The sequence below is a fragment of the Magnolia sinica genome, chromosome 15 (assembly GCF_029962835.1).
Source record: "Magnolia sinica isolate HGM2019 chromosome 15, MsV1, whole genome shotgun sequence".
Taxonomy (NCBI): domain Eukaryota; kingdom Viridiplantae; phylum Streptophyta; class Magnoliopsida; order Magnoliales; family Magnoliaceae; genus Magnolia; species Magnolia sinica.
This window is the reverse complement of record NC_080587.1, coordinates 46,639,557-46,711,645: the sequence shown is the minus strand read 5'-3', so window position 1 is coordinate 46,711,645 and position 72,089 is coordinate 46,639,557.

Genomic DNA, 72,089 nt, shown 5'->3' with positions numbered 1-72,089 from the left:
ATTCATCTTTAGATAGTCTAAGTGTTGTACACATAGGTGTATTAAAATTTGTACCATTCTCAAAACCAAATCTCTTCACTAAGTTCATAACATATTTGGTTAGAGAGATAAATATCCCATCTTTGAGTTGTTTGACTTGGAGTCCAAGAAAGTAATTTAGCTCACCAACCATACTCATTTCAAATTCTGATTTTATCAAATCTGCAAACTTAGAGGAGAGGTTAGTACAAGTTGATCCATAGATAATATCATCTACATATATATGAACAATTAAAATATCTACATTACATTTTTTTATAAATAAAGCTTTATCAACACTCCCCATTTTAAAATTTTGACTAAGTAGGAATTTTCAAAATTGTTATTTTCAAATTTAGTACCACGGTCCTTATTATGATCATAAACAGTTCCTTTCAGTCTGAATGCATTTAATTAACTTTTTTACTTTGTCAAAAGCATACGACTTTTCTCTTAAGAAGGTCACCCATGAATATCTAGTGTAGTCATCTACTAAACTAAAAAGTATTTCTTTATGCCTCTACTCTTCATTCGAGTTGGTCCAACTAAGTCCATATAGAGTAGTTCAAGAGGTCTTGCAGTGGCTAAAGAGTTCACCTTTTTGTGACTACTCCTAATTTGTTTGCCTATTTGACAAGCAACACATACTCTATTTTCTATCTTTTTTCAATTTGGGTAGACCACACAGATGATCTCTTTTGCTTAATCTATATAAGTCTTTGTACTTTACATGTCCTAGACGTCGATGCCAAAGTTCAGTTTCATTTATTTAGACCAAAGTTCAGTTTCATTTATTTAGACCATGTGTAAGTGTTATTATGTTTAATGCATATGTTACACCGGTTTGTTAAATTTCATCTTGTCAAAACTGTCATGCACCAAACTCGAAAACCAAGTTCACAGAATCCCGATCACTGAATCCGGCATCGACAGCCTCCGTAGTACCCCATTATTGGCTTTTGGCACCCATATGCCAGATTCTGATCCTGGGATCCTATAAGGAGGATTTTCAATACGAATATTTTTTGTAATGGAGCATAACCACAAGCATAACCAACTCACAAAACAACATCACCACATATCCAATATATCAAAAACTTTGAGTACAATGCGAAAAGGGAAATACAAATATAGATATTGAAACTCCAAAAACTCAGCTACATGCTCCTGCCTTTGCGCTGCTGCGATCCAATGTCACCGGCATGCAACGGTCATGCATAAGCTTATGAAAAGCTTAGAGGGTGGTGTAAGTGTGTGTGCAAGGCAAGTACCAAGTATGCAACATCAGAGTAATGTGAAAATATGCTGGTAAGCCCATGAATACTATCAGCCGTACCAAGGCTATGTGATGCAAGATATGAATGTTATCGGCCATACCAAGGCCATGTAATGCGAGGCATGAACACTATGGGCCATACTAAGGCTATGCGATGCAAGGTATGAATGCTATCAGTCATACCAAGGCCATATGATGTAAGGCCTACGTAGCCAAATGTTATATGCGAGATGCAACGCGAGCATGCTAGTCCTCATCAAGTACATATATAAAAATAGTTCCCCTCTAGGATATCACCGAGGTGTAGTACACTCCACACTGACTACCGCCTCCCTAGCCACACAGCCCAGCAAGTGAAAGAGACCACACTATCTGCCTGACTAGTAGTCTGCCAAGATGTACCCGCCTCATCGATAGCAGACCCATTTACGATCTAGTAAAACTCAGCCTAGTTTATAGCCCCCTCACTGGGGCGAATAAGGCCACACCCACTTTCAACCAACCACGACATAGTGGGAAATACGTCCTACTGGTATTCGACACTCGTGCACTCATGTATCCACTTGATCTAAACGTTGAATCATCTCCTGGTACTAAAAAGGTTCTGAGACTTCCATCCAAGGATATCCTATGTGCCCTAAAGTGCTAGAGCCAATATTTTCAGTATCCAATCTAGCCATCCATGATGTGCCTGTGGAGGCCACGGCCCTGATGTTGCTAGGGCGTAGAGTGATCATGCCACACATATGGGAGATGCATGAATCACACTGTCATGCAGCAATCCTGTGCGTACCGCGACTCATATGGGCAACTCCTATCAGTGAGTCCCATAAACAATTTGCCCAATGGCATATGCTATGATCAGTTACTCCTCATATCAAGCATACATATGATGCATATAGGCATGAATCATGGAGTTATACTAAGCATGTTATATGATGATGAACTATCTTTATAGCAAAGATGGGCCTAGACGGCCTACACACAACAAGTATGGGCCAAACAATGGGCCTTAGGGAGAGTTACAATGCAGACATTCAACCATTGTTGCTCTTACAATGTGGACGTCAAACCATCATTACTCCCAAGGCATGGCTCGCCATAATCATCATTACATACATCATGGTGGAATCACACATTGCAATAGACCTCATATACATCACATTCGACCCCACACAAAGGCCTCACATACATCTCATTGGGCCTCACTCATGGTCCTTATAACAACACATTGGGCCTCAACCCATGGGCCATCAAATACATCACAATGGGCCTCATATTCATCAATTAGGCCACATCACATGGGCTGCACCAATGGGCCTCATATACATCAAGTGGGTCGCGTCAATTGGCCGCATATACATCAAGTAGGCCGCATCAATGGGCAGCACAAATGGGCCTCATATACATCAAGTGGGCCGCATATACATCAAGTAGACCACATTAATGGGCCGCACAAATGGACCTCATATACATCAAGTGGGCCGCACCAATGGGCCTCGTATACATCAAGTGGACCGAACCAATGGGCCGCATATACATCAAGTAGGCTGCATCAATGGGCCACATTAATGGGCCTCATATACATAAAGTGGGCCACATCAATGTGCTGCACAAATGGGCCTCATATACATCAAGTGGGCCGCATCAATGGGTCTCATATACATCAAGTAAGCCACATCAATGGGCCGCATATACATCAAGTGGGCAGCTTCAATGGGTTGCACTAATGGGCCTCATATACATTAAGTGGGCCGCATCAATGGGCCGCACCATCTACACCATTCATCTATTTAGGGATCTTTTTAGAGAATTACCCAAAAATGAATCACATCAGAAGATCATTTGGACCATACAGTAAATAACAATGGAGATAATGATTTCCACCCTTAAAATTACCGGGGCCCACCATAACGTTTATTTTCCATCCAATCTGTTCATATAGTCATAAGACATGAATCAAGAGGAAAAACAAATATCATATTGATCCAGAACTTCTGTGATCCCTAAAGGATTTCAATGGTAGGCATTCAACTCTCCACTATTTTCTTTAGTGTGGTCCACTTAATAGATCTGCCTCATTTTTAGTCTCAGGCCTTGAGACGAGCTTGCCAATTGGATGGACAGTTTGGATGTAACACATACATCAGTGGGCCCCACAGAACTTGCTAATGTCAATACCAGTATTTAACTACTGCTGGTGGGGCCACAGATGGATGGTTTGGATCAAACTCAGATCAGACCCACTGAGCTTGCTGATGTATACAACAACTATGCTGCTGCTCATGGGCCCCCACTGTCCCAACCTGATGGACGGTGCGGATTAAAGATACATACGTCATGTGGTCCTCATGTGGATGGATGGTTTAGATAAAATATATACGTCATGGTGGTCGCAGGGCTGCTAGATGTCAATCCAGCACTTGCATTGCTGGTGAGATACTGACCCACCAGTAGATGGATGGTTAGGCTATAAAACATACCTCATGGCGTGGCCCACCATCTAGCCATCTGGACGGTATGGACCATCACATACATCACGGTGTAGCCCGCCGTCCAGCCATCTGGACAGTGTGGACCATCATATACATCACAGTGCTCTCCATCCAAATGGACAGACGGTGTGGATGGAATCCACGCATCAGGTGGGTCCCACGTAGGGCCCATCCTACATATATATATATATATATAATTAAAAGAAAAACATACCAGCGTCCAGTCCAGGCCCTAGATAGCATGAACAACGTGGTTGATCCACGGATGGACATGTTGGATGCATCATGCATCAAGGTGGGGTCCACATCAGCATGGCCCACCTAATGAATCAAGTTGATATTTGTGTTTCCCCATCATCAAGACCTTTCAAAGGGGCAGTAAGGTGGCTATAATGTGGGCCATGGTTGGGTCCACTTGGTGCTCGATATGGATGAAATACATACATCATAAGCAGGCAAAAAAATCAGGGAAGAGAGAGAGAGAGAGAGAGAGAGAGAGAGAGAGAGAGAGAGAGATGGAGGGACCCCGACACTATGGGCCCTCCCTTCCATGCATTACAACATACATCAAGTGGGTCCCATTACATGTGGGCCCACCAATCAAAATCAACGGCGGAGATCCCATCTCCACCAAAATCTAAGGTCAAGATGACCTTTTCATATTAGGAAATAAACATCATGATGGGGTCCATGGAGAATGACCCCATCATGAAATGATCATGTGAATCATGGCGGGCCATCAGCCACACCTACGGTCCAAAGTAAGATCCATACCATCAATCGATAGGCCCCACTTAGCCCATCATCAAAACATAAATATAAGCCTATAAAAACACCCACCGTTGGAGCTTCTTAGTCCAATGGAATGCCAAAATCCTTGGCTCTCTATTTGATGGAAGATGATGAGGATTGAAGGGTTAAATGGTGAGATTTGGGGGGTAAGAAAGTGGGCCTTGATCTTTTCTCTCCTTAGGATTCTTTTCTCATGCTTACTTGGGAAATGGTAGAGAATGGAGTGAAATGAGAGAGGAGTGGGGTTGTGTAAGAAGGATGAGATGAGAGGAATGGTAGTGTAAGAGAGGGATGAGTTTGGGTAAGAGAGAGTTGACTTATGGGGGGTGAGGTGGCATGGGGTATGAGTTGCTTGTCTTTGTTGGTAAGAAAGGGATGGGAGAGGCATGGGTTGTGTACTTGACTAGTACTTGATAGTTTAATGTGATGATTTGTAGAGATTCTTTCGAAATTCGCAACACGCGGTGTTTCTTCGAAATATACGCATGCCCATAACTCCTGGCCTTGGTATCACATTGGTGAGCAAGACGCGGCGACGGTACGGTCACGATGGTACAAGTTTCAAGTCGAGCCGACTCAGAATCATAGGATGTAACTTAGGGTCGTCGTGCACAAACGCTGATTACAGGTCGAGGATTGCCGAAATTCGATGGGGAGGATCGCGGGAGTCTACAGAACGGTATGGACTAGGATACGGGTCTTACAGCTCTCCCCTCCAAATAAAAATTTCATCCTTGAAATTTACACTATCATCGCAACTAAGAAAACTCATAAAAGACGAGAAATCATGGCATCATATATAATCAGAGACAATACAAAATACAATTAATCATCAAAGAGATGGGGATAATGCTTGAGAATCTCAGCCTCATGCTCCCAAGATGCCTCATCCACACTATGATGAACCCACTAAACCTTTACTAAGGGGATGACCTTGGTCCGGAGGACCTGCTCCTTCCGATTAAGGATACAAACTGGCTGCTAAATATAAGAAGCATCCTCACAAACTCCAACGGCTGCCAATCAATAACATGAATGAAGTCTGACCCACACTTCCTCAACATAGATACATGTAAAACATTGTGAATGCCAGACAACTGAGATGACAAGGCAAGCCGATAAGCCATGGCGCCAACGCGCCCAATGATCTCGGTTTGATGAATCTCGAGACAAGCTTGCCCTTCACTCCAAAACGAACCACACCCTTCATGGGTGAGACCTTGAGATACACATGGTCCCCAATGGTAAACTCCAAGGGACGGTGCCGACAATCAGTAAAACTCTTCTGCCAGCTCTGAGCTATGCGCATCCTCTGGTTGATGATGTCCATGACCTCTGATGTCTGCTGCACAAGCTCGGGACCTAGGAGACGCTACTCTCCAACCTTGGTCCAGCAACTCAGAGATCTGTACAGTCTGTCATATAATGCCTCAAAAGGAGTCGTGCCAATGGTTGCCTGATAGCTATTGTTGTATGTGAACTCAGCCAATTGCAAGTGCTCATCCCATCTATCTGAGAAATCAATCACGCATGCTCTCAGCATATCCTCAAGGATCTGGTTGACCCTCTCGGTCTGCCCATCGGTCTGCGGATGATACGCAGTATTGAGCTACAAAATAGACCCCATCGCCATCTGAAAGATCCTCTAAAATTGAGACGTGAACCTCAGGTTTCGGTCAGAAATGATCAAAACTGGAACACCGTGTAGTCTCACAATCTCCTTGATGAATAACCTCGCAAGCCGGTCCAAAGTCCAAATTGCACGAATCACAAGAAAATGTATCGACTTCGTTAGATGATCGACGACAACTCAAATGGCGTCGTGACCATGCTGAGTCCTCGATAAACCCACTATAAAATTGGTGGATATGTGTTCCCACTTCCATAACGGGATGCTCAACAGCTGCAAGGGACCAGGGGGTCTCTGATGATTGGCCTTGATACGCTGACATATGTAAGTGCTATGGTTGAAAGCCCCTTTATGTTGTCAAATTTGTAGTGCCAAAAACATTACTTGTACTTTGTGAAATTGCATAAACGTAAATGTTCGAGACACAGTATAGATGAAGCATGTATGGATGAAGCGAGTCTCAGTGTATGGATATTGACTACATTAGTGAAGCACAATGCTCAAATTAAGATATGTCAAGCCACGACATTATCTCACAAGATCGACTTCGAAAGACAAGACATGTTTACAAGTCAAGACTCGAGAATGTTCAATTAAATTTACAAGTTACAAGTCAAGATTCAAGATTGGGTAATTGAAGCTTTTAAGGAAAAGCTACATCAAGATTTCAAGCTTCACTTTCTTTAAAGGTTACATATCTTAAGGGTTCAATGTCCTTACTTCACTATTAAGGTATGTTTGACCTTAGGTTGACCTTTAGAGTAGGTCATTTCAGATACATAATGTAAATGTTTTATATTTAGAAATCTGGTCTACTCTAAGACTAGTCCTGGATCTTTCTCGACTAGTCCTAGCACTACTTTGACCTGTCTAAGATTTTCCTGGACCAGTCGTAAGTTTGTTGCAAATATTCAGAATTATTTGTTAAGCTTCGACCAGTCCTGGGGTCTGTTCAACTAGTTGTATGAACAGTGTCGAATATTCCTTCGACCAGTCGTGAACCTACGACTCAAACTACAGTGATGTATTTTGCTTGGCTTCGACTAGTCGTGATCAACCTAAGACCAATCGAAGGTGTCCTTCGATTAGTCGTAGACTACTTACGACCAGTCGTGAAACTGCCTTATCTTATCGCGCTCAAATTTTCAAATATCCGTTGGTTCTAAGACCAGTTATAGCAATCTCTGGACCAGTCAAAGATGCGATTTGCTCGCCTATAAATAGAGCACGAATCTCTTAATATCGGTGAAATCTGAAGTAATTGTAATCCAGCCTTCTGAGAGATAAGTCTATGCTCCATTTTAAGCTAAGTGTGCATATTTAATATTCTCTTTCTTTAGCTTTTTAAATTGATTTTGTTTCTTGTATTCCAATCTGATCTGAAAAGAGGAAGTGTTATTTTCCTTTTTCTTGAATCAAAATCATTTAAAGCTAGCCCATTTTGGTTTAATTTAAAATCTATTAGAACTTATAACCATTATAAAGTGAGTATTGGACATTGAACTTTGACATTCGAACCTCTACTCCGACTTGGTTCTTCCGGGCTGCTACAAAAGAGAAATCCATGTATTTTACATTATTGTAATTTACATTATATTTTTGGTTTCTTTTGAGATTAAGCTAGAAAAATCTCATTGTGTTTGGTTATCTGAGGAGAGCCAGAAAACTCAGAAAGTGTGGGTTTTTGGATTGTGTAAGCCCAAGTTAAAATGACACAATTGTGAAGGTTTTAGGTGAACCCGTGAAGCCTATTTTGATAGTGAACGCTAATATCCCCTGTGTGAGGATATTAGGAGTGGAGTAGCATTCCGTGTGGCTGTTGTTTAACAGTTGGTGAACACACAGGTGAACCACTATAACTCCTTGTGTATTGTAGTTTGAATGTTTACTTAATTTTCTATCTTTTATCATTCAAGTTGTAGAATGTATGTGTGGATGTGAATGTTGTAATATTTACATTTCAAGCACAATGGGGAATGTTGTTTTAAATTCTTGCAAATTTTCAATTCTTTGTTATTTATTTATTCCTCTTTAGTTTGAGTTTTTGATACAAAGAACGTTCTAGAAATAAGGTTGTCCTGCCATAAACCCTTGGTTTTTATGGTGTAAGGTTGTCCTTAGAACTGCATTTGTTTCAATCTCTCAATACTTGATTATTAAGGCCGCTTTTCATTTTAAGCATTGTGAATTGATTTATTTTATTTGGTTATCATTTTATTTTATTCCACTGTTATAGTCTAAATTTGGCATAGTCCTATTCACCCCCCCCCCCCCCACCCAAGGACATATATCTTGGTCTTTTTATCATGTGTTGCACTCGGCTACAAAACTGTCTATCTGGCACTTCATCCCTGCCCAAAAATATTGATGCCTCATATTGCGATACATCTTCGTCGACCCAGGGTGGATAGAGAACCACGATCGATGTGCCTCAATCATAAGATCTCTACGCAACTCAGGAATATCCGAGACACATAATCGGCCTTTAAAGTGAAGTCCACCATCAGAACCCATCTGCTAATTTGACTGACTCTCAGATGTTGCCTCTGCCCGATAACTCTGCACCGACTCATCTGGCTGTTGAGCCTCGATCACCCTTGTGACAAGAGAGGGTTGAATCGATAACTCTGCACCGACTCAACTGTACTATAGAAGACTGCAAGCCAATCTCAAAGTCAAATGCTGACACATCCTCAAGCATCTTTCACTTATGAATCATCATGTGTACCACCAGGCCTCGTGGCTGTCGCCTGAGGTCATCCACCACCATGTTTGCCTTGCCCAGGTGGTACTGAAGATCAAAATCATAGTCCTTCAGGAGCTGCATCCAACGCCTCTACCTCTTGTTCAGCTCGAACTGAGAGAATGAATACTTCAAGTTCTTATGGTCGGAGAAGAGCTCGAACCTAACCCCATATAGATAGTGCCTCCACACCTTCAGTGTGAAGACAACTGCTGCCAGCTTCAAATCATGCGTGGGGTAGTTCAGCTCATGGACCTTGAGGTGGCGAAACGCATAAGCCAATGGTTTCCTGTGCTGCAGCAAGACAGCACCCAAGCCAACACGTGAAGCATCAGTAAATACAACAAATCCATCACTCACAGAGGTAAGAGTGAGGATAGGAACGGACATGAGGCGGTCTTTCAGCTCCACAAATGCCTACTCACAAGCATCGCTCCAGATGAACTTGGCGCCCATCCTGGGCAACCTGGTCAACGGGCTGTAATACGGGAGAATCCCTTAATGAAACGTCGGTAGTAGCCCGCCAAACCAAGAAAACTACGGATCTCAGATGCGTTCGTGGGCTGGCCCCATTGATACACGACATTAATCTTCGAGGGGTCCATGTGATGCCCTGCCTCGTCACCACATGACCGAGGAACTTCACCTCCTCCTGCCAGAACTCACACTTCTCCAGCTTCGTGTAAAGCTGGTATGCACGGAGGGTTTGTAAAGTAATCTCCAGATGCCGTCATGCTTCTCATGGGTCCTCAAATATATCAAAATGTTGTCGATGAACACCACAACAAATTGATCAAGATACAGATGAAAGACTTTGTTCATCAACTACATGAATTCCGCGGGCGCATTGATAAGTCTGAAGGACATGACTTGGAACTCAAAATGACCATAGCGCATCCTAAAGGTTGTCGTGGGGATATCCTCCTCTTGGATATGAATCTGATGATAACCGGAATTCATATCAATCTTTGAAAAGAACTATGCACCTTGTAGCTGATCAAATAAATCATCGGTCCTCGGGAGTGGATACTTGTTCTTGATCGTGACCTTGTTGAGCTCGTTGTAGTCCATGCAAAGCCTCAACAAGTCATCCTTCTTCTTCACAAAGAGTACCGGAGCTCCCCACAGTAAACTGCTCAAATGGATAAAGCATAACTCACGCAACTCGTCCAACTGCTCCTGCAGTTCCCACAACTCCAACGATGATATGCGATACGGGGCCTTCGAACTAGGCATGGTACAGGGCACAAGATCAATCTAAAACTTCATGTGCCTGCGAGGTGGTAAACCGAAATCTCTTGGAACACATCGAAAAAACCATAAACAACCGGTAGCTGGTCGATACTCAAAGCAACTGACTCTTCAATGACACATGACAACATGAGGGAAAGCTGCTCTCCTCTAGGCTCGGCTACAAACTAGAATTGTGGCACGCCAGGTATATAGAACATGACTATCCTCGCAGAGCAATCCAATATGGCATGGTACTCGGTAAGCCAATCCATGCCCAGCATGACATCAAACTCGACATCAGCAACACAAACAGATCAGCAAGCAAAAAGATATCCCCAACCAGAATGGGACAAGATGAACAAAATCAGCCCAACACCAATCTTTTCTAAGGGCATCGATACCAACAAACCCTCACGAGCAGACTCTAACGATAAACTGGTAGATCGGTAAAAATCTTTATCCATAAAGGAATGTGATGCAGTAGAATCAATCAATACACGTGTTATGCATGCAAAAATAGGGAGGGTACCCTCGACGACCCCTCCTGCTGACTGAAGGTCTTGCTGGGTGGCATAAAATCTGCCCTGAGCCTACTGGGGAGGTGCATGTCCCCTCTAAGGTCTCCTCTACTGCTGCTGTCACTATGGTGGCCTGATTTGTTGCCTCTGCTACTGTGGGGGAGGTCCCAAAGGCTAGTGCTATAACTGCTGTTGCTGCTGTAGGGTCTACTGCGGAGGCCGAGGCAGTGCTTTCGGTTGCTGCTGCTATGGATGGGGACACTCGTGCCTACGATGTCCTGTCCTACCGTATCTAAAGCAAGTGCCTGGGAACGGTCCCGAAGGTGGTGTGGGAGGTATCACTAGTGCCTGGAATGCTGGGTGGGTCGTGCGTCGCTACTTTAGATGATGTTGTTGCTGTTGGGAGCTATCAGAGGGCGCCTTCCTCTTTCGGTCTCCTCTTAGGTCATGAATCCTCTGCAAATCAGCCCAATCTACCTCGTAAACCTGTGCCCTCTGCACAATCTGCTCAAACGTTGCAAGTATGTGTCCGACCACACGGCTCCTGAGGGCAGGACGCAAGCTGTTCTTAAAACAGAGGCCTTCCACCTCTCATCATTAATAAGATATGTCGCAAACCTTGATAGCTCGACGACACATGCCTCATACTGTGACATGGACATGTCTACCTAGACTAGAGTCTCAAACTCTAATGTGCGCTGTTGTCGAACATACTTGGGAAAGAACTTTTGGTCGAACCGGTTAACAAAATCCTCCCATGTCCACTTGAAATCGACCGGTTCCGCTTGGGTGACTGATGCCCACCAGTGTTAAGCCTCGCCCTGGAGAAGAAATAGAGATAACAGGAACCGCTGCTGGGTCATACATCTCATAGTGTCGAATATCTTCTCCACTTTGGAGTGCCATATCTTTGCTGCAGTAGGGTTTGGCTCACCTCGGAAGCACGAGGATTGTACTATCGGAAATCTCTGAGAAGGGCGCTCACGGGTTCCTGCTCTACCTGAACTAGCATAACCGCAGGATGCCTGCCCTGCCCCTGAAGGATAGTAGTCATCACCTGTAGCATCTACTGAAGCTGATCTGCAGTCACGGGTGTTGTCGGGACTGCGCTGGTCTCAGACGAGGCTCTGATACCAACTGTTGTCACAGAATTCATAGTAAAAAGAGGATTCATAGTACCCCATTCTCAGCTTCTGGCACCCATATCCCAGATTCCGATCCTGGGATCCTACAAAGAGGATTTTCAATATGATTTCTTTTTTGTAATGGAGCATAACCACAAGCATAACCAACTCACAAAACAACATCACCACATATCCACTATATCAAAAACTTTGAGTACAATGCGAAAAGGAAAATACAAATATACATATCGAAACTCTAAAAACTCAGCTACATGCTCCTGCCTTAGCGCTGCTGCGATCCAATGTCACCTGTACGCAACGGTCATGCATAAGCTTATGAAAAGCTTAGAGGGTGGTGTAAGTGTGTGCGTAAGGCAAGTGTCAAATATGCAATATCAGAGTAATGCAAAAATATACTGGTAAGCCCATGAATACTATCAGCCGTACCAAGGCTATGCGATGCAAGACATGAATGCTATCGGCCATACCAAGGCCATGTAATACGAGGCATGAACGCTATGGGCCATACTAAGGCTATGCGATGCAAGGCATGAATGTTATCAGCCATACCAAGGCCATACGATGTGAGGCCTACGTAGCCAAATGTTATACGCGAGATGCAACGCGAGCATGCTAGTCCTCATCAAGTACATATATTAGTACAGTTCCCCTTTAGGATATCACCAAGGTATAGTACACTCCACACTGACTGCTGCCTCCCTAGCCGCATAGCCCAGCGAGTGGAAGAGACCACACTATCTGCCTGACCAGTAGTCTACCAATACCTACCCAGCTCATCGATATCGAACTCATTTGCAAGCTGCTTAAACTCAGCTTAACTTAAAGCCCCCTCACTTAGGCGGATAAGGCCACACCCCCTTCCAACCGACCATGACATAGTGGGAGACGCATCCTACTGGTATTCGGTACTCGTGGGCTCGTGTATCCACTCGGTCTAGACATTGGAGCATCTCCTGGTACTAAAAAGGTTCTAGGACTTTCACCTAAGGACATCGTATGTCCCCACAGTGCTAGAGCCAATATTTTCGGTATCCAATCCAGCCATCCACGATGTGCCTGCGGAGGCCATGATCCTAATGTCGCTAGGGCGTACAGTAATCATGTCACATAAATGCGAGATGCATGAATCACACTGTCCAGTCATGCAGCAATCCTATGTGTACTCGTGCTCATGTGGGCAACTCCTATCAGTGAGTCCCATAAACAATCTGCCCAATGGCAATTGCTATGATCAGTCACTCCTCATATCAAGCATATATATAATGCATATGAGCATGAATCATGAAGTTATATTAAGCATGTTATATGGTGATTAACTATCTTCATAACGAAGATGGGCCTAAATGGCCTACACCCAACAAGTATGGCCCTAGGGAGAGTCACAATGCGGACATTCAACCATCATTGCTCTGATAATGTGAATGTCAAACCATCATTGCTCCCAAGGCATGGCCCACCATAATCATCATTACATACATCATGGTGGAATCACACATCGTAATGACCTCATATACATCACATTTGGCCCTACACAAAGGCCTCACATACATCTCTTTGGGCCTCACTCATGGTCCTTATATACATCACATTGGGCCTCAACCCATGGGCCATCAAATACATCACAATGGGCCTCATATTCATCACATGAGTTACACCAATGGGCCTCATATACATCAAGTGGGCCGCATCAATGGGCCACATATACATCAAGTAAGCTATATCAACGAGCTGCACAAATGGGCCACATATACATCAAGTGGGCCGCACCAATGGACCTCATATACATCAAGTGGGCCACATCAATGGGCCGCATATATATCAAGTAGGCCGCATCAATGGGCCGCACCAATGGGCCTCATATACATCAAGTGTGTTGCATTAATGGGCCGCACCAATGGGCCTCATATACATGAAGTGGGCCGCATCAATGGCTGCACCATCCACACCATTCATCTATTTAGGGATCTTTTTAGAGCATTACCCAAAAATGAATCACATCGAAAGATCATCTGTACCATACCACAAATAACAATGGAGATAATGATTTCCACCCTTAAAATTACCAGGGCCCACCATAACGTTTATTTTCCATCCAATCTATTCATACAGTCACAAGACATGAATCAAGAGGAAAAACAAATATCATATTGATCCAGAACTTCTGTGATCCCTAAAGGATTTCAATGGTAGGCGTTCAACTCTCCATTATTTTTTGCAGTGTGGTCCCCCTGATAGATCTGCCTCATTTTTAGTCTTAGGCCTTGAGATGAGCTTGCCAATTGGATGAACGGTTTGGATGTAACACATACATTAGCGGGCCCCACAGAACTTGTTAACGTTAAGACCAGCAGCTAACTGCTGCTAGTGGGGCCACAGATGGATGGTCTGGATCGAACTCAGATCAAACCCCCCCAGCTTGCTGATGTATACAGCAGCTATGCTATTGCTCATTGGTCCCCACCGTCCCAACCTAATGGACGATGTGGATTAATGATACATACGTCATGTGGTCCTCATGTGGATGGATGGTTTAGATAAAATATATACATCATGGTGGTCGCAGGGCTACTGGACTTCAATCCAACACCTGCATTACTGGTGGGATACTAACCCACCAGTAGATGGACGGTTAGGATATAAAATATACCTCATGGCGTGGCCTGCCGTCCGGTTATCTGGACGGTGTGGACAATCACATACATCACAGTGTGGCCCACCGTCCAGCCATCTGGACGGTGTGGACCATCATATACATCACGGTGGTCTCCATCCAAATGGATGGACGGCGTGGATGGAATGCACGCATTAGTTGGGTCCCACGTTGGGCCCATCCTACATATATATATATATTATTTATTTTTAAAAATGCCAGAATCCAGTCCAGGCCCTAGATGGCCTGGACAGTGTGGCTAGTCCACGGATGGATGGGTTGGATGCGTCATGCATCAAGGTAAGGTCTAGGTCAGCGTGGCCCACCTGATGAATCAAGTTGATATTTGTGTTTTCCCATCATCAGACCTTCTAAAGGGGCAGCAAGGTGGCTACAACATGAGCCCCGGTTGGGTCCACTTGGTGCTCAATATGGATGAAATACATACATCATAAGTGGGCCATTAAATCAAGGGAGAGAGAGAGAGAGAGAGAGAGAGAGAGAGAGAGAGATAGAATGGTGAGATGGAGGGACCCCGGCACATGGGCCCTCCCTTCCATGCATTACAACATACATCAAGTGGGTCCCATTATATGTAAGCCCACCAATTAAAATAAACGGTGGAGATCCCTTCTCCACCAAAATGTAAGGTCTAAATGACTTTTTCATATTAGGAAATAAACATCATGATGAGGTCCATGGAGAATGGCCCCATCATGGAATGATCATGTGAATCATGGTGGGCCATCGGCCACACCTAGGGTCCAAAGTGAGATCCATACCATCAATCGGTAGGTCCCACTTGGCCCATCATAAAACATAAATTTAAGCCTATAAAAACACTCACCATTGGATCTTCTTGGTCCGATGGAATGTCAAACTCCTTGGCTCTCTATATTTGTCATGCCCCAAACCCGAAAATCGGGCTCACAAAATTTCCAATCGCCGAATCCGATGCCAACAGCCTCCGTAGTACCCCATTCTCGGCTCCCAGCGTGCATACGCTAGATTTCGATCCTGGGATCCTACAAGGAGGATTTTCCAATGTACATTTGTCTCGTAATAAGTATAACCACAAGTTTACCCAAATCACAAAGGCAACATCAAAATCACATATCCACTAATAAAAACATTTGAATACAATGCTGAAAGGGAAAAACATATGTAAAAAATCAAAACTCCAGAAGTCAACTACATGCTCCATGCTCAACGCCGCTGCAAACTAACGCCACCTGCACACATCTATCATGCATAAGCTTATAGAAAGCTTATAGGGTGGTGTAAGTATGTGCACAAGGTAAGTGCTAAGTAAGCAATATATGAGAAATCAGAGTAAGCGGAAATACTGACAAGCTCATAATTCATACAATATCAGAAATATTGGTAAGTTCAAAAATCATACAATATCAGAGTAATGCGAAAACATACTGAAAGACCCATAATTACCATCAGCCCTATCCAGGCTATACGATGCAGAAATATAATAAAAATAATATCATATACTGATGAAGCAATGTAGATCATCTACGGAATGCGGATATATCAAGCCAAATATCAGATGTCGATGATGCAATGCAATATGCAAATCCTGATGAGTCCACGAATACCGACAGTCGTATCTAGTTCGTATAAATGCATAAATATAGTAACTCCAAATACCATATGCTGCGGATGTAATGCGATATGTAGTGCGAATGACCATGCTAGAGTGTGAAGTCGAGATGATAGTACGTAGTATCACAAGCTATGGGGTCCATCACAAGGGATTTATATCTAAACTAATCCCATACCTAAATTTGGATAGTTAGACTTAATGTGGTAAACTCCTGATCTCAAGTTAGCCGCGCGGCCCAACTGAAATCCTGGCCATTGCGGAGGTACACGTAACAAATATTTGCGCACCACCAGCCCAAGTGGATAGTGAATGAATGAATGAATGAGTATGCAACTCCCGCTCAATAAGTCCACATATCAGTACTGTTCATCTCTGGGATCATCATCGGGGTCTATTACACTCTATGCTAGCTTGCCACCCCTATCCGAGCGCACAACTGGGTAAGTGGAAGAGACCTCACTATCCGCCTGCTAATATCGGGCCCAGCTCGTCGATAGCGGACCCATTCCTCAAGCTGGTCAAACTCAACCCAGATATTGCCCCCTCACTCAGGCGGGTAAGGTCACACACCCTCCCAACCTACCATGACACAGTGAGAGATACGACCTACTGGTATATGGCCCTCATGCACTCATATATATCCACTCGATTTCAACGTTGGGGTGTTCTTTGGTACCAAGAGGGTTTAGAGATTTTCACCCAGGGCCATCTATGGCAGCCCGATGATAGAACAAATTTTTGATGTCCCGTCTGGCCATCCATGATATGCCTGTGGAGGCTACAGCCCTGATGTCGCTAAGGCACACAATGCAAGATGCATGAATCACACAATCTAGTCATGCATCAATCCTGCGCATACCGTACGCTAATGTGAGATAACCTCCACTATCAGGGAGTCTTATAACAATCTGTCCAATGACATGCAATGGCCAACCACATCTCATAACAAACATGCAGATGATGCGTATGGGCATGTATCATGATGTTATGCAGTCACATACTCATAATCGGTATCAATAACCGGCATCGACAATCGACCTTGACAATGTGGACATTTAACAAACATTACCCTCATGGCATGGCCCTCATAGAGCCTAACATACAATGGACCCATGGCCCCACACGAGGGCCAATTATACAACACCATGGGCCTCACTCAAGAACTTAATACACATCATGATGGGCCTCACTCATGTGCCACATATACATCAAATGGGTCACATCTCACTGGTTTAATCTACACGACAGGTGGGCCCTGCACATGGGCCTCAAATACATCAAATGAGCCATGTACCTGGGTCTCGAATACATCAAGTGGGCCACACATCATGGGCCTAATACATATTACAATGGGTCTTGCCTTAGGCCACGAATATATCACAATGGGCCTTGCCCATGGGCCTCAGATTCAGCAGGTGGGCCCCATCATATGGGCCTTAAATACAAGGTAGATGGGCCCTATCACATGGGCCTTAAAATATAAGGCAAGTGGGCCCTGTCACATGGGCCAAAATACAAAAGGGTGGGCCCCACACATGGACCAATAATACATCATGATGGGCCTCATGGATAGGCCGCACCAATGGGCTTCAAGTAGGCTTGGATTACACCAAAATTCATTTCAATAGTTGTAGGTGTATCATATGTATCACTGTACACTATTATAGGGGTACATTGTTCACTAATGTGATCAGCACTATCCACACATTTCCCAAGTAAATCAGCACCACCCAACCATTGCCTATATAAATCAGAACGGTTCAAACATTGTCCAGCACTATCTGAACAATGTGGATATTAAATAAATAAATCAAAGTGGACCACACGTCCATCCAAATGGATAGACGGTGTGAATATAGCACACGCATCATGGAAGGCCACATACATCAAGGTCGGCTCCAATCAGCACCGTCCAAATGAATGGTATGAAATAGACACATACCTCTCAATACGCCCCACACCATAGAAGGTAGATGGATGGCGTTGATGAAACACATATATCACGGTGGGGTACATGGACGAATGGCCTGGATGAACACATACCTCACGGTGGTTCCCACAAAACTGGATGAATGGTGTGGGTATACAACACATATATCTGGTGGTCCCCACGGAACTTGCTGACTCAACTACAACAGTAATATAGCCAGTGGGGCCCTCCGATGTACAATTTAGATGTAATACATAACTCATGTGGGTAACTCCTATCAATGAGTCCCATGAATAGTCTACCCAATGGCATATGCTATGATCAGTCACTACTCATATCAAGCATACATATGATGTGTATGGGCATGAATCATGGAGTTACACAAAGTAAAGTGATGAACTATCCTCACAACGAAGATGGGCCTAGGTGGCCTACACCCAACAAGTATGGGCCTATCAATGGGCCCTAAGGAGAGTTATAATGCTAACATTTAACTAACATTATTCTTACAATGTGGACGTCAAACCATCATTGCTCCCAAGGTATAGCCCGCCATAAAGGTCAACACATAAACTAGGGTGGAATCACATTTAATGGGCCTTATTTACATCCCATTGGGCCTCGACCCATAGGCCTCCAATACATCAAATGGGCCTCACAACATGGGCCTCATGTATATCAAGGTGGGCCTCAACAACAGGCCACAAATACATCAAGGTGGGCCTAATCACATGGGCCTCATGTATATATTAAGGTAGGCCTCAACAACGGGCCTCATACACATCAAGGTGGGCCTAATCACATGGGCCTCATGTAAATATCAAATGGGCCACACCAATGAGCCTCACCAACCACACCATTCACCTATATGCTTAAGATCAATTTAGAGCATAAAGAAAATAAATTATATTGAAAGGTTATCTGGACCGCATTCTAAATATAAGTGGCGATAATGATTTCCACCATTAAAAATTCTCAAGGCCCACTGTATCATTTATTTTCTATCTAATCTGGCCATAAGGTCACACAGACCTGGATTAAGAGGAAAGAAATTTCCTAATGATCCAAAACTTACATGAAACAAAAGGTTTCAATGACAGACACTCACTCCCCACTACTTTTTGCTATGTGGTCCACTTAATCTTAGATTTGTCTAATTTTTAGTCTCAAGCCTGTAAGACAAGCTGGCCAAATGGTTGGACGGTTTGGATGCAACACATGCATCATGGTGGGTCCCACCGTCCAGGTGTGGATAAAACACATAAATCATGATGGGTTCCACCATCCACTACTGTGGACGGTGCGAATAAACACATACATCATTGTGGTTCCACGTGGGGCCCACCATAGTGTTTATATGCCGTCCAATCTGTTGATAAGGTCACGCTGACCTAGATGAAAGGAAAAACAAATTTCATAACTGATCCAAAACTTCTGTGATACCCAAAAGGGTTTCAATGGCAACCATTCAATCACCATTATTTCCTATGATGTGGTCCACCTGAGCTCTAGATAGGGCCGATTTTTGGAGGGGGCCCACCCAATGAATGGTGTGAATAAATAACACACATCATGGTGGGGCCCACGGCTGGACCGTGGGTCCTCTGTCCACCGCTTACACGCAGCAGCGTCTGCTGCATATATTTTTTTTATTTTTTTTAAATCTATTTTTTTATAGTTTTCATACGCGGGGCCCACATCTGGTGAATCCACTCCAGCCATTGCACTCTACGACTCAAGACAGATCAAACGAGTCCAATATTCGACGTGTTTCGGCGTGTAAAAAAATTTAAGGTGAATTTAAATAGTAAAAATCACTATTTTCAAAGGTATGGCCCACCAATTAGACAGATCAGCTTTATTTTTCGGCTCAACGCCTAAAATGAGTTGGGAAATAGGATGGACGGAATGGATTTGATCCTTGCATCAAGGTGGGGCCTGCATGAACAACCCTTCCCAAAAGCTTTTAACCAAAGCTAATATTTGTGTTTCCAAGCTCACGTCCAGACGCTGAACTCTTTTTAGGCGTGCAAATAAATCATTAAGATGGGCCCTGCTTAGGTGGGCCACCACATGGCTAAGTGGTGTGGAACATACATATATATAAAGTGAGCCCCACCTACAAATGGCTTGGATCAAATACATGCTTCATGGTGTGGTCCATCCGGATGGGCCACACAACCACATCATCACAAACCATAAAAGAAAGAAAGAGAGAGAGAGAGAGAGAGATAGACACACCCGTGTGATGGAGGGACCCCGACACTATGGGCCCTCCCTTGCATTCAATCATACATCAAGTGGGTCCCAATACACGTGGGCCCACCAAATCAAGGATCAACGGTGGAGATTCCTTCTCCACCAAAACGAAAGGTCTAGATGACCTCTATCCATGCAAAGAAAATAAACATCATGATGGGGTCCATGGAGAATGGCCCCATCATGGAATGATCATGAGAATCAAGGTGGGCCATCGGCCACACCTAGGGTCCAAAGTGAGATCCATACCATCAATCGGTAGGCCTCACTTGACCCATCATCAAAACATGAAAATCTAGCCTATAAAGCACCCACCTCAAGATCTCTTATTCATTCTTCTATCAACACGTTCTATAGCTCTAAAGAATGTGATCCAACGGTTGAGATGAGGCTTGAAGGGTGGGATTAGGAGATAGGAAGGTGGGCCACCCTAGCTTCTTCATCGAAGCTTGAGAAGCTTGGACGTTGGGGATTGGATTGCTTAGGAGAGTGAGAGAGAGAATGAGAGAGAGAGAGAGGTGATGGGAGAGAAGTGATGGGAGAGAGGGATGGTGAGTGATGTAAGTAGGTACTTTGTTGTAAGAAAAGGTTAACTTTTGGGGAGGGTGGTTGTACTTGGGGATGGGTGTGAGTGATGGTGAGTGATGGGAGTGTACTTGACATTTGATGTAATAGATTCTCTTGGGATTTACAACGCGCGGTGTTTTCCTCGAACTGAACGCGGGCCCACATCTCCTGGCCTAAGTATCACCTCGGCATGTGAGACGTGGCTAGGAACTGCGGCGACGGCGTGGTCGCTAGGGTACAAGTCTTGGGTTGATTTAACTCTGGAATACGAGACATGACTCAAGGTTGCGTGCAACTGTAGATAACAGATCGTGGGTTGCCGAAATTCGACTATAAAGACCGCAGAAGCCTATGGAACAGTACGGGCTAGGATACGGGCCTCACAATATTGATGGAAGATGATGATGATTAAAGGGTTGGATGGTGAGATTTGGGGCATAAGAAAGTGAGCCTTGATCTTTTCTCTCCTTAGCATTCATGATTACCTGGGAAATGGTAGAGAATGGAGTGAAATGAGAGAGGAGTGGGGTTGTATAAGAAGGATGGGACGAGAGGAATGGATAGTGTAAGAGAGGGATGAGTGTGTGTAAGAGAGAGTTGACTTATAGGGGGTGAGGTGGCATGGGGTATGGGTTGCCTATCTTTGTTGGTAAGAAAGTGATTGGATGGGTTATGTACTTGACTAGTACTTGATTAATTGATGTGATGGGTTGTAGAGATTCTCTCAGAACTCACAACGTGCGGCATTTCTTCAAAATATACATGGGCCCACAACTCCTAGCCTGGGTATCGCATCGGTGCGCAAGACGCGGCGTTAGAACCGTGGTGATGGTGCGGTCGCGATAGTACAAGTTTTGAGTTGAGCGGACTCAAAATCATAGGATGCGACTTAGGGTCGTTAGAAAACTCTAATTACAAGTCGAGGGTTGCCAGAATTTGATAGGAAGGATCGTGGGAGTCTACAGAATGGTACAGACTAGGATACGGGTCTTATAAAAATAACTTAGAATAGTGTTCTTCAAGTTAAAGATAAGCTCATGTTCAAGTTAAAGTCTAGCTTATGTTCTAGTTGAAGTCAATTTAAAGTTCAAGTCACGTGGATCAAGATGGAAAGTTCACTTTCAAGTTTAAGTTCTACTAAAAATGCTAATAGAAGATCAAGCTTCAGCTTCAAGTTCAAGTTCTACTAAAAATGCTAGTAAAAGATTAAGCTCTAAGTGTAAGTTCAACTCCTACTGATGAATCTTCTAAGTATAAGATTAAGCTCCTTTGAGAACTTTAAGTTTCTATGAAGTTCAGTCCATACAAGTATTTTAAACCCTAGAAAGACCTTAGGTTTAGGGGCTTTCAAAACATATTTAATTTGAGTTTTTATACTTGACTGAATTTTGACTTGTCCAAATTCTGCTTCGACTGGTCTAAGAAACTCCTCAACTAGTCCAAGGAACAGCTAAATTATAACATAATTTCTGTTGCATCTTCGACTAGTCGAGTGGAGTCCTCGACAGTTGAAGGTTCCTCGAATCGAAGTCCATCAAATATATTTTAATCGGATTCATTTTACTTGACCAGTCGTAGGTCACCCTCAACTAGTCGAACAGGCTCTTCAACCAGTCGAAGATCTGTTAGATCTTATCCCGTTCGAATTTAAAAATTTATTGGAACTGAATCCGGTGCTTCGACCAGTTGAAGGAACAGATTTTGTAACTATAAATAGAGGTTCTTTCTCAATCCGAAAATATGACTTAAGCCTATCAAAGCACTAATCCAAGAGAGAGAGAGATGCCTTATTTATTGTTAAGCTATCAAGCAGTATTTATAATTTTATTTTATAACTTTTTCATTAATTCCTTTATCTCAAAACTCTGTCATTCTAATTTATCAAAAAGAGTGTTTACTCTTAATGAGATTTGATGGAATTAATGCAAGTAGCCTTTGGGTTTAAAACTAACTAAAATCAAATATAACCATGAACCTTTTCTATTGGACCGAACATTGAACATTCATCATTTAAGAAAAGTGATATACGATTACAGCTTCTTCTTCAGTGAAGATAAGTATCATTTTACTTTCTGTATTTATTTTTTTATGATAGAGCGAGAAAATCTCATTTGTTGGTTTTTCTGAGATAGCCAGAAAATCTCAGTGTGGGGTTTTTGTTTATGATAGCCATTTAAAATTACAACTGAATCAGGTTTTATGGTAACCCTCTGAAAACCTTATTTTTAGTGAAAGCCAATATTACGTGGATTGTGATTATTGGAAGTAGAGTAGGTGTGGCTGTTTAAGAACAGTTGGCGTATACACCGAACCACTATAATTCTTGGTGTTATGGTGAATGTTTACTTTTTGCATATATGGAGAATGGTTGTAATTTTATTTATACAAATGTGGTGAATGTTTGTAATAGATATCTTTATTATCACTTGCTTGGTTTGAGATCAAGATCCTTACAAACATTCGTGAAATAAGGTTGTCCTTCCTAAAACTTTGTTTTTGGTGAAGGTTGTCCTACGAACTAAGTTTGAATCAAATTTTCAATACTAGTGAGAGTATTTTTCCTGATTTATTTATTATTTTAGCAAGTTAATTTTTATTTGGAATAGTCCTATTCACTCCTCCTTTAGGACTGTTAAGCTCGCCCTATTTAAGTGCTATCAGAGCTAATTTTCTCTTTTTTGGATTAATTTCCTTAGTTAAAGATTTAGAGCTTTCATTATGTCAGATTTTGATAGCTTGTCTATTACTAGGCCACCACCTTTTGATGGCTCTAACTATGCATACTAGAATGCCAGAATGAGGATTTTTCTAAAATCCTTAGATGAAAGCGTGTGACAAGCCACTGTAACCAAATGGAAACCTTTTATGTCTAAAGTATTAGGGAGTGATAGAACCAAATCTTTAAAAAAAAAAAAAAACTGCATTCTATTTATGGACTACACCTCGAAAAAGTGAAAGCAGTGCTAATGTTAAGGCCTTAAATGCCATAACTTGTGCGCTATCACCTGATGAATTCAAGAGAATTATTTCATGTGATATAGCCAAACAAGCTTAAGATATTCTTGAAATGACATATGAAGGAACTTCTATAGTCAAGAAATCAAAAGTTCAAATCCTCACTACAAGATTTAAGGAAATTCATATGGAAGAAAATGAAACTTTCATGGACTTCCATACTAAATTAAATGATATAGTAAATTACATGTGGGGTCTAGGAGATGGAATCCCAGAAAGCAAGGTCTGTGCAAAAATATTTTGATCTCTTCCTGAGAGATTCAATTCTAAAGTAACTGTTATTTAGGAATTAAGAGATACTAATCAAATGAAGGTTGAGGAGTTAGTTGGTTCTCTCCAAACATATGAGTTAAATTTTAAAGCTCCTAAAGATAAGTCCATTACACTTAAATTGTCTAAATCAGTTTCAAAAGAAAATTATGTTAATTCTGATGTTGAAGATACTGAAGATGATATTGCTTTACTTGCTAAGAAATTTTTGAACTCAGTCAGAATCTAACATCTTTATTACCGTTGGAACTTTTTGTCTATTTGATTGCTTGCCTCCAAGTGCAAAGGTTCGTAAGTAATATCCTGTGAATACAGGGTCGATCCCATAGGGAGATGAATTGCAAGAAGGAGAAAATCAAATACAAAACCAACTAAGTAATAAAAACTAAACTGATGATTTGATTATGGGATTTTTGAATGTATGTAATTTAATTGAATTAAAATAACACCCAAGCTTCAAAGTTCAACACATAGGTTAATGTTCCAAAATCATGATGACTTGGATAACACAACTAGGATCTGAGCACTATGGTCAGCCTAATTGGAAAATAAAATAGTTTAAATATTTTAATAAATGATATAAAAGATTAGAAAATCATGGATTTGCACCATTAATATATATTCTCAAGCGTCAGTGATTTTAAGAATTAAATATCAATGAGATAATAAAAATCAAAGAAATATAACAGGTCGAGAACCTCTCCTATCTTGGAAATCTGATTGATCTAGGGTAAGCCTATCCATCAATGTGGATCTTATATGATGGAAATATATGGATCTCACAAGAGGATAAAAAACAAAACCTAAATAATAGATAACAAGCATATACCATTCTTCTCATCATTAAAACAATTCAATCATCATAACTTAAAGACTTATTAAACCCATGTACTTCCCTTCTAGCTTGGGCTAGAATGGACTTAGAAAAACATAATTAGAATAGAGAAATAAAGCAACAAGAAAGATATAAATACAAATAGAAAAGATCTAAAAGGAACAAAAAATAACTTATAAAATTAAAAATCCTAAATATTGCTCTTGAATGCTTTTAATGATGCTTAAGAATGCCATAGGAAGCCCTATTTATAAGTGTGGAACTCCATTTTTGTACAAAGTTGGAAAACTCTAGAAACCGTCTCAAATTTATGAAGTTTTCTAAAATAGACTTCTTACTGCATAGTTTATTTAAAATAGATTTTTCGCTACGCAGTTTCCCAAAATAGACTTCACATCTTTAGAATACACTTTTTCAAGACGATTTCATGATTCTTCCCTTCAAATCTTCGATTCTTTTCATTCCTCACTTGGTTTTCTTGGATCTTTGGCATGTGAATTCTTCAATCTTGGTCTCCTAAGATCCATCCCTTACCTTGGTGATTCTTGAGCATCAAATCCATGCTTTTTAGCACCCTTTTTCAGTCCAAGCTCTTAAATTCACCTTGCAACACATACATGAGTAAAATATAACATTAAGCTGATTCATGTTCATAAAACCAAGATATAAATGGGGAAAATTATGCAATATTTGAGTCTCAACACACCCCTCAACCAGCATTTTGCTAGTTTCGAGCAAAATAAGCCAAGAAAAATAAAAATAAGAATAAAAACTAATCTTAGAAATAAAATTAAAACAAAAAAAATTATAACTACACCACTTTTGCAAGTAATCTCGATTACATTTAGCATATGTAACAAGCCTTTAAACTCCTAGGTTTCCCCTAGTGGACGAGTTATAGTCTCGTGAGGGTTTCCAGAAATGTTACCCACAAACATTGAAAACATGAAAAATAGTTCAACACTCAGAAATTTATACAATTATGCCTCCATTCATCATATGAATTCCAAAACAAAACAATACTTACCTTATGTCTAAAGTTAGTTAGAATCTCAATTTCCTAATCCATTACATCCTTAAGTTTAAAGATCTAATCAAAATTTAGAATAATTATGATCCAATATACTTAGGTGCTCTGTGACAATAGTCTAACTTTGAGAAATGTGCATGTTCTCTATCCTAACTCCTTTCAATCATTCCAAGAATACGAAATCTCTAGTTATCTCATTTTCTTCATGACATTTCTTCTTTTATCATTATATCCTCGTTATTATAGACCACCCTTAGATGAAGATTCCCACAGGGTTTGCTTCATAACCTAATGTATCATACTTGTAATGGTAATAGTAATGGATACTTAAGTATCTTTACTCCAGATTACTAACACAATTGTTATGGTCATTACATTCATGATCGATAATAAAATTTTCTTTTTTCATCACTTTTTTCCTTCAATATTCTCTCTTTTAAGCATATATCAATGGTACGAGACCATTTAACCTTGTTTGAATCAAAATTTGTTATTCTAGTTCACATATCATATTCCTCACTTAGTTAGCTAGGGTGTATTGTGAATTCAGTACATCAAATTACAACTCACTTTAAACTAGTGATTAGATAATTGAACTCAAGTCTATAATTTTCAGCTATCAGATTTCTAGTTGCTATCAACCGAATTCACATAATATCATGTTCACATTCCTGTATATAAACATATTATTTTGAAAATGTTTAAAAAGATCTCCATAAACCTAAAAAAAAAGACCTCACATAGATGAGTATCCACACCCCCCAACCTAAAATCTACATTGTCCCCAATGTAATGATAATGTAATGCAAAGAATAATAAAAAAAAATGGTGGATAGTACCTACCATGAAAAACTCACTTACTATGTGACACTAAAAAAAATTAAATATGATACAAATCCTACATTAATGCTCCGTCAGACTAAGAGCATCAATCTGAATATTCTGGCTCATGAAGAGGGACAGACTCCTCTTCCAAATAAAAGTGTTCCACATAAGGCTTCAATCTCTGACCATTAACCTTGTACACATTGCCATTACGTGGATTCTCAATTTCAACAGCACCATGAGTATAAACATTCTTCACAATGAAGGGGCATATCCATCTTGATCTTAACTTTCCTGAAAAGAATCGGAGACGGGAATTATACAATAGGACCTTTTGTTCAGATTCAAAATTTTTCCTCGGGATGTTTTTGTCATCAAAAGATTTGGTCCTCTCTTTGTAGATTTTAGAATTTTCATAGGAGTTTCTTCTCAGCTCCTTTAATTCATTCAACTCTAATTTCTTTTGTCCATTTGCTTGGACCATGTTAAAGTTTAATTTCTTTATTGCCCAATAGGCTCTATGTTCTAATTCCATAGGCAAGTGGCAAGCCTTCCTATATACCAATTTATATAGATACATTCCAATCGGGGTCTTATAAGCAGTCCTATAAGCCCATAAAGTGCTGAATAGTCTGAGGGACCAATCCTTCCTATCTGTCCTTATAGTTTTCTCTAAAATGTGTTTGATTTTTTTATTAGAAATATCATCTTGCCCACTCATTTGTGGGTGGTATGGGGTGCTCACTTTATGCTTAATGCCATATTTCTTCATCAAAGCCTTAAATGTCCTATTGCAAAAGTGAGACCTATCATCACTAATGATGGCCTTTGGAGTTCCAAATCTAGAAAAAATATTTTTCTTGAGGAATCGTATGACCACTTTGTTGTCATTGGTCCTACTTAGTACTACCTCAATCCACTTTGAGACATAGTCCACACCAACAAATATATAAAGAAATCCAAAAGAAGATGGAAATGGGACCATAAAATCAATACCCTAACAATCAAATATCTCCAATGGTAAAATTAGGATAAAGGCATCATTTGCGCAAGGACACTCTTCCTAACTTTTGACATCTATCACAAGCAACACAAAAAAGCATGGGTATCTTTAAATATGGTGGGCCAGTAAAAACCACATTGCAGGATTTTTACAATGGTTTTCTTAGCAGAAAAATTGCCACCACATGCTTCCATGTGACAAAAGAAAATAACACTCTGAACTTCATCCTCTGGAACACAATGTCTAAAAATCTGATCAATCCCATATTTATATAAATACGGGTCATCCCAGAAGAAGTTCCTAACTTCAGTTTCAAAACGCTTCCTATCTTATGACTTCTAATGATATGGCATTTTTCCTGTTATAAGATAGTTCACTATATCTGTATACCAAGGTATTTTGGAGATCATAAATAATTGTTCATCAAGGAAAGTGTCCTGAATATGCATCTCCTCAATGGAATCATCTAACACTAATCTAAAAAGGTGACTAGTCACTACGTTTTCTACTCCTTTTCTTTTATCTCTAAGTCAAATTCTTGGAGTAGGAGGATCCATCTCAAAAGTCTCAGTTTTGCATCCTTCTTAGATAACAAATATTTCAAAACTGAGTGGTCTGTGAAAATGACTACTTTGGATCGAAGCAAGTATGACCTAAACTTATCCAAAGCAAAAACTACTGCAAGTAACTCTTTTTCATTTGTTAAGTAGTTAGCTTGGGTCGAGTTTAGAGTTCTACTTACATAGTGAATAACGTAGGGCTATTTATCTTTCTTTTGGCTGAAAACATCCCCTATAGCATAATCACTTGCATCGCACATTAGTTCAAAAGGAAATGTCCAATCTAGTGGACGTATGATAGGTGTAGTGGTAAGGGATGATTTAATTTTATTAAAGGCACTTGCACACTCATCTGTCCACTTAAATGGGATATCCTTTTAAAGAAGATTAGTCAAGGGTCTAGTAATAGCACTAAAGTCCTTGATGAATCTTCTATAAAAACTAGGATGCCCTAGAAGTGATCTAATATCTCTAACAGTTTGGGGGATAGGTAGATTAGCAGTAATGTTGAGTTTTGAGCGATATATCTCGATTCCATTTTTGGAGATAACATGGCACAAAATAATTCCTTTTTGAACCATGAAATGACATTTCTCCCAATTTAAGATAATGTGCTTCTCTTCACACCTAGATAAGACAAGAGATAAATTGTTGAGGCATTTCTCAAAACTACTCCCAAATATAGAGAAGTCATCCATGAAAACCTCAAGAAACTTCCCAACCATATTTGAAAAAATACTTAACATACACCGTTGGAAAGTTGTTGGGGCATTACAAATCGAAATGGCATTCGTATGAAAGAAAACGTGCCAAATGGACAAGTGAACGCGGTTGTCTCTTGGTCTTCGAGGGCTATTTTTATTTGGCTATATTTAGAATATCCATCAAGAAAACTATAGAAGGAGTGACCTGCTACCCTCTTTAAAACTTGATCAATGAATGGTAGAGGGAAATGGTCCTTTTTTGTGACCTTGTTTAATTTTTTATAGTCAACACAAACACGCTAACCTATGATGACACATGTTGGTATGAGTTCATTATTAGAATTCTCCAAGATAGTTATTCCAGACTTCTTTAGGACTACTTGAGTTGGACTCACCCAAACACTATCGGATATTGGGTAGATGATTCCCACATCCAATAATTTGATCACCTCATTTTTTACAACTTCCATCATTTTTAGATTGAGACGCCTTTAAGGTTGTCTAATTGGTTTAGCGTCCTCATCGAGGTGGATCCGATGGATGCATAGGGAAGGGCTTATACCCTTGATGTCAGAAATGGTCCAACCAAAGGCTACTTTGTGGTCCCTTAGAACATTCAGCAATTTAATCTCTTGATCCTTGTCTAAAAATGAAGAGATCACCATAGGATAAGTTTTATTTTCACCTAAGTATACATACTTAAGCTCATTTGGTAGTCATTTTAAATCAAGCTTTAAAACATTGGTTGGTGATAACAGAGGTCATGATTCCTCGATAGATAGGATTTGAGTGCACGGTCTCCATTGGTACATACCAATGTCCTGGGTGGTAGTGCTTTCATTATCATCATAAATTTCAGCAAGCACTTTTTCTAAATCAAAATTTTTCTAGTCCCCAATGACTTGAATCAATTCCTCAGTCAGACTAGGTTCCAATTCCTCTTCTTCTATCAAGCAATCCATGAAATTCAGCTCATGGATTTTATTATTATCAATGGGCTACTTATATAGATTGAAAATATTTAGCTCTAGAGTCATGTTACCAAAAGACAAGTTCATATTCCATTCCTGCAATTTATAATTACATTTGAAGTTGTTAGGAATGGGTGGCCTAAAATGATGGGAACTTGAGCGCTAACATTTACACATGGTTTAGTGTCTAGTACAATAAAATCTACGGGGAAGTAGAATTTCTCCACTTGGACTAGCATGTCCTCTAAAATTCCCTTGGTACCTTAATGAAGTGGTCAGCGAGTTGGAGTGTAATCGTGGTTGGTTTAAGCTCGCCTAACCCCATTTGTTTGTAAACTAAATAAGGTACTAAGTTGACACTTGCACCCAAATCTAGCAAAGCATGCTCAATTTGGAAATTTCCAATAATACAAGGAATAGTGGGACTTCTCGGGTCTTTGTATTTAGGTACGACCCTTTGTTAAATGATAGCGCTCACTTTCTCAATAAGGAAGGCCTTTTGTGCATATTTAATTTCCTCTTTATAGTGCACAAATCCTTGAGATGTTTAGCATATGATGGAATTTATCTAATGGCATCAAGCAGAGGAATATTGACAGTAACCTTTTGGAGCACATCCAACACCTCTTCATATTTCATGGGCACAGTTGGATTCTAGATGGGAATGGAACTGGAGGCTCATATGACTTAGTCACTTTATCTTTTTGTTGTTGCGGCTCTTGAACCATAGTCGGTTCATCATTCTCTTGATACAGTGGCTCATCCTCCGGTATTTCTACCTGTTGCATTATCTTGTTATCGACCTCTTTTCTACTTCTCAAGGTAATGATGGCCTTAGCTTGTTCATGATATAGCTCACTTGGATTTGAGTCTCCAATGAAATGTATGTTTCTAGGGTTTGGCATAGGTTGAGAAGGAAGGGTACCTTTTTTCCCTAGCAATTAGTTGAGTCTCAATCCTCGCCACGACCGTCTTTAATTCCTGATTTGATTGGATTAAAGACTGATTCATTTGAGCTTGAGAGTTCATGAATGCGGTCAATGCATCCTCCACAGATGATCGCTTTGGTGGGGGCACATATGGTGCATTGTTAGGTGCCCCAAAGAAGTTGCTTTCTAGAGGCATTTGAGGTGCATTGGGCGCATTAATTTGTGGTCCATTCCTCCAACTAAGATGAGGATGGTTACGCCAATTTGGATTATACGTGTTTCCCATTGGTTACATAACTGACCTTTGGTAGTTATTTATAACATTTGCTTGCTCATGCTCATGTGTGATATTTTGTACAACTGAGATTATTGGACAGTCCTTTGTGCCATGGTCTGTACCACCACAAATGCTACAAAAATTACCTAAGGAAGTGTTTGCTTTAACCATATCAACCTTCATAATTTCCAAGGCTTCAACCTTTCTAGCTAATACAGCAAATTTTGTATTAAGGTCGTCTTCCTCTCTTAGGACATACATCCTCACTTTCTCTCTAGGAATGGGTCTAGTTTGGTCTGGTTTAGCAAAGACATCCCATGTCTGCATATTCTCTGCTAACATATCTAGAAAATCCTAAGCCTCATTATGATCTTTATTAAGAAAGATTCCATCACACATCATCGCTATGAACTGACGGGTATCCATGGTGAACCCCTTTCGAAATGCATCAATCACGTGCCATAGTTCATAACCATGATGTCGACAAGTAATTAAAAGGCCTTTAAAGCACTCCCAAGCTTGAAAAAATAGTTCATTCCCCATTTGGGAGAATGACATGATTTCTTCTTTTAGTGCATTTGTTTTGTGCTCAGGAAAGAACTTTTCAAAAACTCTCTACCTAAGGCTTGCCATGTAGTGATGCTATTAGGTCTTAGAGAGTTGAGCCATGCTTTGCCCTGATCCTTTAGAGAAAATGAGAATAACCTAAGCTTAAGTACATCCCTATTAAAATTATTTACTTATAACGTTGCAATTACTTCCTCAAAATCCTTGAGGTACAGGTAAGGGCTTTCAGAATCCAAGCTATAAAATTTAGGAATTAATTGAATCACACCTAGTTTAAAATCAATGTTCCCTATGTGAGCAGGGAACACTATGCAAGACGGTAAAGTTGATCTCTAAGGGTGTAAATGTTCACGTAAAGTCCGTAGTTGGTTTAACACATTCTGATGAACTTCATTTTCATCCTCAAGAGGAGGATTAGGTCGATTTTCTCTATTTTAATTTATAGTTGGATCTGATAGATTTGGATTTAGATTATCAACTAGGTCTGTCATGGAATCCAAGTGATGTTGAGTGCCTCTTCTAAGTGAATGATCAAGGCCAGGAACTAGTCCGCATTCGGAAGAGAGTCGATTGTTTTGATCCCTACTCTAACAGGACATAAACCATCCACACCACACAACAAATACCACTAATTCAAATAGCAAGTATGATACTTAAAATAAAAATAAAAAACTTAACCAATAACTCAGGTGACAGGGCCGACCATGAGGGTTCAGTCCACAAAGTAAAATAAATCAACAACACAGGTGGAAGGGCCGACCATAAGGGTTCAGTCCACAAAGTAAAAATAAAACAACAACTTAGGCGATAGGGCCAACTATGAGAGTTCAATCCACAAAGAAAAAATTAATCAACAACCCAGGCAGTAGGGCCGACCATGAGGGTTCAGTCCACAAAACAAAAATAAATCAACAACCCATGCGGCAAGGCCGACCATGAGGGTTCAATCCATAAAAAAAAAAAAAAAATAAATCAACAAAAGTAAAACTAATGCAGAAATTAAACTATACTAATTTAGAAAATAGATTCATCGGATGATTTTTATGGTCAAACAACAACTGTAGGACAACCATAGCACTTGGGTGATAAAATCCCAAGCAGGGCAACCTTATATCATAGTTAGTGCTTGAAAGACCCAACTGAATTTACTTTCAAAGAAAAAAATCTATAGAAAATTTGGAGGGTTTAGAAGAGAACTTACCGTAGCTATCTTGCACAGATCTGATCTATCTTAGTCTCTCCCCGGAAATGACGCCAAAAACTTGATTGCCTGCCTCCAAGTGTAGAGGTTCGTAAGTAATATCCTGTGAATACATGGTCAATCCCACAGGGAGATGAATTGTGAGAAGGAGAAAATCAAATGTAAAACCAACTAAGTAATAAAAACTAAACTGATGATTTGATTTTGAAATTTTTGAATGGATGTAATTCAACTGAATTAAAATAACACATAAGCTTCAAAGTTCCACACATAGGTTAATGTTCCAAAATCATGATGACTTGGATAACACAACTAGGATCTGAGCACCGTGGTCAGCCTAATCAAAAAATAAAATAATTTAAATATTTTAATAAATAATTTAAAAGATTAGAAAATCATGGATTTACACCATTAATATATATTCTCAAACGATGGTGATTTTAAGAATTCAATATCAATGAGATAATGAAAATCAAAGAAATATATCAGGTTGAGAACCTCTCCTATCTACGAAATCTAATTAATCTAGGGTAAGCTTATCCATCAAAATGGATCTCATATGATGGAAACATATGGATCTCACAAAAGGATCAAAAATAAAACCTAAATAATAGATAACATGCATATACCATTCTTCTCATCATTAAAACAATCAATCATCATAACTTAAAGAATTATTTAACCCATGTGCTTCCCTTCTAGCTTGGGCTAAAAGGAACTTAGAAAAATATAATTAAAATAGAGAAAGAAAGTAACAAGAAAGAAATAAATGCAAATAGAAAAGATCTAAAAGGAAAAAAAATAACTTATAAAATTGAAAATGCTTTAAAAACCCTAAATATTGCTTTTGAATGATTTTAATGATGCTTAGGAATGCCCTAGGAAGCCCTATTTATAAGTAGGGAACTCTAATTTTTGTACAAAGTTGAAAAACTCTAAAAACCACCTCAAATTTATGCAGTTTCCCAAAATAGAGTTCTCGCTACACAGTTTGTGTAAAACAGATTTCCCGCTACGCAGTTTCCCAAAATAGGCTTCAGAGCTTCGAAATACACTTTTTCATGATGATTTCAGGATTCTTCCCTTCAAATCTTTGATTCTTTTCATTCCTCACTTGGTTATGGATCTTTGGCATGTGAATTCTTCAATTAGTCTCCTAAGATCCATCCCTTGCCAAAGTGATTCTTGAGCATCAAATCCATGTTTTTGAGCACCATTTTTCAATCCAAGCTCTTAAATTCACCTTGCAACACATACATGAGTAAAATAGAGAACATTAAGCTGATTCATGTTCATAAAACCAAGATATAAATGGGGAAAATTATGCAATATTTGAGTCTCAACACTATTTAAGGAAAGCTTGTTCTTGGTTGCTGCATTAAGAAAAAGAGAGAGATCTCTGAGAGACTAACTACACATCATTTACCCTAAGCCCTTTTTCTCATTGGAGTTTATCCTTCAATCCACCCTCATCATTGATATTCTATAGAGTGGATTGGGGAATGAACTTCCGCATTCAAGGATCATCCAGTTACCACCTTAATAGCAAATCATTGAATTGGGATCCCTTAAATGCCTAAGACCTTAGAATCTCTCCATTGCTTTAATAGGTAATATTTATTAGAGTAGATTCTGCGATAACCTTGACCTAACCCGTCACCTTTATCGGTACATCTTTGAGTGTTGCAGATCAAGGGAGCTGAAGAATCTTCATCAACAAGGAGAAGATCTTTATCAACGTGTTGAACAGGGCTCACCTACTTATCAGTAAGTCATTGGAGTCTAGAGACCCTTTTAATCATTCCTTTTGTAGGTTTGGGTCAAAGGTGCTTCTCACCCCTTTCAAGTCCTCATAGGAGGCCTCTGATGGGAGAGTACGTGTGGGTGCTATTTGTTGACCCTTGCTCTTGTGTAGGGCATAAGCTTAGGTCCTTGGGATGTGTGGCCTAAAAGTTAGGTTCCTTATGTAAATCCTTTGCTCTTGTGTAGGGCATAAAACTTAAGTGTTGTGTGTTGACCTTTGCTCTTATGTAGGGCATAAACTCTAGGGTCCTTAGCCTGTGTGGCCTAAAACCCTAGGTTCCTTGTATAGATCCTTTACTCTTTTGTAGGGCATAAAACCTGGGTGTTGTGTGTTAACCCTTGCTATTGTGTGGGCATAAACTTATGTCTTGTGGAGATATGTTAGGTACCTTTTGTAGGTCCTAGAGTCAGCCTTGTGTACGTTGTACTAGTTTAAGGTAAACATGATTTGAAAACTCTGTTAGTGAAATCCAGTACACTCAAGGGTTGAGTGTGTCCGCTGGGAGTAGAGTAGGCATATAGCCGAACCACTATAAAACGACTGTGTTTGGGATTGTTATTTGCATACTCTCTTATTGTGTTTACTGTTGATGTTCACATGATGCATGATGACATGATTATTTAGAACTGATAAGTATCACATCCCACACACAGTCACTCAGTGAATCCATCTTAGACTAAGGTTATATATTGTTTAGATTTTGCTCAGTCTTGTGATTGGATCCTCTAATTGGTTGGGAAGCCATTTGTAACGCCCTGAAATTCGGGGGTTGAGCATAATTCAGCTCCCGAGTTCCAAAACATCACTTATACAACATATGTAATGATGGATGTATGCTGTCTGTATGAGTGCATAAAACATGGAATAGATTAAGCCAAACTGCAAACATAATCCAGGGATAAGTGAAAAACACAAGCGGAAGACTTAAAGAAATATATGTGTACATGTGTAAGTCCATGTGATATGTATGCTCTGCCAGGTCATAATTACAAGTGTTTATCTTCAAAATACAAGTATCAAAATGAAATTCATCTATTCCAATAGAAAACCTAGAATCCCCGTCGATCAGGACACGGCTCACATGAACTTGCCTGAGAACTGCATAATAGAAAACGCGTCCTCATCATCCTCGTACTCCTGCTCTGCCTCAAGGGTCGCGTCATCATCTGCATCTAAGACAGAGTCTGGTTAGTGTTGAAACACTGTCCAAGAATGTGGGAGTGAGTGATCAACTCAGTGGAACTATACAGTAAAAGTTAACATGATATCAAATCAATCAAGCAGTAATGATAAGGCAATACAATTAAACACGTCTAAAGTACTCTTGTTAATGCAAGGATGTATGTATAAATGATGCATGCCGTCGCCTGTACTCCCTCAGCGTCTTCATCTTACGTTACGCATGACAACCTCCTGTAGTGCCAACAACTCCTACGCACATGCAATGCGGTGCATGAACATGATTACCAAGTTGTTATTAGTCCTTTTCATACAGCAGGATTGGGAAGCTAAAGTACCATCCTCATATCAATTTCCAAACAGGGATCCATTCTAGGGTCGTCAGTCCTAGGCAATCTCATACGATCATATGGTTCTAGGTCACTGCAAAGGGCTCGTCACCAATCAATGCACGCCTATCATACCTTAGTTACTACTCTAAGGCTCGTCGCCTCAATGCAGTATCAAGGTATGATCGAGGTCACTACAAAGGGCTCGTCACCAATCAATGTAGGCCGAAAGCACGAATATAGTGTCCCATACTACCATAATCAGCTCACGAGTCTGGTGTGCTCACTGGTCACTACGGGGAGGCTCATCACCCCAGCGTAGGCCGACAGCTCAACCACGGTGTCCCATACCACCATGCCCGGCTCATGAGTCTTAGTGGATCAAGGTACAACGGTTAGTGGGATTTCATCGGTAAGTTTGGTACCCTAGATTCAACCAATAGCGTCCATACATGGTGAACATACATCGGGACAATCGGGTTACTTGACGAACTCGACTAGCATGAGCGCACGTTGAGTTGAATGACATAGAGTGCACAAACATGCCGTGTGGCCAAACCACTACCGACAACCCTAATATGACTCCGGTTCGTCAAACATGTCCTACGTGGCGAAAATAATCTCGGCCACGAACTCAAGGGTTGTTACTGATTTCCTGGACTATTTCATAGTCCCAAACATATTCAACTATAACAGATATTCATATCAATAATTTAGAATAGTAATGAAACAACAATTCAAATCATACAGTATGTGAGCATTTGAAGAATATCAACTTAACATGGATTTCAACATAAGTAGTACTTGAAGTTAAACAACAAAGAATGTAAATTGCATGTAGGAAATCATGCACACTAATAGGAGAGTTGAGAATCTCTTCTCAATGCACATAAATAGGATAATATGTTACACATTAGATCATTCAGACATTTCTACAAACACTTAGACTACATATTCCAACATACATGACGTATGTTGGTGATACACACATTTGGACAATTCCTTTTGCCAAGGAGTTGACACACATACAACTAGCACAAGTACACAACAATTAATCATGGCAAACACATGTTCATATTTCATACATATACGATACTTTCTACATACACAAGGAATACACAAATCTCAATATAACTCAATTATATCAGGAACGCAATATAAACATCGCATTTGACATGTGAAATTACACCCACAACAATACTAAACCATTATCTGACATTGAAAGCCTTGAAAACCATAACCTATACGAATATAGTCCGCACCTTAAACTAGAAAAAGCGCACCGATTTGATTCAGACGATAAGTCTTCGTCAACAGCGACTAGGAAACCTAAGGCATGAATAGAAATGAGCTACATCAACATATAGACTATTCTAAGCTCTAAAACAGACTACGGTTTGATTAACTTACCCAAGAATGAACTTCGAATCGCCAGAATAACGATTCAGTAGTGACGGCTTAAGGATGCAAAGCAACAAGAAAGAATCTCAAATGATTCACCAACTTCTCTCTTACTTTCTCTCTCTTTTCCTCTCTCCCTCTTAACTAGGGTTTAGGAAATTCGTATGGAATAGAGAGTGAGGGTTTTAAGGTCTTTATATAGGCCTAACATTGATGAAAATAGCCCCAGGGCCAAGGTATACTTAGGTTATAACCAAATCAGGTCTCTCTCGATCCAACGGAGCGCTTCCGATGGTCCTTTTTCCACTTGCGGTCGGACTTAAGCTCACTGACCATGGATCTAGGTCAAACTGAGTTTTTGTATCGATCGGATTTATAGATCAGCAATGGCGGACCAATCACAATTCAACGGTCACCGAAACTCGATTAGGTCCACAAGCACTACGACATACCTGGGCCATCTTCCCTGATCCGAGGGTGAAATTGGGTCAGAATCCAATGGTCAGATTGCTTAAAATCATCGCGCAAGCGACACGACTCAGATTTCATAAAATTATATTTAATTTCTCACCGTTCTCACACTCTTTACTCCGGACTCAAATAAATCGACCCAGGATATCATCTGGACTTGATTCTGAGGTGATGGTCAAGCCCAACATGGTGACCATAACTGTCTAAGATCATCGCTATCGGACTTTCGACGTGAGGTCCAGGTCCGATCCAAAGATTCTAAATATTCCCGAAAGTAACTGGATTTAGAGTTAAATCCCAGATTTCAGAGTAACATAGCGCTAATGATTCTACAGGTTTTGAGTCCTGCAGATCAAATTTAAAGTGATTGATGCTAATTTCATAAGAAATCGAGTTTAGCGCTAATTAACCCACAATAAAACTTCTAAGAAATTTGAGGTAGTACTCGGGTCTATGCACGAAATTTTTCGGGTCATTACACCATTAGAGTTAAATTGATGATATCATCACATTTTCATATTAAATCAAGATAATGGTAATAGGAATTTAAATTGTTGTAAAATTTTATAAAGTCCTATTCACCCCCTTCTGGTACACTTTGACCTATTCCTACTTCTACTAAAGCGGTCATTACCACAATTTTAGGAAAAGCCACAAGAGCAAAGCCACCTTAATACCATCGCCAGGCAAAGCCATGAGACCAAAGCCATCTTGATACTATTGTTGAGGAAAGTCATCGTCGTTTTAAGCCTACTACTGAACTCTTCATTTATATATGGCAGCGATGAACACCTAAGAAGGCCAATTACACATAAGCCATATATTATCAGTGATGGTGATTCATTTATATACAGCAGAAGTGAGTGCTCGAGCATGCCAACTACGCATGATACCTATATCTTATTCTCCTATAATTTAAGAGTCTAAACTATGAATGCTCCAACAACTTAAGAGCCTAAACTATACTTACTCCTTGAGCCCAGCCTAAAATCTGTAGTAAACTATAATTGCTCCTTGAGCCTAACTCGAAATCAGCGATAAACTATAATTGCTCCTTGAGTCGAGCCTGAAATTGGCGGTAAACTATAATTGCTCTTTGAGCCTAATCAAAGTCCGATCAAATCATGTTTAGTCGAAGTCAAGTTCAGTCAAAGTTACATTCGCTCCAACACCTTATGAGCTTAAACTGTGACATAAAATCAACATATTAATCATACTGATATGATTAATCTCATGGCCTAAATTATAAAACAAAGAATGTAACAAATGCAATGCAAAATACGCTGACAAGAATGGAAAATGAAATGACCAAATCATTGTCGTATTACATATCATAAATAAAGGGAACATGAGTTCAAATCATTATACATTCTAATTACTTCAAAGTCATCAATACATTATGATTATTTCAGAATTGTCAATAACTATTCTAAATCTACTAATATATCTTGAAATTATCAATACTTCATGAAACTAGACTAGAAAAGTCATGATATCTTGAGATACTAATTCTGATTAATTTGACAGGAAAGGTTATCACCCGAAATCCTAGATTATGGTAAGCCATAAATAAAGGAGACATTCTCAAAAATTGTTACAATAGAAACATAATTGAAGAACAATTCCCTGGCCATAGAGCTTAAAGAAAGACTTGCTGAAGCTAATTAAAGAGATCGTTACAGCAGGAGCAGCATCAAAAGGACAGTTCTCTGATCAAGTTACTCAAATATAAAGTCACCATAGCTGTTACAATGGAAAGTTGTAATGAAAAGAGAATTGTGCGAGTAAGGGAATTAAAACTGTGAAGGATACAATTGCGGCCCTATTCATAGAAAGGCATTTTATCTAATTGACCGTTATGAAGACAGAGTGCTTTCGTTGTCGCCATTATCCTCCCTATCGAAGCATTCACTCGATGCTTCTGACTAGGGGCATTCAGTCTTCCACTCGAGGGCAATCATACAGTCTTTTATTTGAGCGCGATTATTCAGTCTTCCATTCGAGCGCAACCATCCAATCATCATTCAAGCATAATTCCTTTGAGCTTGATTCTTTGTTCGGAGGTGATCATCCATTCATCCTTTGACCGCAATTCATTCAAGCTTAATTCCTTCGACCGTGATCCATTTGACAACAATCCATTCGAGCACGATCCTCTGTCTAAACGGGATCATTTAGTCTTTTTGTAACACCTCGAATTTTCATTATTTTGAAATTTCCAAAAATCTTTAAATTTTCTTTTTTATAACTAGCCACGTCATCACTTACTGATCCTTGATACTTGAGATGGGCTTATATGCAGCTGGTACCGATAAAGAACCATACAAATAGGATTGATCAACCGTAGAAGACCAACGAATCTGCTCAATTAGTTAAACATTGAGCTTAGCATTGGGATTTGTTCATGTAGGGTCAAATTCTAGCCTACCTATCACTAACTAATTGAGATGATCGTAACTAAATAATCGATGGATTAAGCTCGGGCCACCATTTCCACAAACATGAAGGCCTAAAACCATTAATACCACGGGCTCAACATCACTTAAAGACCTATGGAAAATCCTAAGAGCCTGTCGCTCTCGGGAGTACATTGAAACTCCGTATCGAACCTGGACCGCACATCAAGAGTTCAATGACCGCGAAACTATAAGATTATGTCCGTCCTACTGGCTTGACAACTAACGCAGTAATCGAGCCTAAATGGTGTCCAGAAACGTACAACTTAAGCCCTGAGTGAAGTGTGTGAGAAATGCGAATATCCTTAGAAAATGTAATGAAACTTAAGTGAATTGGGTTATTCGCTCACACGGGAGATTGAGAATTTTGGACCGTCAGTTTTTTACCAAACTTCACCCATGGGAAAAGGAAATTTCCTAGCACATATCCGTATAACTGTGGCCCCGATCGAGTAATTACGACTGTTGATCTGACACAGGTCCTCCATAGTCGATTAGCTCATCCGATCTCACTAAAATTACATCCTGGCATAGATCCATTATCAAGGAACATACCCTATGACATATGTGGGTAGTGGACCTCCCTATGAGCCCCGTTTGTCAGAAGCAGCCGCCCTTTGAATATAAACCAAGTATACCGGGGCCCTAGGACCATTTACATCACTTCTGGGCTTATAAATAGCCCTTATATCACCCCACCCCTCTCATATACGAATTTTCCCAAAACCCTAAGGGAGAGAGAGAGAGAGAGAGAGAGAGAGAGAGAGAAAAGAAGAGAAAAGAGGAAAGAGAGTGGAAGGCTTTTCGTGATTGATGTTGTGATTCTCTCCCACGACTCCACGCACCAAATCACTTTCCTATTACGTTACACAATCTGTTTTGGCTAAGATTTGGGTAAGAAATCCTAACCCTAATACCATAGTTGAGATCCAGAATGGTTGTTTGTCAACCTAGCTAACCAATTTCACCATTTAGGTACTCGACGTTCTGTTTTCGGGAACATAGAATTCAAACCGAGTCCGAATCAAGTATTGCGATGAAAGATGCGGACTATAAACGCTTAGGTTATGGTTTTCAATGCTTTTAATGTCAGCTAATGATTTATTTCTGACTTGATTGCTACCATATCGTCTTAGACATGCCGATTTTCATATATTTTACATGTATGAACTATGTTGAATAAAATATGCACCCCATGTGTTTGTTGAAATGTTTGAATGAACATGTAAATATGATTTATGCTTGTCATGACTACTAATCTAGGATTCATCATTGTCATATGCATGCTAACCTCTCTGTGTAAGGATATACTAAAATATATGTTGTAACTAACCTAGTCTGCGTATTTGGTGAAGTGTAGTCTAAGTGTTTGATGAATTGTCTGAATAAGAAATTATTAATGATTTATATGTATTATGATTGTTAAGATAAGATTATTTCTTGCCTTATACATATATATAGTTTCTTTCATGAAATCATATTCGCCTTTATGTAAATGATTGATAAAATGTTAGTATTTAGTAATATGAACAAGGTGTTTAATGAAATGCTTAAATGAGGATTTCACTTGGATTGTTTATTAAATACTGAAGTAATTATCACATGTATTTAATTGTTGCATCTGAGTAAGATTGGGGCTACAACCTAGCCCAGGCAATCGGTAACAGTTCCTATTCGGGTGGCTGAATTAGTCTCGCCATATTGGGTATCCTTGATGAATCCAGGTCGCATGATGATTGTCGACAGTGGTTAGGCCACGAGGGGTGCTTATGTACTTCATGTCGATTAAGTCATCGTGTGCTCATACTAATCAAACTTGCCTAATAAACTGATCGGCCTATTGTATGTTTACCATGTATGGACACTATTGTTTGAATCTAAGGTACCCCTCTCCAATATAAAGGTTCACTTTAACCATGGTACCATGATCCGCTAAGACTCATGAGCCGGGCATAGTGGTATGGGACACCGTGTTCGAGCTGTCGGCCTACGCTGCGGTGACAAGCCTTGTGAGGCCCGTATCCTAGGCCGTATTGCTCCCTAGGCTTCCACGGTCCTCTCGGTCGAATTTTGGCAACTCGGTATCTATAATTGGCAGTTGTGTGCAACGCTGCAGCATATCCTGTATTCTAAAGTCAACTCAACCCGAGACTCATAGCCTAGCGATTGCACCATGGCCACAGTTCCGATGCTGCGTATTACGCGCCGAGACGATACTCAGGCCAAGAGATGTGGGCCCGCATTCAGTTTGAGAAAAATATCGTGCGTTACAAATCCCAAGAGAATGTCCCATCAATCACATCAAATGTCCCGTCAATCCATCAATCAAAGTCAAGTACAAGCAACCCATACCCTAGCCTTACCTCTCTCTTACACAATCTCCTAAAGTCAACAAGCACCTTACCTCTCATGTCACTCCACCATCCCTCTCTCCCATCACTTCTCTCCCTTCACCTCTCTCTCTCTCATTCTCCCAAGCAACCATTGGAGGTGGACGTCCAAGCTCTACATGAGAAAGAGCTTGGTGTGTCCCACCTTCCTACTATCCAATCCCACCCTCCATGATCGATCTCAACCGTTGAAGTCCATCCATTCGAGCTCTAAAGGCTATAAGCGGAAGAAGGAAGAGAAGATCCTTAGGTGGGTGATCTAACCATCGATTTTGTTATTTGAGGGCCTACATATGGTGGGACCCATCTTGATGTATGCTTTGTATTTAGGGAGGGCCCATAGTGGCGGGGTCCTCTCCTTCTTACCAATCTCTCTCTCTCTCTCTCTCTCTCTCTCTCTCTCTCTCTCTCTCTTTCTCTCTCTATCTCTCTCTCTTGTATGGATGAGGGTGTGTTTGTGTGTGTCCTACCATGAAGTATGTATGTTATCCATGTCATCCACCTTCTTGGGACCCACCCGATGGATGTGTTAGATCTACACCATCCAGCCTATTACCAGGTCTGGGCAGAAGGAAAACACAAATATCAGCATGATCTAAGAGTGTGGCCCACCTGACGTGGGGCCACCATGTTGCATGGGACCATCCATACCATCCTTTCATGTGGAGCCTACTATATTAGGTGGGCCCCTTCCATCCAGGCCGTCCAGTGTCCCTGGACGCTGGACGCTGTCTCTTACACAGCTACACACACGTGTATATATGTGTGTGTGTAATACATATAATTATATACTATATATTATATATACTATATAATATAATTATTATATATTATATATATGTTGTGGTGGGCCACTGATACATGGGACCCACCTTTATCTTAACGCCTACACTGTTTAGATGGATCTGGACAGTGGAAATGGTCACCTCTTGCCGCGTGTGTTTTCCATATATATAATGTTATATTATATATGATATTATATTATATATTATATTATATATATATATATGTGTGTGTGTGTGTGTGTGTATATATACACACACATTATAGTGGGTCACTACGTGGACCGCACCGTGATGTATGGTTGCATCTGCACCGTCCAGTTGCTTGACATCCAGCTGTCCGTCCATTTGCCATATGGTCCCACCATGATGCGTGTGTTATATCCCTGTCGTCCATCCAATTTTGAGGGGCCACGCGTGATGTATGGGTCTTATCCACACCGTCCATATGGTGGGATGGTGGGCCCCCTTTTGATACATGTATTCTATATTCAGTCGTCCATCAGATTGGACATAGGCCCACCATGCCACATGTGTTTTATCCAAATCGTCCATACATTGGGTAAGCTCGTCCTTGGGCCTAAGACTAAAAATAAAACAGATCTAGTTATCAAGTGGACCACACTGCCCAAAACAGTGGAGATTGGATGTCTACCATCGAAACCCCTTTGGGTCACAGAAGTTTTGGACCAATATGACATTTGTTTCTCAGGTTGGTTCAGGTCCTTGTGACTTAATACATGATATGATGGCCCCTATGAAATTTTGTACAGTGAAAATCATTGTCTCCACTGCTATTTGTGATGTGGTCCAACTGACCTTTTGATCACTATCACCACTGTTATTTGTGGTATGGTCCAGATGATCTTTTAATATGATTTATTGTTTGGATAATGCTCTAAAATGATCCCCATAGATGGATGAATGGTGTAGTTGTTGTAGCCCATTTGATATGGCCCGTTGAATGTATTTGGGGCCCACTTGGAAGGGCCCAATGTGATGTATATGAGGCCCTTATATAAGGCCCAATATGATGTATTCAGTGCCCATGGGTTAAGGCCCATTATGATATATTTGGGGCTCATGGGTCGAGGCCCATTGAGATGTATTTGGGGCCCATGGGTTGAGACCCATTGAGAAATATTGGAGGCCTAGGTATGAGGCCCACTTGATTGTATTAGGCCCATGTGTAGGGCCCACCTATTTTGTGTTTAAAGCCCATGGGTTGTGGCCCATTGTGATGTATTCGAGGCCCATGGGACGTGGCACATCCGATGTATATAGGCTCATGTGATGCAACCTAATGTGATGTATTCGAGGCCCATGAGTGAGGCCCATTGTGATGTATTCGAGGCCCATGTGATGCGGCCCAATGTGATATATTCAAGGCCCATGAGTGAGGCCCATTATGATGTATTCGAGGTCCATGTGATGCGGCCAATAGTGATGTGCATATAGCCCTTATATGTGGCCCATTACGATGTGTATTAGGCCTTTGTGTGAGGCCAAGGGCCCACTATATGTTTAACCCTATGTGGGCTACTCCCTGGGAGCAATGTTGGTTGAATGTCCACATTGATGGGCAATGATGGTTGGATGTCTACATTGTGACTTTCCCTTAGGCCTTGTTAGGCCAATTTCGATGATTTCGATTGTTGAGGTCGAGTCCGATTGTTGAGGCCGATTCTGATTGCCAATTTTGATCGCTGATTCCAATTGTCAATTTCGATCATTGATTCCAATTATCGAGGCCAAGTCTGATTGATAACACCGATTCTGTTAGTCAGGGCTGATTATCGAGGCCGATTCCGATTGTCGATTCTGATTGTCGAGGCCAAGTCCGATTGACGAGGCCGATTCTATTAGTCGAGGCCGATTCTGATTATCAATTCTGATTGTTGAGGCTGAGTCCGATTGATGAGGCTGATTCTGTTAGTCGAGGCCGATTTTGATTGCTGATTCCGATTGTTGAGGCCGAGTCCGATTAACGAGGCATATTCCGTTAGCCAAGGCCGATTGTGGAAGCTGATTCCGATTGCTGATTCTGATTGTCGATTCCTATTATTGAGGTCGAGTCCGATTGACGAGACTGATTATCGAAGCTGAGTCCGATTGACGAGGCCAATTCCGTTTGTCGAGGCCGATTTTGATTGTCGAGGATGATTTTGATTATCGAGACTGATTCTAATTATCGAGACTGATTCTGATTATCGAAGCCGATTCCGTTTGACGAGGCTGATTCTGATTATCGAGGCCGATTATGATTATCGAGGCTGATTTCGTTTGACGAGGTCGATTCTGATTGTCGAGGCCGATTCCATTTGTCGAGGCCGATTCCGATTGTCAAGGCCGATTCTGATTGTCGAGACTGATTTTGATTGTCAAGGCCGATTCTGATTGTCGAGGCTGATTTTGATTGTTGAGGGTGTCGAGACCCATATGATGTATATGCGACCCGTAGTTGAGACCCATCGTGATGTGTATTCATCCTGTGTTTGAGGCCCAATGTGATGTATATGCGACCCATGTTTGAGGCCCAATGTGATGTATATGCGGCCCATGTTTGAGGCCCAATGTGATGTATATGCGGCCCATATTTGAGGCCCGTTGGGATGTGTATTCAGCTCATGTTGAGGTCTATGTGATGAGGCCCATTGTGATGCATTTGAGGGCTAGGTGATGAAACCCATTGTGATGTATATTAGGCCCACGTGAGAGGCCCATCGTGATGTGTATTAAGCTCTTGAGTAAGGCCCATGGTGTTGTATATTAGGCCATTATACGAGGCCATGGGTCCACTATATGTTAAGCTCTATGTGGGTGATTCCTTGGGGGCAAAGTTGGTTAAATGTCCACATTGTCGAGGCCGATTGTTGATGCCGGTTATTAATACCGATTATGAGTATGCGACAGCATAGCATCATGATACATGCCCATATGCAACATCTGCATCTTTGTTATGAGACATAGTTGACCATTGCATATGTCATTGGGCAGGTTGTTATGAGACTCCCTGATAGGCGGAGGTTATCTCACATGAGTACAAGGTATGCATAGGATTGATGCATGACTGGATTGTATGATCCATGCATCTTGCATTGTGTGTTATGACTACTATACACCCTAGCGATATTAGGGCATAGCCCCACAGGCATATCGTGGATGGCCATATGAGATACTAAAAATATTTAGTTCTGGCATACGGGCGCATAGATGTCCCTAGGTGAAAATCCCTAAACCTCCATGGCCAGAAGATGCCCCAACATCGAGATCGAGTGGATATATATGAGTGCATGAGGGCCGAATACCAGGAGGTCGCATCTCCCACTGTGTCGTGGTCGGTTGGGAGGGGGTGTGGCCTTACCCGCCGGAGAGTAGGAGGCATTGCTAGGTTGAGTTTAACCAGCTCGTGAATGGGTCCACTATCGACGTGCCAGGTAGATATTGGCTGACTACTGGCCAGGCGGATGGTGAGGTCTCTTCCATCTGCATGGTCGCACGTCAGTGGGCGGCGATTTGCATGTAGAGTGTACTAGACCCTGGTGATGATCCCAGAGAGGAACCGTATTGATATGTGGACTTATTGAGCAGAAGTTGCATACTCATTCATTCATTCATTCACTATCCACTCGGGCTAGTGGTACGTAACTATTTGTTACGTGTACCTTCGCAATGGCCAGGATTTCAATTAGGGTGCGCGACTAACCTGAGATCAGGAGTTTACCACATTGAGTCTGGCTATCTAAATTTAGGTATGGGACTGGTTTGGATAGAATTCCCTTGTGATGGACCCCATAGCTTGTGATACTACGTACTATCATCCCAACTTCACTCCAGCTTCATCATTTCATTCACACCGCATATTGCATTGCATCCGTTGCATTTAGCATTTTGGGTTGCCATGTTTCTACATTTATATGGCCTAGATACGGCTGACGGTATTCGTGGACTCATAAGGATTTGCATATTGCTTTTCATCCTCAGTATATAATATTGGTTGCTTACGCTTTTGCATCGCATAGCCTTGATATGGCCATTAGAATTCATGCCTTACATCACATAGCCTTGGTACGGCTAATAGCATTTATGGATTTACTAGTGTATTTCTGCTTACTTTGATATTGTATGACTTATGGGATTATCAGTGTTTTTGCTTACTCTGATATCTATGTGCTTGACACTTACCTTGAGCACACACTTTCACCACCCTCTAAGCTTTCTATAAGCTTATGCATGATAGATGCGTGCAGGTGATGCCTAGACGCAGTCATAGCTAAGCAGGAGCAGGAGCATGCAGCCGAGCTTTTGTGGAGTTTTTATTATATGCATGTATTTTCCCTTTCAGCATTGTAATCGAATGTTTATATTAGTGGATATGTGATGATGATGATGTTGTTCTTGTGATTTGGGTATACTTGTGGTTATGCTTCTTATGAGATAAATGTATGTTAGAAAATCCTCCTTGTATGATCCCAGGATCAGAATCTGTCATATGGGCGTTGGGAGCTGAGAATGGGGTACTACGGAGGCTGTCAGCACCGGATTCGGCAATCAGGAATTTTGTAAGCCCAGTTTCCAAGTTTGAAGTGTGACAAGCCTCCCCATAGTAACCAGTGAGCAACTTAGACTCGTGAGCCAGGCATGGTGGTGTGGGACACTGTGTTTGAGCTGTCAACTTACGCCAACGTGATTAGCCACCCCGTAGTGACCGCGAGTATAAACTTTTGAATTTGCCTATCGACTGCTTTTCATTGGGAGTGATGACCCTACAACTTGCCTATCGTATGTGCTTGACTTGGAGTGACGAACCTAGATGGATCCTCCAGTTCTGGTCAGTGATATAAAGGAAGGTACCCTAGCTTCCCAAATCTGTTGTATGAATAAGCTTAATTAACTACTGGAGTAACATGACCATGCATTGCACTGCATTAGTTAGGATGTGCTTTAAAGGTGTGGAAGTCGCACAGGAGGTAGTGATGTCATATGCGAAATTGGGTGCCGGAGTCGCTTGTTGAGGGAGCTTTGATGCAAGGGCATGCATCATTACTTGCACTCCATTCCTACATTAACAAGAGTAGTTAGGAAGTGATTGTTATGTTGCTTTATTATTACTACTTGATTGACTTGATAACATGTTAACCTTTGCCTTATAGTACCACTGAGTTAAATCAACCTGGGCTAGCTTGATTTGATTTTGATCTCAGAAAGGGTAAAATCAATATTCCCTTTTTAAAAGAAATAAAATAGAATAGAGATCACAAAATCAAATGTAAAAAAAACTATTAAAAAATCTTAAATACTAGCCAATTAGCTTCTTGAATGTGGGGACAAGTTTCTCAGAGTTGTGACTTAAATAGCTTTGAATGAATTAAAAAACTCTGAAAATCATCCTCAATTTATAGGCAAAAATACTGTTCACTTGACTGGCCTAGTGGTCAGCTCGACTGGTCGAAGGACCAACAACATTTCAAAATTTCTAACACGAAAAGATAAGATCACTACTCGACTGGTCGAGTGGCCTGCTCAACTGGTCGAGCCCTGCACTCGACTGGTCGAGTGGGACCCAGAAATGTTGCTAGACTTTGAGTCGAGCCTGCTGGTCGAGAAGTCCCCAGGATTGGTCGATGGTCCAACAGAAAATCCTGAAAATTCACAACAAACCTTGGACTAGTCGAGGGAATTCTTGGACTGGTTGAGCCAGTGTCTGGACTAGTCAAACCATGACTAGGACTGATCGAAAAATGACTTATAAATTTATCAAATGACTTATGATATTGTATGACCTATCCTAAAGTTAGTCTAAGGTTAAACAAACCTTATTAGTGAGATTGATTCATCACATATCATTCTCTTGAAGTAGTTGAAGCTTGAAGACTTGATCTAGTACTTAAACTTCTTGTTCTTGAACCTCTTGATCTTGTAATTGAACTACTTGTTCTTGAAAGTGAACTTCTTAATGTTGTACTTGAACTTCTTGATCTCGTACTTGAATGTAGATAAGATTGGCAAGGATGACATGAAGTTGATCTTACAATAACCACTAAACAAGATATAGATTCCAAGAGGTTTTGACACTACAGAATTTGACAAATCTAGGAACTAGAAAAGATATCATTTACAATCTCCCCCTTTGTCAAATTTGTGACAAAACAAACAAATACCAAGGAATCATGCACCAGTTAGATCAATAAAGAATCATGCACCAGTTAGATCAAATAAAGAATCATGCACCAGTGAAAAACTAAATCAATACTCCCCCTTAATACAATACTCCATAGAATCCAAGCTAAGAGAAGAAATTACTTGCAGTACAGTACCTTAAAAAAAATAACCACTTCTCTCCATAAACTTTCACTCCATAGAATAGACATTCAACATAAATTCTCCCCCTTTTTGTCACAATATGACAAAAGAAAGAACATATGATGGAAATATAAGAGTAGAATAAGAGCATTGATTAATGAGAATAAGAAGTAAGTTTAAGATAACAATTAAACATGTCCACAAAAACACGAAAACATGTCCAAGCATATAGAGTCAAGAAAAATCTAAGTATAAAAGTTATTACATATCAAAAATTCAAAACTAATATGAACCAGAAGAAGGAACAAGTATGGAAGGATCAATTTGACGAAGTCCAAATTACATTTCATGGGACAATGCATACCCTCTACCTTCTCCTCAAGAGATCGCAAACGCGTATCAATATTAGAAGGCTGATAATCAGGATCAGCCGCAGAGTCAGACTCTAGCTCATCAAATATGTCATCCATATTGACATCATCTGGAGGTAAAACATCCTCCTCTTTAGTTGCTTCAGCTACTCCTCCAGCACCTACATCAACTTGGCCTGGAGCCAACCTCAAATTCATCTTATTTATGTTTGAGTTGTTGAATGGTAGATGGTTAATTAGAGCTTCTCCAATAGGCATTGCCACAAGTCCATGTGTGGCTAGTGTAGTCATAAGATAGGGATAAGGTATATCCTTATGACTTGGGTGAAGACGGAACTGAACAATGATGTAACATATAAGGGATGGAAGAAAAATGGAAACACCAGTAACAATCGAATGAAGAATACGAGCCATGAATGTAGTAAGCTCGATTTTGTTACCAAAACTTCATTCCGCATTCATGTTGCATAAAACTCCAGTGAGCATTCTTTTCTCAGATTCAGACGATTTTGCTACAAGTGTATGAAGGGGAATATCATCATCATTAACTGGAATATCCATCAACCCAAAAATTAGGTGATGATTCACTTCAATTGGACCTTCTCAGGTCGTAATTGTAAACATTAGATTCTCAGAAGAATAGTCACTAATGCAAGCATACATGGCCTGCGCAATGAAACGGTACGTCAGGCTACCCCAATGTAAAATGTTATCCCATCCTACAAATTGAAGGAGTGAAATAATACCAAATGGTACCAAATGATCTGGGTTAACTGTCCGTTCAACTATCATGTTGTGTAAGCGAATATCCTGCACATACTCGGGATCTTTCTCGGGTGACCGAAGATGGCACACCGTAATAGGAGCAGAACGAGAAGAAAAGGGACCACAAGATCCTTTCTTCTTGTTTCTACTCTCCATTGCAATAAGGAAATTAAGGAATACAAGGATTGCAAAAGAGGCAAGAAGGGTTTCTAGTAAATCAGATTTTTAGATAGAAAACCCATAAAACAATCATAAACCTTGAAATAAACAACACAAACAAGGAAATGGAAGTACAAATAACTCAAATCTATAAGAAAATTAAAAATGATAAACTAACCATGGAGGAATCAAAGATGGGTTTGACTGGTTGTGGTAGGTCTTGTTAGAGAAGAAGAACCAAATGAAGAAAAATGTGTTTTTCCCTAAATAAAAGGCAAAAGCCGAGATTCATGACTAGTCGAGTGTGTACTTGATTGGTTGTGCACCACTAAAAATATGCAATTTTGCATCTTATTTGAATTTAAAATTTTCAAATTAATAAATATATACATTATGATATAAATAGGCACATATCATCAGTTCATATTACACATACAAAGATCAAATTTCAATTTTGCAAACCTATTTTTATCAAGCGATTTTGTGAATATGTCTACAAGTTGATTCTCGGTCTGAATGTATTCCAATGAAATTATCTTATCTTCTACTAATTCACGAATATAATGATATCTAATGTCAATATGCTTGGTTCGTGGATGATGAATTGGATTTTTAGAAATATTAATTATGCTTAAATTGTCACAATATAAAACCATAGATTCTTGTGCAATTTCATAATTGCTTAGCATTCTCTCCATCCACACAAGCTAAGTGCATGCATTACCAGTAGCAATATATTCAGTCTCAACTGTGGAGAGTGATATGGAACTTTGTTTCTTACTTAGCTAAGAAATCAAACAGTTCTCGACATAGAAACAACCACCGCTGGTCGATTTACGATCATCAATGTTATCAGCCCAATCAGCATCTGTATAGCCAACTAATTGCACATTAATATCATGTGGATACCAGAGACCAAGATTAGCAGAACTAGCAACATATCCCAAAATACGCTTAACAGCAATCAAGTGTGACTCTTTAGGGTCCGATTGATATCTAGCACAAATACCTACACTAAATGCAATATCAGGTTAGCTCGCAGTTAAATATAATAAACTACCTATCATAGTGCGATACAACTTAGAATCTACACTTTTACCTATTGAATCCTTATAGAGTTTAAGTATCGTACTCATAGGAGTATCGAAGTTCTTACCGCTCATAAATCTAAATTTTTTCACCAAGTTTAGAGCATACTTGGTTTGAGAGATAAATATCCCATCAGCACGCTATTTCACTTGCAGACCTAGAAAATAGTTCAATTCTCCTACCATGCTCATTTCAAACTTGGACTTCATTAATTCTGCAAACTCAACAGACATGTTTGCACAAGTCGATCCATAGATAATATCATCAACATACATCTGCACTATTAAAATGTGATCATTATATTTCTTTACAAATAGTGTCTTATCAAAACTTCTCATTACAAATTTATGACTTAGTAGAAACTTAGTCAACTTTTCGTACCATACCCTGGGAGCTTGTTTTAAACCATAGAGTGCTTTTTTTAGATGATAAAAATGATTAGAATGTTTAGGGTCTTTAAAACCTTTAGGTTATTCTACATATACCTCCTCGTGTAGATCACCATTCAAGAAAGCACTCTTGAAATCCATTTGATATATTTTAAAATTTTTGTAATAAGCAATGGATATGAACAGTCTGATAGATTCAAGACGAGCTACTAGGGCAAAGGTTTCATCATAATCGATGCCTTCTATCTGAGTGTACCCTTGTACAACTAGTCTCGCCTTATTTCTTATAATGTTACCTAATTCATTAGACTTATTTTTAAAGATCCACTTAATTCTAATTATATATTTATCATTAGGTCTAGGAACCAAATGCCATATATCATTTCGAACAAACTGATTGAGCTCTTCTTACATTGCTACAATCCAGTTTTCGTCAGTAAGGGCTTCTTTTACATTAGCCGATTTTATCTGAGATGTAAAGCACACGTAGTTGCACATATCTTCTAATTATTTATAAGTGCGCACACCAGTGAGAGGTTTTCCAATGATTTGATCAGTTGGATGTTCTTTAACTGATCATAGTTCAATGTCATTATTTTGACTAGATGAAGAGTCTAGTTTATCAATTAATGAGACTTCATCCTCTTCTGAACTAGTGATAGATGTATTCAGATGGCCATCTATGACAACATTAATGAATTCCTAAATTACACCAGTCCTCTTGTTAAGAACCTGATACGCTCGACTATTTAGAGTATACCCAAAAAATATCCCTTCATCACTTTTGGTGTCAAATTTACCCAGATTTTCTCAGTCACGCAGGATGTAGCACTTGCTGGTGAAAACTTGAAAGTATTTGACAGTAGGCTTCTTATCAAACCACATTTCATAAGCAGTTTTACTATTTGATCTTCTAGTACAAACAGGTTAATTATATAACAAGCAGTATTTATGGCATCAGCCCAAAGATTTTTAGGAAGTTTCATACTATTTAGCATCACATTTGCCATTTCTTGAAGTACTCTATTTTTCCTTTCTACTACATCATTTTGTTGTGGTGTTTTGGGCGCAGAATATTCATGTGATATTCCCTGGTCACTAAAAAATTTCTCAAACTGTTATTTTCAAACTCAGAACGATGATCACTATGGATCTTAGTGACTTGTGATTCTTTTTCAATTTGTATATATGTAAGTACCCTTTTTACTTCATCAAGAGTTTTTGATTTCTCTCTTAAGAAAACTACCCAAGTATACCTGGTAAAGTCATCTACAATGACCAGAATATACTTCTTGTCACCTTGACTCTCGATTCTAACTGGTCCAATAAGATCCATGTGGAGAAGTTTGAGTGGTTTAGATGTGGCATTAGAGTTAACCTTTTTGTGAGCACTCCTAATTTGTTTACCAAGCTGGCACTCACCACATATTTTATCCACTTTCTTTACTTTGGGTAGACCTCTTACCAATTCATTTTTGCCCAATCTATATAAGTTGCGATAGTGTACATGTCCTAGGTGCTTATGCCATAATTTGGTCTCATCAGTTTGGACCATGTAACACGATAGCTTAGATGAGCTTGAATCACTGACTATGTAGCAGTTTTCAAAAGTTCTGTGACCAGTTAATATTATAGAACCATTCTTATTCAAAATTTCACATCCTTAGTTAGTAAATTTTACACTATGATTATTATCACATATTTGAGAGATGCTTAATAGATTATATTTTAAACCTTCTACATATAAAATATTCTTAAATAGATGGAGGTTAAAGAGTTGAACCATACCTTGGCCAACAATTCTGTAGTTGCTACCGTCACCAAATGTGACTGAACCATCAGTCATGTCTTTGAGATTAGTGAACAAATCTTTGTCACCTATCATATGTCTAGAGCATCCACTTTCTAGGTACCACTTTGATTAACTTGAAGCCTTAAAAACAGTGTGAGCGACCAAACAAGTAACCTTAGGGACCCATTTCATTACAATTTTAGCTTTAGGAGCATAGTTGGTCTTCTTATGTTTTCAGTTGTTATAAGTCCTACCCACTAAGTTAGATTTTAGAAGCTCTTTAAGTAGATCCATAATTTTTTCAGCTAAAGGGTTATGATTCTGATTTTTATAGTTGATATGATTTCTTGTAGGTTTAACAGTTTGAAAAGTTTTAGTATTTTTAGAATTATTTTGATTCAGACTTTTCTCTTATGAGCTAGAAGACTCCCCTCTAACAAATTTAGGTGGAGTATTCTTATATATGGGAGAAATACTTTTATCATAGCCCAATCCAGATCGATCGCCACATTTTCTGGATTTGGATAAAAGTTTTTCTAATTTAAGATCACCTTGGGCATACCTCCATGTGTCCTTGAAACTCAAAAGTGAAGAGACTTCTAGTTTTAGCTTTTCATTTTCATATTTTAAGTTTTCAACTTGGGATGTTTTGAAATCTAAGTCGCACTTAGTTTTTTCGAAGCAATTTGAAAAGTGTGATTTTTCTAAGACTAGATTATCAAAATTCTCTTTTAGTTTAGAAAACTTTTCTTTCTAAAGTTTTAACTTTATAACTATTTTGCAACTTTCCATGTATAGGGCATCATAAGCATCTTGAAGGTCTTCTTCATTTTCATAGTTACTACTCAGATTTTCTTCACTAGTTGAATCATCATTATTTGAGAAAGTGAACTTGAATAGAGTCATTAGGGCATTAACATCATTAGCCGACTCGGTTTCAGAATCTTCTGACTCAAAAGAGACTTCAGAACAAGAAGATTCATCCCATGTAGCCAACAAACCTTTCTTTTAGACTTGTACTTCTTAGGACATTTGTTTGCTAGATGCCCATATTCATGGCAGTTGGAGCATTGGTTGTCTTTAAGTGATTTCTAAGTTTTAGATCTACTCTTTTTCTTCTGAAGGGTCTTTGAAAATCAACTTTCTTTTTACTTTTGAAATTTTATAAAACTCCTTTGCTAAAACTGTCATATCATCCTCTGAGTTTTCATAATCAGAATTATTAGAATCATGAGAAATACTTTTAGAAGATTTTAGGGCTATGGATTTACCTTTAAGAGCCTTAAAATTTAACTCGTAGGTTTGTAAAGAACCAACAAGTTCTTCAACCTGCATGTTATCCGTATTACGAAGTTCCTGAATGGCAGTGACTTTTGAATTGAACCTTTTAGGTAGTGAGCGCAATATTTTTGCACAGACTTTACTTTCTGGGATGCTATCTCCAAGATCCCACATTGAGTTGACTATGTCATTTAACTTAGTATAGAAGTCTATGAATGTTTCACTTTCTTCCATACGTATTTCCTCAAACCTTGTGGTGAGGATTTGAAGTTTAGATTTCTTGACAGTAGTCATACCCTCGTGTGTGATTTCTAAGATATCTTAGGCTTGTTTTGCAGTATCACAAGATATTATCCTTTTGAATTCATCTGGTGATAGTGCGCAAGTGATTGCAGTTAAAGCCTTGGCATTAGCACTGCTCTCATTTTTCTCAAGAGTGGTCCAAGTATTATAAGGTGTAACCTTCAGAGTTTTAATGTCATCAATGCCTAGAACTTCAATAGTAGGTGGATTCCATCAAGTTATTGTGGATTGCCACACATTTTCATCGATAGATTTCAAGAAAATTCTCATTCTGACTTTCCAATAGGCATAATTGGAGTCATCAAATGGTGGTGGCCTAGTAATTGAAAGGCTATCCAAATATGACATGATATAAGCTCAAATTGGTTAGCTCAGGGAATAAATCCAAATAAATGAGTTATTAGGCTCTGATACCACTTGAAAAGGTCGAGCTAAGAGTCCTAGTGGGGGGGGGGGGGGGGGGGGTGTGAATAGGACTATGCCAAATTAAAAATTAAATGCAAAATTATGAAAGACCTAGAACAAGATAACACTTATTAATCTCAAATAACATAAATAAATAGCAACCTCAAATGCACAAGTATTGAGAGGTTGATACAGATGTTGTTCTAAGGACAACCTTACACCAAAAACCAATGGCTTATGGTAGGACAACCTGATTTCTTGAATGATCTATGTATCAAAGTCCCAAATAAATACAGAGGAATAAAGAATAAAATAGAAATATATATCTACTGTTATTACAACATTCACCACATCTGTAGAAAATAAATTACAATCATTCACCACAAATGCACAAAAATAAACATTCACCACTACTCCAGCAATTATAGTGGTTCGCTTGTGTGTACACCAACTGTTAGAAAATAGCCACACAACTACTCCACTACCAATATCCTCACCCACGGGATATTGGCTTTCACTATGAAATAGGTTTTCCAAGGTTCACCCAAAACCTTCACAATTGTGTTTTCAAAGGGCTACCACAATTAAAAACCCCACTCACTGATATTTTCTGGCTATCTAAGTCAAAACCAAAAATGAAAGATTTTCTAACAATCTTACAAACCAAATACAGAAAATTGAAATGTACTTATCTAAAGATTCTTCTTCTGATGAAGCCCAGTAGAACCAATTCGATGTAGATGTTCAATGTCCAATCTCACATAGGAAAGGGTTCTTAGGTCTAAATGATTTTTAAATTAAATCAACCTGGGCTAGCTTGATTTGATTTTGATCTCAAAAAGGGTAAAATCAATATTCCCTTTTCAAAAGAAATAGAATAGAATAGAGATCACAAAATCAAATGCAAAAAAGCTATTAAAAGAATCTTAAATACTAACCAATTAGCTTCTAGAATGTGGGGACAAGTTTCTTAGAGTTGTGACTTGAATAGCTTTAAATGAATTGAAAAATTGTAAAAATCGTCCTCAATTTATAGGCAAAAATATTGCTCACTCGACTAGCCTAGTGGTCGAAGGACTAACAGTATTTCAAAATTTCTGGCACGATAAGATAAGATCACTACTCGACTGGTCAAATGGCTTGCTCGACTGGTTGAGTGGCCTGCTCCACTGGTCGAGCCCTGCACTCAACTAGTCGAGTGGGACCCTAAAATGTTACTAGACTTAGAGTCGAGCCTGCTCGACTGGCTAAGCACTGTTCACTTGACTGGTCGAGCAATCTTCAGGACTGGTTGAGAGTCCAACAAAAAATTTTAAAAATTCACAACAAACCTTAAACCAGTTGAGGGAATTCTTGGACTGGTCGAGCCAGTGTCGGGACTAGTCGAACCATGACTAGGACTGGTCAAAAAATGACTTATAAATTTATCAAATGACTTATGATATTGTATGACCTATCCTAAGGTCAGTCTAAGGTTAAACAAACCTTACTAGTGAGATTGATTCATCACATACCATTCTCTTGAAGTAGTTGAAGCTTAAAGACTTGATCTAGTATTTGAACATCTTGTTCTTGAATCTCTTGATCTTGTACTTGAACTACTTATTCTTGAAAGTGAACTTCTTGATGTTGTACTTGAATTTCTTGATCTTGTACTTGAATGACTTGATCTTGTACTTGAATGTAAACAAGATTGGCAAGGATGACATGAAGTTGATCTTACAATAACTACTAAACAAGATACAGATTCTAAAAGGTTTTGGCACTACAAAATTTGACAAACCTAAGAGCTAGAAAAGATAGCATTTACACACTCTCCTAAGCTCTAATTTGTGTATTAAACAACTAAGAAAACTCCTTTTAATAGTAAAAGTTCACACCGATTTCAATTTTTGCACATTTGTTACACTTCGATAGCACCAAAGTTGCATCTGAAAATTTTATACAAAATTTATCAAACTTAAGTCCCACAAAGCTTTCTTAGGTGGGACCTAAGTTGGCTTTGGTCAGACTGAGTCAAGTCGAATTAAGTTTAAAAATCAAAATTTTCCGCTGGACTATTTTGTGCACTTTCGGTCGGACCAAACCGACCTTAAGTGGGATGGAACAGTTTGTTTTTTCTGCTGATGAACTTGTGATTTTGCCAGTCTTTTCTCCATCCTTTACACTTGGTTTTCTTGGATCTTTGGTATGTGAATTCTTCATTAATGACCTCCAAATCTCCGATTCTCTATTATCTTCTATTAAGCTCTAAATCCATTATTTTTAGCGCATATTCATCTTTAGGTTCAAGACCACCTCGCATAATGAAAACATACATAATTATATCATATTAACACTTAAATGCTAGGAAAGCGAATGTAATTGAAGGGATAAATATGCAATATTTAGGTCTTAACACACTCCCCCAACCAGTATTTTGATAATCTCGATCAAAACATGTGAAAGATATTTTGAAACTAAATGAACAAATTTCCACGAACTCAAGCAATTCTCAAAATAGTCCAACTTTTAGAAATCCAAGGTATTTCTATATAAATTATAATTTATACCTAAACTCTAGCACTTGGTAAACATTCTAATCAAATTTAAAGCGTTAATATATAATTAGACAATTTCTAAACCTTAAGTTCCATGTGCATAGTGAAATCTAAACTTAACACAACCAAAGGTTTTTACTTTATAATTTCATGATAATATTGATGATTCAAAGAACATTTAGGATAACCAAAACATATACCAAATCTTACCTTACAGTTCAATCTTTTACTTATCCAGCTTTTAATTTTTCCATCGATGGCTTTCACATTGTAAGTGCTTACATATTCAGCACATATATGGTTGTCAAATTTTGTGAGACAAAAGTGATACCAGTCAAATCATAAGTAAGATTAGATCGCAACTACTCTACATGTCTGAAAATTAGCTCAAGATTGGCTTATCATCTCAAGAAGACGTCACTCGATTTCAAGACTAGTTGAGCTCTGTATTTGCAAAACAACAAGTGATATAACCCTAGAAAGACCTTAGGTTAAGTGCTTTTCAAAATCTATTCATTTTGGGTTATCTATAGTGTATTTGCACTAGAGTTTGGCCAACCTAACTTCTGGTTTAGCAACTCTAACTTCCTCGACTAAACTAACATCAAGTTCAGGCTAAAAATCAAAATCTATTGAAAACTCGACTAGCCTAACTTTTGGTTTGGCTAGCCTAACTTGAAATTCGGCTAGCCCGAGTGAAGTTCGAGTCAAATTCCAACAATGCAAACTTTTAAATTTTGTGAGAATTCACCCAGCTGATTGGCAAATTTGGCCAGTCGAATTGTGATATTCGGCCAGCCAAATTTTGGATAAATCTTATCCCGCGCAATTCGATAGTCGTTGGAACGAATTTGGTGGAATCTAACTAGTCGTATCTATTCTTAGGCTAGCCGAATTTCCAATCCCTTTTGCTATAAATAGGGCCTTCTCTCATTCTAAACTACAACGAAAAATCACTCTAAACCTTTTGCAAGTGAGAGAGAAGCTCAGGTCCTAGGCAAGCTAATTGTGTAGTATTTATAAATTCTTTTTGAGCTTATTCAATTCCATTTCTCAATATTATTTCAATCTTATTTTAAAGAGTAATATATACTCTTGAGATTTAAGATAATTGAATTAATAGCATTTGGGTTTTTCATTTCTAAAATGCTTTAGAACCCTATACTTTTTCTGTTGAGCGAATATTGCCTCCTCTACATTCAAGAAAGAATATCTCTGCTACAAGCTTCGAATGCTTCTTCGAATCGCCATTTGAAGATAAGTTCTTTATTATTATATTTCATTTAGGTTTTTCTTAGATAGCCTGTGAAAATCTCAATGGGTTGATTTGTGATATCCCATGAAAATCACAAAGTGGGTTTTTGTTTGTGATAGCCTGTGAAAATCACAAAAGGGGTTTTATTGTGGTGAGATCGTAAAAATCACAAGGAACTGTATAAGGTTGTTAAGGTAAACCTGTGAAAAACTTGTTATAGTGAAAGCCAAAATTACGAGGGTAGTAATTTTGGGAGTGGAGTAAGTGTGGTTTTCAAAGCACCAAACCACTATAACTCCTTATGCCTTGTGGTGAATGCTTTATTCTTTTTTGTGGTGAATGTTTGATTTCATTCTTCTAGTGAATGTTGTAATTATTTTATCTTTTCTTGCTAGTTTGAAAGATTTATTTTAAAGACATTCGTGAAATAAGGTTGTTGTGCCTAATATTTTAGGTGAAGGTTGTCTTACGAATTATTTAGAATCAAGATTTCAATTCTTGGGCGATTGAGATTTTATATTCGTTATATATTCCACTTTTATTTCAATTATTTGGTATTATCATATTCACCCCCCTCTAGGACATCTCTAGCTCACCGTTTCAAGTGGTATCAAAGCGAGGTTGCTCTTTTTGGGATTTACCTCATAGAGCTAGATCCAGAGCTATACGATGTCAAATTTTGAAAATTTATCCATTACTAGGCCACCTCCCTTTGATGGCTCAAACTATTCATATTGGAAAGTCATGATGAGGATCTTCCTAAAATCCATTAATGAAAGTGGGTGGCAAGCCACTTTAACACAATGGATCCCTCCTATGATGGAAGTAGTACCTAAAAATGAAACCATGTGCCACACCCAAAACTCAGAAATCGGACACACAGAATTCCTGATTGTCGAATCCGGCACCAACAACCTCCGTAGTACCCCATTCTCGGCTTTCAACGCCCCTACACCAGATTCCGATCTTGGGATCCTACAAGGAAAATTTTCACTGTGATTTTTTTTTTACGAAGGAGCATAACCAAGTCATAAACAACAACATCACCACATATCCACTATATGAAATTACGGTAATGGCCGCCTTAGTTGAAGTAAGAATATGCCAATATGTCTTAGAAGGGGGTGAATAGGACTTTTAAAATTTTATGATGATTTAAAACATTTCAACCCTATCCTGAATAAATATGCAAGTATCAGGATTTCTTCAATGTAGCTCTAATGGCTTCCAAGCCAACTAGAGGATCCAATCACAAAACTATTCAAAACATAAATAAGATAAGAGACAGTTCATGATGAATGTGACTGTGTGTGAGGTGTGATTCTACGTAGTTCTAGATAATCATGTACACATGCAATATGAGAACAATCAGAGAAATCACACAAGCAGTAGAAGTAAATGGAAATCTCAAACACAGTCATTTTTATAGTGGTTCGACTACGTGTCTACTCCACATCCGACAGACGCACTCAACAAATGAGTGTACCGGATCTCACTGATGGAGGTTTCAAATCAGGTTCACCTCAAACCAATACAACCTACACTAGGGTGACTCTAACGTGTCTCCACGACACAAGTTTTTGCCCCATACAGGAGCAAGGGTTAACACACAGCACCCAAATTTCAGGCCACACAGGCCAAGGATCCACACAAGGAACCTGATAGTTTATGCTCCCATGAGTAAGGGTTAACACACAACACCCAGGTTTTAGACCACACAGGTCAAGGACCTAAGTTTATGCTCTCCATAGAGCAAGGGTCAACACATAGCACCCCCATGTACACTCTCGTAAGAGGCCTCCTATGAGGTCTTGAAAGGGGTGAGAAGCACCTTTGACCCAATCCTACAAAAGGAATGATCACAAGGGTTCTCTGGACTCTAATGACTTACAGATAAGTAGATGAGCCTCATTCAGCATGTTGATGAAGATCTCCTCCTTTGATGATGAAGAATCTTCAGCTCCCTTGAAACACAACACAGAGGATGCTCCAATGTAAGGCGACAGGTTGGGTTAAGGTTATGTTTGAATCCTACTCTATTAAATGTTTTCCTATAAAAGAAAGATAGTGATTCCAATCATCTATGCATTCAAGGTATCCCAGCTTAATGATTTTCCATTAGGATGGTAGCTGTAGGATCCTTGAATGCGGAAGTTCATTCCCCAATCCACTCTTTTGAATATCAATGATAAGGGTGGATTGGAGGATGAACTCCCATGAGAGAAAAAAAGGCTTAGGGTATATGATCGGGGTTTGAATACTCAAAAGCTCTCTCTATTTTCTCTACAAACAACAAAAGGCAAACTCTCATTAAATAGGTAAAAAGTTCCAACGAAAATAAAACAGTCATATTTTTGACAGAGTTTGATATCATCGAGCGTATACTCTCGATAGCATCAAATGGCCACTCGATGACACGAACTCAATCTGTTAAACGCTTTTAAACCTTTTTGCCAACTGGTCAAGGAAATCGAGCACTCTTCGATGTTATCAAATTTTAAACTCCGATCTCATCGAGGAAAGGTTCGATTTATCAACATTTGAAAATAAGAGAGTAGTTGCCTTAAAAACATAATAGGTATTTAATATGATCGAGCATCCCTCTATATCATTAGAATTTGAATGTCAATGATATCGATGACGGTGTCGATTCATCGATATTTTCAAGGAATTTTCCTAAAAGCTTGCTAGACAGTTTGTGTCCTATTTTGATGACATCGACCCTGTCTCAATATGATCGATATTTGAATATTGATTTTATCGAGTGATCCTCGATACATGAAATATTTTACCTGTAATCTTGCTGGATAGTTTTGTGTCCCAATATGATATCATCGAAGGTCTATCGATATCATCGAGATTTAAATTTTGAGGATATCGAGGCTCTCTTCGATATATCAAGAATCACACGTTTTACCTTAACAGCATATTGGACACAACTGACCAGATGTCGATTTTATCGAGTCGTCTTGATGAACTCGAGATTCAAAATTTGATTATAACGAACAGTCCATCAATTTATCGATAATTCAGTCCAGAAACTTTGAAGTTGTTGGACATCTAAAGTCCTCAATTCGATAAGATCGAGTGAGTTTCGAGGACATCGATAACAGAGTTCGCTTCATCGAACAACGTATCGATAAATCGACAAAGGCAGAAAACTTAGAGATTTTCCTGATTTTACAAAATAGTTTTCTCACCTTAAACCCTAAGATGTTCTATTCAGTTTTGAGGGTTTTATTTACCTGGTATTTTCGGACATGGGATATGAGGCTAAGGTTTACCTTTGACAAGTTCGGGCATACATCCATTTGAGGCAAACGCTTGAATATTCTTCCTATGGGGTTCCTTTGTCTTGGTGACTCAACGCTCACGCTAATTGACAAACCAAGGCACTTTCATTATAATAAAAAACTTTAGAGTACAATACATAAAGGGGGAATACAAGACAGATATCAAAGCTCCAGAAGCTTAGCCACACACTCTTGCCTTAACTCGACTGTGTCCTAGCGTCACTTGTACACAACGATCATGCATAAGCTTATAAAAAGCTTAGAGGGTGGTGTAAGTGTGTGCGCAAGGTAAGTGCTAAGTATGCAATATCAGAGTAATGCAGCAACATGCTGGTAAATCCATGAATGCTATCAGCCATACCAAGGCTAAGCAATGCAAAGCCTACATGGCCAATGTTATATGCGAGATGCAACTCAAGCATACCAATCCTCATCCGAATCCACATATCAATACAGCTTAACTCTGGAATATCACCGAGGTCTAGTACACTACACCAGATCGCCACCCACTAGATGCACAACCATGTAAGTGGGAGACGCGGCCCAACGGTATACGGCCCTCGTTCACTCATGTATCCACTTAATCTCGATGTTGGAGCAACCTCCTGGTACCATAAGGGTTTAGGGACTTTCACCTAGGGATACCTTTGTGCCCTAGTGCTAGAACCAAAATATTTTCAGTATCCAATCCTGCCATTTACGATATGCGTGTGGAGGCCACAACCCTAATATCGCTAGGGCGTATAGTGATCATATCACATAATGCAAGATGCATGAGTCATACTATCCAGTCATACATCAATCCTCCGCGTACCGCGTGCTCATGTGGAGCAACTCCTTCTATCTTAATGGTGCAAATCTATATTGATGATATTATTTATGGATCTACCTGTACTAACATGACTATGAGTTTGTAGATCTTATGAAATTAAAATTTGAAATGAGCATGGCTGGGGAATTGAATTATTTCCTAGGGTTGCAAGTAAAACAACAACCTGATGGTATCTTTATTTTTCAAACCAAATATGCTCTGAACTTAATTAAAAGTTCAGATTTGAGAATGGAAAATTTTTTTATTCTTCTATGAGTACAACATTAAGACTCTCAAAAGACTCTACAGGTAAAAGTGTGGATCCTAAATTATATCGTAGTATGATTAGCGGTTTACTTTATTTAACTGCAAGTCGACCTGATATTGCTTTTAGCGTTGAAATTTGCGCTAGATATCAATCTGATCCTAAAGAGTCTCATTTAACTGCTGTTAAGTGGATTATAGGATATGTCGCAAGTTCAGCTAATCTAGGTCTTTAGTATCCACATGATACTAGTGTTCAATTGGCTGGTTATACAGATGCTGATTGGGCTTGTAGTATCGATGATAGAAAATCAACTAGTTGTGGTGTTTCTATATTGGAAATTGTTTAGTATCTTGGTTTAGCAAAAAATAAAGTGTCATATTGCTCTCAACTACTGAGGCTGAATACATTGCAGCTGGAAATGCATGTACTCAGCTTGTATGGATGAATAGAATGTTAAGTGATTACAGAATTGCACAGGATTCAATGGTTTTATATTGTGATAATTCCAGTGCAATTAATATATCTAAAAATCCAATCCAGGATTCACGAACCAAGCACAATGACATTAGATATCACTACATTCGTGAATTAGTGGAAGAAACAATAATTTCATTAGAATACATTTCGACCGAAACTCAATTTGCTGATATTTTCACTAAACCGCTCGACAAAAGCAGGTTTAATAAATTGAAATTTGATCTTGGAATGTTCAATTTAAATTGATTATCCATGTATTTCTGTATTATAGTTTATATATTTATTAATTTATTTGTTTAAATTTTGAATTTATGAGAAAAATGCATGGATGATATATTTGATGAGCTCGAATCAGATTCTGAGGCTGACCCTGACTATCAGCCTTTTGATTTTGCTAAGAGGTTGCATTCTCTTGAGGAACAGGTGGCTCAGATACGTGTGACCCAAGATTCTCAATTTGCTTATATGCGTAAATATATGAGGCGCATTAACAAGGGTTTACACCAAATTGATCCATCTATTCCTGCTCCCTATTCTGGATCTGATTAATTTTTTTAAGTTTGGTTTGTAATAACTCTTATACTACTTTGCTTTCTTTTAGTTTGTGGGACTGACTTTAGATGAACTAGATTCTTGTGAGTTACTTATATATGCACAATATTTGCTTATATCTTGTCTTGTTTGCTCCCTTATTCCTATTTTTATTTTCTTCTTCCATATCTTGATTTCTTCCTTCGTCATATTGTGACAAAAAGGGAGAGAAGTTTGGCATGCCTAATATATGGTGTATGTGGTGATTTATAATATATATATATATATATATATATATATATATATATATATATTGGTATATTTGCATGGTGTATGTGGTGATATATTATATATATATATATATATATATATATATATATATATATATATATATATATATATATATATTGGTATATTGGCATGGATCGTGGATATGTAGTTTTTTCCTTGTGAAAGGGGGAGGAGTTAAGAAAGAGTATTGATGCAAGTTGATGATAACTGGTGCATGATTCTTTATGTGTATATTGGTTATGTTATTGTAGTATGTTTTGTCACAAATTTGACAAAGGGGGAGATTGTAAGCGCTATGGTCTCTTGCACCTTTGATTGTTAAATTTTATAGTGCCAAAACCACAATTTGTGTCTTGGGTAGCACATTGATATATATGTTCAAGACAACGCATCTCATGTATAAGGACAATGCTTCAAGACAAGAACAGGATCTACTTCAAAGAAATGCAAGATCAAGTACTTTGTTCACATCTTTAAGCTTCAAAGTTCAATGTTTTAAAGCGACATCGAAAGACAAGTGAATTGTTCATACTCAAGACTCAAGATGAAGCACAATTCAAGTATTACAAAATCAAGCTTCAAAAGATCACAAGTTCAAGCTTCATTATGTGTTATGATATCAAGCTTTATGAACTTCAAAGATCATCTATCGTTTGAAGAAAAGAAGGTTCAATGTCCATACATCATGTTCAAGGTATGAAAGACCTTAAATTGACCTTAGGGTAGGTCATTTCGGATACGTAATTCAATTGCTTATTTTATAAGTGTTTTGGACTGTTCTTAGACTAGTCCTGGACTCTGTTCGACTAGTCCTTGCACTGGCTCGACCAGTCCAAGAAATTCCTCGACTAGTCCTAAGATTCTAGCAAATTTTCAAAATTTTTTGTTGACCCACGACCAGTCCTAGAGACTGCTCGACCGGTCGTCTGAACAGTGTACGACTTGTCCTCGACCAGTCCTGCAACTACGACTCGAACTCCGGTGACTATTTCAGCACTGCACGACCAGTCGTGGAGGTCCCTCGACCGGTCGTGGATGGCCTACGACCAGTTGTGGAACGGTTTTATTCGATTGTGCTCAAAATTTCAAAAATCTATTGGTCCTATGACCAGTCGTAGTGTTCACAGGACTAGTCGAAGGTGCGACTTCTGCACTTATAAATAGAGCATAATTTTCAGAGTTTGATATCCAATTCAAGTAAAATCAAGGCATCACTCTGAAGGATAAGTTTGTAAACTTCTTAAGCTATATTGTGCTCATTTAATATTCTCTTTTTGTAGCTTTCTTTGCATTTGATTTTGAGTTTTCGCATTCTAATTATATTTGAAAGAGGAATTGAGGTATTCCTATTTCTTGGAATCAAAATCAAATCAAGCTAGCCTAAGGTGCTTTAACTCTAAAATCAATTTAGAACCTAGAACCATTTCACAAGTGAGTTTGGACATTGAACTTCTACGTTGAAATTCTGCTCCGACTTGGTTCTTGCGGGCTGCAACAAAAGGAGAAATCCAGGTATTTTACATTTGTGTAAATCTTCTGTTTTTGGTTTCTTTGAGATTGAGCCGGAAAAATCTCTTAATTGTGGTTTGTCTGAGGTGATCCAGAAAACTCAGTGTGGGGTTTTTGAATTGTGTAAGCCCATTTGAAAGACACAATTGTGAGGGTTTTAGATGAACCTGGAAAAACCTATTTTCATAGTGAACGCTAATATCCATTGTGTGAGGATATTGGGAGTGGAGTAGCTATGTTGCTGTTGTTTAACAGTTGATGTACACACAGGCGAACTACTATAATTCTTTGTGTTTGGATGTGTGGCTTATTTTCTATATCTTTTATCATTCAATATTGTGGGATGTATTTGTGAATGTGAATGTTGTAATCTTTTACATTTCAAGTATTGTGGTGAATGTTGTAATAGCTTAGATTTCCTTTCATTGCTATTTATTTATTTATTTATTCCTCTGTATCCAAGTTTGAGTTTTTGATACAAAGACGTTTCTAGGAATCAGGTTGTTCAACCATAAACATTGGTTTTTCGTGTAAGGTTTCCTTAGAACAACATTTGTATTAACTTCTCAATACTTATACATTTGAGGTTGTTTTTAAATTCAGTATTGTGAGATTGTCTTTGCTATTTGCATTTAATTTAATTTATTTAAATTCTGTTGTTATCATTTTAAATTTGGCATAGTCCTATTCCCCACCCCTATGACATATAGCTCGGCCTTTTCATTGTGTCCTACTAGACTAAGTACACTAACATGATTATCAATATAGCAGGCCATGAGCAGCCTTAACCAATATGTCAGTTACAAGAGCATGGGCTGAACAATACACCCCATTAGACATATAGAAGTCTATATGCAATGGTCCATGTTAGACTATCATAACCTACTCTAGGTATTAACATATCATATGTCCTAAGGCGGGGTCCACTGAAAGGACGGTGGGTCTAACCCATGCATTAAGGTACTTTCCACATAGTGGATATACCAAATCTAATACCACGTATTCTTCCATCTACAGCAAGGGATGATGATGCACTAAAGTCAAGGATGGACCTCACACTTGTCTCAACAAGGAGATGGACGGTGTGGATGATATGTACATGTCACGAGGTCCTAGCAAATGGGGTACAAGGGTAGGATACATCTCTCGTGGAGAGTGAAGTGGGCATACAACAAGGTGAGTTCACAGGGTGAGCTAACCGGGTGAACAATTGGGCTTTCTCAATCTCTTATCATGAATAAACTGGGCTTCCTTATGGGGCCCGATACATACCGAAAGTGGGCTTAGTGGAGTTCATACATCTAGGACTATGTGTCCTTCTAACGGAATGGGTAGCCCGCTCAACTCTTAAGTGGCCCTTGGGTATGGTCACTAAACTTAGGCAAAACATGAATCTAGGTGGGTCACATTTCTATGGAAGGCCCGGTATGAACATAATGTGGGCTCCACGATCTGGACAATCATACAAGGCATGGTGGGAAGGTACTAGCATCAATGGGGGCCCAACGGTTTGGCTTAGCCTAATAAGAGAAGGTGGTTACCTCTACATCAATGAGGGCCCAATGATTTGGGATAGCCTAATAAGGGAAGATGGGTTTAAAATTGGGTATCACAGTGGGCCCTACAAGTTATGGTTTTTAACGATGGACATTTAACCACCACTATTCCTGTGGTGCGGTCCACTTGGGATTTTGATCTGACTCTCAATGGGCCCCACTTCTAACCCCCTAATCACCCATCTCCACCCTTCAATCCTCATCATCCTCCATCAAAGGGAGAGCTTAGGAGCCAAGGATTCCAAGGGACTAAGAAGGTTAGCAATCGGCGGGTGTTTTGTAGGATTAGATTTCAATTTATGTGATGGACCAAGTAGGGCCTACTGATTAATGGTGTGGATCCTATTTAGGACCCATCTTGATGTATGTATTGATGCATGTATTAGGGGGCCATAGTGGCGGGGCACCTACATCACACTATTCTCTCTCTCTCTTTCTCTCTTTCCTTTTTTCTTTTATGGTGAAGATGATGATGTGTGTGGCCCACCTAATGTTATTGTCCAAACTTGGGACATCCACACATCCAAATTCTTGGGACACTATACTGCCCATTTTTAGGCCAATCTGGTGGAGAAAAACACATGGGACAGCCCGACTTTCTGGATGTATGGCCCACCCAGATGGACCTCATTGTAATGTATGCATTATATCCACGTCGTCCGTATGATGGGGCCCACTTTGTTGCCCGTCTAGCATTAGGCCCACTGCTTGCCCATTTGGACAGGCCTAGATGGAAGGAAACCACAAATATCAGCTTTATCTGAACCTAGTGGGTCCCACACGTGTAAACCAACCTTAATGTATGAGACTCATCCCCACCGTCCAAAAATGGACGGTGGGCCCCACGTATTAAAGTCAGCAGGTTCTGTGGTCCCACCATGTAACACCGTGGTTCCCGGAACCTGTGTACACTACTTGTTTTCCAAAAACCCGAGCGTTAACCTTTAAATATCCCAAATTTCACATACATTTTTTCTTTTTTTTATTATCAGAGTTAATAAACCACCAGGACAAAAACAAATCAGGTATAAGAGGGAGTCCAAATATACATAACTAAAGTTTCAAGTGGTTACCCAAAAACTTATAAAAGTCAATGTCTTAATCTTTACAAACATAACAATATAAATTAAATACAAATAAAATCAGGAATGGAGAGTCGCAATGTAGTCTGGCTTCTCCAATTCCACATGAACTCCAACATGTGCATCCTCTATGTCTCTTGCACACTGAATATGGTTCGATAGCGTCAATGGCTATCCAGTGAGGTATTGTTGAGGGTTGAATATTGCATATCTAACCCCGATTACTACCTGATTTTACGTACACGATAATGCCTAATATTATAAATTAATCGTGTTTTTGTTGCAGGATGTAATAAGGAGCTTTGATTGAAAAAGAGTATTAAAAGCATGGATTTAATGCTCCGAAGTCACTAGTGCAAGGAACAGACTCCAGAGGACTGAGATCAACGGATTTATATGCCGGGGATCCGAGGAAATCAAGCCGTTCACATTAAAAAGGTCCGAAAATAGTCCAGAATGCAAGATCACAAGGTTCTCGCCATCCGATTGACACGAAAATTCATACATGGCCTGGGGACCATAAATTAACCGTACACATCAAAAATAAGCCATTGGATCTTGGTAGAGTAACCCAATGGACAGATCAGCCCATGAAACTTTGATTTAGGGCCCACCTGAGAATTGGATATGCTTCAAATTTGTTCTCAACCCATCATGTGACAAGACAAGACAGTTGGACAGAGAAGATTTCTCATAAACATCACACGTGGACTCAACTGGTTGTGCCAGTGTATAGTGCACAAGTGCACTCAACGTGCGCTGGACCTGTTCTCACGGTCAGAGTCGGTTTGACCGACTTTCCTAGACAGAGACAGAGTTCTCTGTTTTCGTTCACGCACAGCCGTCTATGGGATGTAGCAGTGGGCCACCATCATCATGTATTTAGATGATCCACACTGTTCAGTCACTCCAGACTGTAGGCGTGACCATCGCCTAGGTGACGGACTTCCAGAAGACTGCGGTGACTAGTTTTTAACTGTCCAAACGGTAGACAAACGGTGGAATGAAATCATTCATGGGCCACTAAGAAACTGATCCAAAAATGGTCATGTCCGACCTATTTTTCGTGACTAAGCTAATGGACGGGCTGGATTTCTCAAATAATTATGATCAGGGGCCCCACCAATACCTCAGCACATGAAGTGCGTACTTTGTTACGTGCGTAACCGAAAGATCTGGGCCGTTCTACAATTTTGGCCAGGATCGGACCGGCGATCCTAGACGACCTATCCCCTGAGGCAACCCACCACCCACAAGAAGTGTGAATGGATTAGATGTTCCAAACAGATCAGTTATTGTGTCGAACGAGGGTTGAGCGTGGGTCCTCTGCGTATGTTGCAAACCGACTGCGAAACAGGTCGATTGTGTAAACCGAGCTTCTGTTGCTGCGCAGGCAAGGTCAGTTCCTTGCAACCGACCTTCCTACCACTCTTCCCTGCCTATAAGAAAGGAAGAGAGAGAACGTGAGGAGAAAAATCTGTTTTTGGGCTTCAACGTGGATACCAAAGAGTGAGAGAAGTAATTTAGATTTTTTCCTTTCTTTGATTTCTTTATTTCCTGTTTTCTTTAACATTTAGTTAATCATGCCCATGGTTAGCTAAACCTCTTAGCTAGGGCTAAGAGGTGAAGCTTGTAGCGAGATGGGAGACTCTATTTTATGCTAGTAATTTAATTTAAATTTATAAACTGACTTTGATTTTAGTTTGATAATTAAGGGAATGTTTTAGTTTTTAATGGTCTGTTGTGACT